Source organism: Lactuca saligna, chromosome 9 (genome assembly GCF_052625555.1).
Source record: "Lactuca saligna cultivar CGN05327 chromosome 9, ASM5262555v1, whole genome shotgun sequence".
NCBI lineage: Eukaryota > Viridiplantae > Streptophyta > Magnoliopsida > Asterales > Asteraceae > Lactuca > Lactuca saligna.
In genome coordinates this window covers 2,000,165-2,062,149 of record NC_136425.1, presented here as the reverse complement: position 1 = coordinate 2,062,149, position 61,985 = coordinate 2,000,165, and the positions used below count along the sequence as shown (strand labels likewise).

Sequence of the window (61,985 nt, the reverse complement as noted above, 5' to 3'; positions counted from 1 at the left end):
ACTATAATTTTGTTTATTTTGGTATCATATTCACTGAGTTACAATCCTTCAAAGTAGAGCTATCAAAGCTGAAAAAATTCAGCTTTTCAACAAGATTTTGTAATCTGTGACGTTTTTTAAACACCCATAACTCATTCGTTTTAAGTCGGATTGACCTACGGTTTTTTCCAACATTTAGTTTACAGTTTATAGATGAATTTACACTATAATTTTGTTTATTTTGGTATTTTATTCACCGAGTTACAATCCTTCGAAGTAGAGCTATCAAAGCTGAAATATTTCAGCTTTTTAGTATTATTTTATACTATAATTTCGAGTCCGCGTTTAGCACATGTGGTAGAGTTGTAAGTGGGTCTCAGACTAGTTTATCGACATTGATAGTTGAAGCTTTGTTATGCACCCAAGATTGGGTGATAAAGTGTACAAATCCGATAGTTGACAACGTTAATGACATCTTGAACGATGATGATATAGTTGTGGGTAAAAAAATTACAATCTTTATTATTGTTTTATACAATTATTACTTTTTATTAAATACTAACAATATTTTCATTTATGTTTATATAGAGAAAAAAATATGGATGATAATGATATGGGCAAGAGGCCAGTGGAAGATTAAATTATTAGTTTATGAAGTTTTTTAGTTTGATTGATTTAAAGTTTAAACTATGACTATTGTTGTTACGGTAATACTTTTATATGTTTGTTTTAAAATTGTTTAACTTTTGTTGGTGAACTTGATTTATATGTTAGTTGTTTTTATTTGGAAAATTAATTTTTGCAAATTGCAAGTTATAATATTATACATCAATGTAGATTAGTTAGGCATGAAACGGAAACATATTAATTTTGCAAGTTATAATATTATACATCAATTTCGATTACATATACTCTATGCAATTAAAGTTGTACCGGTCCAAACGGGTCCAAAAACCGGAAAACCCGGACCTGGACCCGGACACGGACACGACTCATCCGGTCCGGTCCATGGTCCACAAAATTCTCCATAACCGGTCCGGTCCAAGAGCCGGTCCGATCCTGTCCGGTCCGGGCCGGTCCAAATGCTCACCCCTATATAGTTGCATCATATATAGCTAGGTATTAATGTTGGTGTATATTTACAGTTACTTTGTTTGGAAAGTAAAATAGCAGCGAGCTGGTTGGACCAAAGGTGGTTTACGTAGCCATATATATGGGTAAAAATATATAAGTATTAATTATTAAAAGGACATGCGACAACACATGTTTGAGTGTAGTCATTTAATAGAGTAAAGCCGGAGGAAATGAGAGCCGCCGGGACCGCCTCTCATAAGTCATAACTTTCGTATTATTATTAGTTTATTACTAACTAATCTTATCATTTATATCTCAATAACACCCAGGCCATGGCCATTGGCCAGGCATTGCGTTTTATTTTATAAAAGGATAATCTGTGTATATATATTATGGTTTCATGTCACATCATAATTTTTTTTTTCACATAGCTAGCATAAGTGAAGTTATATAAATTTTACTTCATATGATAAAATATAATAATCAAGACAGTTTTGCTTTGATTATTTTTAATTTTCTATTGGGCCTGAAATACTTGTTTATAAATTGTAAACTGTCAAAACACTAAATTTAAATAGATTTTTGGTTGACAAAGTATATTTAAAATTAACTAAATTTGTTACAAAAATATTAAAATATGTTATACATTTGGTTAATAGAAATGGGAATTGAATGAACTTACATCCATTCACTTAGTTGGTTGATGTTAGTTCTCGAGAACCTGAGAACTAAATGCCCCATTTTCAGTTATCCTTTTTCTACATTCCACTTTTGAGAGCTAGATCAGACTTCCTTATCTGGCTTCCAGTCTACTAAGGACAGTTGGCTCAGATACTGATTTTGAGTTCAAACTTCCTTCTTTCTATGACTTGATCAGGACGCTTAACCAACATATTAACTAATCGATTATGATAAATTGGATCGGATTTTGCAGTTTTTTCTTCTGCAATACCTCAACGCATCTATCACTTTATTGTGAAAGACCTAAGTGGGCCATTCTGTCATCAGTACCTCCATATTGCGCTGAGTAGAATTTTACAATGGGTATACTACGGTGTGTGATTTAATCGAAATTCTGGAGCGTCAGGTCAAAGTTGACTCATTAAGGATATGATCGTAATCTTACCGATCTCATTAAATGTTAATTTTTTTTTTCAGAAAACATGAGTTTTAAAAAACAATTGAAAAAAAGTAATATTTTTTAAACAACTGCAATTTTAACAAAAAAAAAACTACCCTTTTTTCAACAACTACTTTAAAAAAAACCCTACATTTTTTTCAAAAAAAAAAACTACATTTTTTTTTTAAAAAGCTTCATTTTTTTTTTAAATTGCATTTTTTGAAATAGTAAAATTTTAAAAACCAGTAAATTAAAAAAACCCTAGAATATTAAAAAGAAACTTAATTTTTTTTAACAAAAAAAAATCAACGTTTTTGGTGCATAGATGCATATTTTTTTTAAATGCATATATGTATATTTCTTATACTATAATATTCGTAAGTAAATCATAAAAAAATTTATTTTTATTAATCAATCTATAAACATAATAGTACAAGTATTTTGATCGATACAAAATAAAATATAAAAAATAAAAAAACTACAAAGATTCACAATATTATCATTTCTTCATATCAAGATTTCCATATTTTTCTTCAATTTATCAATTTTTGAATCTTCAAATTTTTTCACAAATTCTTTCAAATCTACAAGAAAAAAATGATTAATGAGAGAACACTCACAAAAATGCATATGTATATATCATGTAAGATTCACATGCGATTATATAATGTGATATTCACATGTAATTGTATCTTTTAAAACTTAAATGTGAAATTCACAAAAAAATAAAAACGAATAACACTCACACAAAATACATGTGTGCATATCGACGTAATTCATATGTGATTCACTCGTGACTTACACAAAATTCATGTGTGCATATAGATGCATGTGACTTACATATGTGAATTACATGTGATTTGTCTCTGAATCACATGTGATTTATATGTGAATCACATGCGGTTTATATGTGAATCACATGTAATTCATATTTGAGGTGAATTATATGTCATTCACATGTATTTCATATGTGAATTACATGTGATTTATATATAAATCACATGTAATTCATATTTCATATGTGATTCACTACTGAATTAAATGTGATTTATATGTGAATTACATGTTATTTGTATGTGCATCACATGTTATTTGTATGTGAATCACATGTGATTTATAACTGAATCACATGTAATTCATATGTGATTCACTTGTGATTTATATGTGATTCACTTGTGATTTATATGTGAATCACATGTGATTTATATGTGAATCACATGTAATTCATATGTGATTCGCTTGTGAATTACATGTATTCATATGTTAATTACATGTGATTTATATGTGAATCACATGTGATTTATATGTGAATCACATATACTTCATATGTGATTCACTTGTGAATAAGCATACCAGACGACTACTCTAATAGCACCATTAAACTTAAATCCACAATAATATGTATATATAATAAGTTATAAGAAGAAAAAGAAATGAAACCTTATCTCTATAGCTTTTTCTTCAACCTCAAGTGCAATTTGCCAATCCTCAAACATATTCGGGTACTCTTGAGTATCCGCTAAAGACTCTGCAACTTTTTGGTTAACCTGTTATCATCATCATAAGTTTAAATTTTGATATATTCTAAACAGAGAAAATAAATATGGGAAGTTCTGATTTTTCCCTTATATATCAGGAGTTTTTTGGGTTTGACAGGGTACTATCGGAGATTCATTCAACATTTCTCCAAGATTGCGGTACCCCTCACGTCTGACGAGGAACGAGTGGATTTTCGATGGGGCCCTGAGTAGTTGTTGGCGTTTGAGACTTTTCGACAAGGTTATGTGAGTCCTCAGTATTGACCCTCTCGTAGGCCGTTGAGCATATTGTGGTATTCTATGATGCATCCATCACCAGTTTGGGGGCAGTCCTCATGCAGAGAGGATGGGTGATTGCTTATGCTTCGTAACATCTAAAATCGCATGAGACGCAATATCCCACTCACGACTTGGAGTTGGGTTCAGTGGTTTTTGCCCTTAAGATTTGGAGGTACTATCTATACGGGGTCCGTTATAGTATCAAAACGGATCACAAGAGTTTGAGGCATATTATGGATCAGCCAAACCTAAACATGAGGCAGCACAGGTGGCTGGACGTAGTCAAGGATTGTGATTGTGAGATCCTTTACCATCCGGGTAAAGCGAATGTGGTGGTGGATGCTTTCAGCCGCTAGTTGGTTGGATCTTCGAATAGGGAGATGTGTATGAGGATATCAGTTGATTCCCCGCTTTTGGGATTAATCAGGGAGGCTTAGGACGAGGGAGTTCGGAAGGAGAACTAGAAGCAAAAGAGGATCAGATGTGGGATTTACAGATTTTTCATGGATACTCGGGGTTATTGACCCGGTGTGGTCGGGTCTGGGTTCTAGTTTCTTATGGAATCAGGCAGACTGTGTTGGAGGAGGCTCATAAGTCTCGTTTTTCTATTCATACAAGGGCCAACAAGATGTATTGGTATTTGAGATTGAGCTATTGGTGGCTGTGTATGAAGAGGGACATAGCTTGGTATGTCGAGAGATGCTTCACTTACATGATGGTCAAGGATGAGCATCCAAAGCCGCATGGAAAGTTGCAGCTTCTGGAGGTTCCCATGTGGAAATAGGAGCAAATTTCTGTGGATTTTATCACCAAGTCCTCGAAGATGGCAAAGGGTTATGATGCTATATGGGCTATCTTGGATCGATTGACCAAAAGTACCCACTTTTTGGCAATTCAGGAGAGTTTTCGGCAGAGAAGTTGGCTCATGTGTATGCTCGTGGTATCGTTGCTCACCATGGGGTTCTGGTCTCCATTGTTATAGACCATGATATTCGGTTCACTTCTCGTTTATGGCAGAAGTTCCAGGAGGAACTAGGCATGAAGTTGCATTCCAGCATGACTTATCATCTGTAGACCGACGTCCATAGTGAGTGAACGATACATACCCTTGAGGATATGTTGCAGGCATGTGTTATCAATTTTGGTGGGATTTGGGATTCCTACTTACCTCTTACGGAGTTCTCCTACAACAACAATTATCACTCCATCATAAGTGATCCGCCTTTTGAGCTATTGTATAAGTAGAGATTTCGTACCCCAGTTTATAGGGGCGAGGTTGGTCACAAGGTTATGGGGAGGACTGAAGTGGTCCTTCAGAACATGGATATTATTCGGTAGATTAGGTAGAGACTGCATTCGAGTTGGAGTTTCAGGTCGATGATATGGTATTACTGAAGGTTTCACCTTGGAAAGGTGTGATATGCTTCTAGAAAAGGGGGAAGTTGGGTCCCCGGTATATTGGGCCTTTTTGGGTGGTTACCAGGATTGGAAATGTTGCATACAGGTTGGATCTACCTAAGGAGCTCATTCAGATTCACAACACTTTCCATGTTTCGCAGCTGCGAAAGTGCGTATTGGATGCAGATGGAGTGGTTTCCTTAGACGATATTCAGGTTGATGAGCACCTGAACTATGTGGAGTGGCCAGTGGCTATTTTGGAAAGAAAGATGAAGGTTTTATGCAATAAGGAAATACCTTTGGTAAAGGTGCGGTGGCAACATCGGAGGGGCTCCGAGTCCGGAGGCTGGGATGTAGGAGTTTTATCCTGAGTTATTTGTCTTAGCAGACTTCGAGGGCGAAGTCTAGTTCAAGTGGGGGAGAATTGTAACATTTCGAAGCTAAGTTACTTAATGTTTCAACCCTTTACTTTTATTATATTGTGTTTTGGTCCCTAAGTCCAATAAACTGTGCATTGGAGCTCAAGTGACATTTTCATAATTTTGGCAGGGAGGAATACACCATGCGTACTAGTATGTACGTTGAGTGTACTAGGACACGCTCTAGTACGTTGGGCGTACATCTATGTATGCGGGGTGTACTTGCTAAAAGAGGAAAACATAATTTTTAGGGTTTGACTGGTATTTAAGCATCTTTATGGCATCATTTCCCTTCACCTTAACAACCTCCACCCTCTCTTTCGTGATTAGAACCCCCGAACCACCTTGTGAAGCCATTTCAAGTATTAAAGTGTATGTTTATGTGCTTAGAGACTGAAGGAAGGAACCAAGCTCATCTTGGAGGGAAGAAGCATCATGGATCTGGAAGTTTTGCACCATTCTCCATAATTTCAAGGTTTAAAGTTTGTACCTTGATGGCTAGTTTACTTGATCTTCTTTATAGGTATTTTTGTGTCCCTTTTTGGTCCCAAAAGTCTCATCTTGAGCATGGCATGTTCTAGACGTTTTGAGTTATCCTTTCAGACCTTAGGATGGGTCCTTAGTCATAAAAATGAAGTCCCATTGGTTAGAATTGCTCATGCATCTTATAGAAGGTCATAATAGATTAAGACCTTGAGTTAAGATCTTTTTAGGTGTGTAAAGTCATAAAGTTGGAAACTTTATGACTCTAGAGTGTGTTTTGGTCATGAATCTGAAGTTGGGATGTAAGAGCTTAAGCCATTAAGCTCTTAATGAGGTTTTGGAGTTTGCAAGGGTACGCCCCGCGTACGAGGTTAACCACCCCAATGATGGTCAACTGCAAGGGTTGGAGTATGCCTAACGTACTCGCACTGGGTCAGCTTGGTTGGGTTGATTCGGCTGGGTTGACTCAATTGACTTAATGGATTTGACTGAGTTTGACCAAGTTTGACATTATGGGTATTTTGGGAATTCTAATTGAGTTTGGTCATTCGATTGGAATAAGAGGCAGTAAGAGCTGAGATTCGGAGTTGAGATTCCTTCAACGTTTGTCCAGTTTGCTAGGTGATTTTTCCTCACTGTACTTACGAGTCAAAGGCACCAAAGCCGGCCTATTGGATTGATAACCTGATATTCGTTGATATGTTAAGTATGGAATAAATATGCATGCTAGTTTTGATATGCTAGTTTGGTAGATCGGTATCACAATCTATGATACTGTCTGTATGATCATTTGTATATGTTAGTATCTGTTATATGTTGACGTATTGTATGGGTTGGGTTGAGGTTGTACTGCTCCGTACGGTAGCCGCTAAACCCCGGATCAATCTAATATAAGTTGAGGGTCGGGTAGGGTATGCCAAACTCATACTAAGGGCTCATGAGCATTCCAGATACGAGTTGAGGGCCGGGTAGGGCATGCCAGATTCTTACTGAGGGCCTGGTGGTGTTCTGTCTGAGGATTGATCTGGTCGGGGAGCAAGCCGGATGAAAGCTATGGGCCCCGAGGGTAAGCCAGACTTATACTGTAGACTTAGGGGTAATCTCGTCTTTTATCTTTGGATCCATTGCATGTTATTGTATATGTGTTATTTGGTTATATGGTGGTACTTTGGGGGATCTCACTAAGCTTTGGGCTTACAGTTTTGGGTTATGTTTCAGGTACTTCAAACGATCGCGGGAAGGCGAAGGCGTGACCGTACAGATCCTCGTGTTTGACTTATGATTTTGGGAAACTCTAATATTAAATATATTTTGAAAACTATGTTGCAAACAATTTATGATTTTGGGTTGGTTTTAACAGTTTAAAATTTTTCATTATTTTGGGTTGGTTGAAGACGTAGCTATCAGGTATTTTAATCACAAGCCAGCTACAGTTATCCATCGAAGCACATAAATTTTGCTGAAAGTAAATAGTTGAATGAGAAATGTTGATTCTCTTTTAAACATGATGTTATATGTGATTTGATTTAAATTGAATTGGATTGGATGATTGGACAAAGGAAGGTACAGGAAAGTGATAAAAATAATATACAATTTTAAATGCCATAATGTTCTTGACTCTGAAGGAGGTTTTGGCTCTTTGGAGACACAAGTTGTTACTTGTTTATCAAGTTCCTTAAAAAGTTACCAAATTTGTGTTTTAATGTGATAAAACTAACTTAAATTTTCAAATACCATCTTTTTTTCCAAAACATGCAACAATTTTGATGAACTTAATTGACATCCAAACATTCTATGCAAAATCCCCAAGGATATCTAGTATACATTTTCCAGGCTATGAAAGCTACACTGAAGATAATATTTCCATTAAAACGTAACATTCCTCAACATTAACTTGTTATATTTTTTATATGTTTAATAAAGTTTATCCTTTTTTTCAAACAAAATCAAATTATATTGCTCGGTATCCAATGAAGCCCATGAACTTCACAATTGTAAGTACCAACTGAACATCATTTACAACATGCACTTTCCACATTCCCACATCCCCAAACTATTATAAATAAGAAAAGTATTGCAATAATCTACAAAATTTAAAACTGTTGAAACATGAAAAGTGAACATGTAGCAAACACAAGTAATAAAGATCCGAAGTTAGTTGAGTCCGAGATTTGTGTAGTCTGAGATAGAGACAGAGATCATTCCGAGGTGAAAGGCAGTTCCGAGATTTACAGTCTGTTCAAGAATTTATTGTTTCTTGTCTTATTATTGATGTAATGTTTCATAGGACTTTCCTTTATGTGTCTTTTAGATAATCATTTTATCAGTGACTGACTATCCTAGGAATGTTTCCTAGTTTGTACAATGTTCCTCCTTAGCCTATTTAAGGAGTAATTTGAATTACAAGAAATACATGCGTTGCTACTCCGAAGATAGCAAAACTTATCTTTACTTCTCTTTCACTTTTCTCTCAAGTCAAGATCTTTCACCACATTCTTCTTGTTCATTAAGTGTCTTTACATTGATTATACTCCTAGTTTACTTCATTTAATATTTGAGTACTTTGTTGAATCTTTTCTTCAAGTCCTAGCTAGTATTACCATATTTGATTGGAACAACTAATTAAGAGTAGACATTAATCTTAAAGATTAACTCAATGTTCGAGTTTTCAAACATTGTCCTTGCGTATTGATTACTTGTTCTCACAAAAACTTGTTTATGATATTAGTTATAATTGTTTTACATAAATCAATAACTTCAATGAAAGGTTAGTTGACTTTTGGAAGTGGTGAATTTGCTTCTTTGGATATATTTAATACTGAATATGTATGAATACGAATAAATTCTCGGTTTTTGTTTAAATATTCATTAATATATGCAATAAAAAGGATCCAACTGACCTATAATCACAAGTGACATGAAAGTTATTGGGTTTCATTTAAAATTTTATTTATGAATATAGATAAATATAGACACGTTGTATATATTTGATATTCATGTATGATGGTTACATTCATATATTTTGTGTGGACAAATATGAATAATTTATGTGTTTCTAATTTCTATATAGATGTTCATTACTTAACCTACTTATATGTAACATTCATCTATGTATAACTATAAACATGAGCATTTTTTTGTTTTTATATTAAATGTTTATTTATAAACATAAACACACTGTATAAAAGTTATTCAACTAGCCAATGTTCACAAGTCAATATGAAATTATATATATATATATATATATATATATATATATATATATATATATATATATATATATATATATATATATATATATATATATATATATATATTTGATCGGCTAGGATTTTATAATTTTGGATAATATTTAATTGAATTTAATGAAGCCCAATTTTCAAGGGATTTAATAATTTTTTTAATTAATTAACATTTACATTTTACCACCATATCTTTATTCATCTTAATTGGATCTAATAGATAATAAGGCGGTTCTTTGAGTTTTGGTTTATTTTGATTCTACGATGAACTCATCCCTTTTATATATATATATATATATATATATATATATATATATATATATATATATATATATATATATATATATATATATATATATATATATAGATGGGTTTTAAGTAAAACAAATAAACTAGAAAACAATTCCTAAGTTTACATGCAACCTACTTTGGATCTATGTTTTAACTATTGAACATACAACTTTGAATTGCAAAACAAGAACCCTAGAGGAGAGAGGCTAATTTCGAAATTAACAAACTAGGGTTTAGGAGTTACATACCTTTCAATTGCTATAGCAAATAATTGATAATTCCCTTGATCTTGATCTTGATCTTCTTGGAAGCTTAGCACCACAAGTGTCATGCCTCTAATGGAATCACACCCAAAACCAGCAAGAAGAAAAGTAGAAGAAAGAGGGGAGGGAGTATGCAATTTTGGCCAGGGTTTCTTCCAAAGAATCAGTGACCTAAAATGTGAACCACGAGGCTTCTTAAATAGCTGAAGGTTCTAGGGTTTAGGGGAAACCCTAGTTATCCTTTGCTTAGGGCCTAAACAAAACCCAAGGGCCTTATCTTGGACCCTTTGGACGAATTCTCTAGGTTTTCCCCTAGGGTTCGTCCACCTCCTTCCAAGGGGGTTCTGGATCCTTCCATTCACCTATCAGTTAATTGCAAACTAGTCCCTGCACTTTATAATTAATTCTTTTAACTCCAAAATTAATTCTAATTAATTTTTGGCTAACAATTAATTAAACCTAATGATTTCTTATTAATATATTAATCTTTTAACATATTAAGAAATTCATTTATATTAATTTATTAATCTTATAATAAATTAATATCTCTTCTTTCATAATTTCCTTGTCCCGTTGCTAGGTTTGAGGGCAACCCAAAAGGATTGTGTGTTGCTATTAATTCAAGTACATACCAATTATAGTTATGGGCTTAGACACCTAATCCAACATATATATATATATATATATATATATATATATATATATTGAAGGTGTGTGTGTGTGTGAGAGAGAAAGAGAGAGAGAAAGGGATATATTAAATAGAAAACCATAATTAACTAATACACCAATAAACCAATCTAGATCCTTAGTTGCAAAACCAATCAAAATGCCAAAATTTGTGTTGTAAATTTATAGTTGGACGTGCATAAACACACTTTGTATTTTTTTTAATTTTTTTTTTATTATTTTTTTTAAATTGATCACGTTTAATCATCTTTCAATAGACGTTCTTATTAATTGATAAAATTGAATTTCTTTTCTTGTCTTTTGATTCTTTTGTACATAACATGTATGTTGAAATTTACATGTGAATGTGAACTATGTTACATCTACTTTAATAAATAAATATTTTTTTTTGCCACATGTCACACACTCATTTAATTTGTCAAATGTTATTTTGTGGTTATTTTGAATTAATTTTTTTTCCACATATCTTTTTATGGATTTTTCTATTTTAAAAAATTTCACATGATATTTTAATGTAATAATTACAATAAATATAGTAATAAATGAATATCAATTTCATTAATAGACTTACATTTTAATTTTAAAATTCTCAAATTAAAACTTTTTTTGTTTATTTATTTAAATTATTTGTTAAAATTTAAAAGATAAAAAATATTTCAATTATAATAATTTATTATTATGTTTTTTATTTTCTTATAAATTAAAAGATCTTAAACATTTTGACATTTATATATATATATATATATATATTCAAATTAACACATGTATTAAATGAGTCTCACACCTAGTATTTATTATATAGATAATTTATATTTAAGCAACTTTGTAAGTGTTTTTCAACACTTATCGAGAATTCACGAATTACTGGTTAATATATCATAAAATTTATCATTAATATTTAATGTTATTGGTTATCTTGTACGCAAATCCTTCAAATTTATCTACTTCTTAATTTACATTCGCATTTGGATAAAGAATATAAAGGATAAATATCTATGTGAATGATTGTTAATCTAAATATATAGAATTTACAAGTGAGCTTAACAAGATTTCACATTTACATTCCAATCTACGTACATTCACATAATTTTATTTTTTACGATTTCAACCTGCTGATTGTATATAAATAAATTTATTATTAACCATAGGTGAATTTAGTCAAATTCACATATAAATGATAAAAATAATATTTTAAAAATTAGGTATGATAAGCATTTACATGTGATTGTTTTTATGAAAAATCGAAACAATTAAGATTCACATAAGAAACTTAACACATGTTAAAAACGAAAACCAATCTTTATAAATCGATATGAATGTCTATTTTAGAAGCATTTAATCAAACAAGTCACGAAGGAAAATCATATAAAATGACTTTTTGCTCAGAGTTGCGGTTATGGTGGCTTTTGCTTCAAATCTAGAGACTTTTTGCTTCAAATGTAACAACGTAAATTTTCAAAAAAAAAAAAAATCATTTTAAAATCATATAATTCTCGTAACACATTTCACAAAAATCTTATCTATTTAATTTAGAAAACACAAATCCATAATTGTTTGATTCGTACTCCAGGATCCTCAAAACATAACTCTTGCTCTGGTGTGTACAATCAAGCCGATGCCTTCCCTCGATCCTGAGAAAACCTGAAACACATATCACATAACACGGTAAGCACGAAGCTTAGTAAGATCCCCAAAATACCACATACAACACATTAGCCACTCGAGGCTATAACTCTGTAAGACCCTCCGGTCTATGTGTCTCAGTGGGACCCTCCAGTCCCATGGCTCATTGGATCCTTCAGTCATGTCTCAATAACATATAATATAACACACACACACACACACATATATATATATATATATATATATATATATATATATATATCACACAGACAAATGCATAACTCAGGTAAGCACATAAGACCCTCTGGTCACACATAAATACCACTCTAGGTAAAGTATAGTGAGAAGACTCACCTCAGATGATGAACTACCCCTAAATATATTGCTCCTGCGCACCAACCTCTATCTTTGAGCCAAACCCACAATTCACCCATAGGAACTAAGTCCAAACTCTCACTCATTAGGTATAAAGGTAGCCCACTAATTAGTCCATCAATAATCTAAACCCATTGGGCCCACCAAGGCGCAATAATAAATGGACTCTCCCAATGCCCAAAGTCTCAAATCTAAATGGCAAGCCCACTCAAGGGCGCAAAGCGCGCGCGCACACACACACACACATATATATATATATATACATATATATATATATATACATACATACATATATATATATACATACATACATATATATATATATATATATGTATATATATATATATATATATATATATATATATATATATATATATATATATATACATTCCTCTGGTCCAAAACTCTATTGCAACCAGTCCAAACTCCAGGCTGAACACTCAAGGCCCAAAATGAGACTTAGCCCAAAAGTCCACAGTGAGGTTACGCGGAGCTTACCTCCCTTGGTACGCTCAGCATACTTACGGATTCAGATTGCCCATCAGGGACACTTGGTTAGTACGCGCGATGTACTGGAATTATGCTCAGCGTACGTCCAGGATTGTTATCTCCACTCCTTTGGTCTTAATCCGTTTAGACCATAGCTATACTCTTAGATCCGGTGTCCATAAAGGCTCATACACAATAAAGCTCGTGACTTTAAGCCTTTGCATGACAGATCATGTCCTCATTTTTATGAATCCTCTCCACTAGAAACACTTAAAGGGACATATATTAGGCTCTGGAGTTCAACAACTCATAAAGCTTCAAGCTTTGGGACCAAAAACCCTAAAATGGACCCAAAACAAAAACTAGCACAACAATAAGCAAGTTTCAAACTTAATACCTCTGGAAGTTGCACCAACAAGAGAAGAACATAGATCCAAAAGCAAGATGCTCAACCTATTCTCTTTCAAAGCTCATTCTTCTTCAAAAACCAAACATAACAAGTCACCACCCCACTAAATCCACATGAGAAAGCCATGAAGATTCAAACTTTATGCTTTTTGGAGCAAGATCAACCTGATTAGGGCTTGGATCTACAAGCTCCAAGCAAGCAATGCTTCGTCAAGGAACTCCTTCCACAATATGCACCAAAAACTCACTAAGTTACCAAAATGCTCAAGAATCACTCAAATGGAGGCTTAAGGTCGATTTCTAGGTTTTGAGGGATGGAGGATGAAGATATTAGGGTTAGGTTATGAGATAAGGAGCTTAAATAGGGTCCAAGACCCTAAAATAAGGTTCAGGTCTGATTAGCGTAAACCCAATGTATATATGGTACGCCCAGCGTACTCTGAAGAACATTCGCGACCACCCCTGTTCAGTATGCCCAACGTACTCCAAAGTACGCCCAACGTATGCTTTGTGTACGCCCATCGTACTCAGCTAAGCCTGAAACCACAAAACTTCTTAAGGCCATAACTTCTTCGTTATAAATCGGTTTCTGACGATCCTTATATCCACGAAAAGGTAACGAGAAGCCCTACACTTCTATCAACTTTAATCCTCCTGAAGCCCACTCGAAATCAGATCCAAAATTCATGAAAAGCCCGAACCAGCAGCTTTAACAATACATTTGGGCTCTAAAGCACAAACCAAACTCTTTTATCACACAACCTACCTTACCACATCCCAAAAGGGCCTAAACCTTTCTCTTTCAAAGCCTCAAAACCTTATCATACTCGGATTAAGGCCCACGGGCCTTAAATCACAAAATTATCCAGAACAGGATGTTACATCAAATTTGGCAGAAATAGGCAGGTTAGGAAGCAATGTGGCGGGGGAAATTCTTTTAGGAAGAGGAGAGGCGGAGGGATGTGGTTTCCGACGAGCAACACGTGGAGGTGAAGCTAGGAGGTGTAAGAAAATCTGTTGAAAATGGAGAGCAAGTGTTCAGATGGCGGTCTAATCGTTCTAGTGGTGGTTCAGTTGATCAGAAAATTCGACGGTCAACGGCTCTCCAGTGGTCTTGGAGGAGCAACGGATGAGAGAAGTGCTAGAAATAGCGAGAGAGAAAATAAAAGATATTTATAAAATAGGAGACCTTAGTAGTTGGTTTTTAATTTTTTTAAGCATCCGGAAAAAATCTATCTTTTTTTCCTAATGACTAGGTTTATTAAACAACATCTTAATGCATTAAGCCCTTCTTTAGGAAAGAAAATTCAAAAAAAAAGGTCTCGTGTTTTCATAATTTTGGAGTTTTGAACGGATCCTCTTTCTCTCTCTCTTTCTTTTCTCTCTCTCTCTCTCTCTCTTTATATATATATATATATATATATATATATATATATATATATATATATATATATATATATATTAGTTTAATTATTTTATATTAACCAATTCGAAAACTTATATCCACCGTTTCAATTTTAATTTATTATATATTCACTCAACATTATTACCTTAAACATTTTATTTTTTGTACCACTTAACCAGCTAAATCTCCATATTTTGTAAAACATTATTACATCAACATTTTATATTTAGTTATTAATTATATATGTTATATTGATGTCATTATATAAATATCAATACATAATGAAACATAATAAATCAAATTGAATAAGTTCATTTATTATTAAATTAACTGAAATATAATTTTGAAACAGTATTGATTTTTTCTTTTATTTATAGAAAAAAAAGGTAAATTAATTAGGTTTCTATTTATTTATTACAAAGATATAGAATCACATAGTGGAGAGTAATCCCCTATGAGGCAGTATCACTAATTTGTGGTTTCGTTGAGTAAGGGATTAATGATTATTTTACATGTGTCATCTGGTGATAAATATAAAAGTGATAACATAACAAACAAATGTGACAATGTGGGACAAGCGCACATGGTATAGGTTTGCCTCTTAGATTAGAGGTCTCGACTTCTTGACTATTTTATGATACTAATTTCTAACCATTAACACCGTCATTTAAAAAAACAAACAAACAATCAAACAAACAAAACATAATAGATGTGACGTGTGTAGATAGATGTGGGTAGGAAGGAGCCTCAGAAATGAGGAGTGTTTGTAGTCTCGTCTCGTTCAACCCATTATATGAAAATCAAAATGTCTAAAATAAAATGGAGTTAACGAAACAACATTTATATGTCGTTAGTCATTTGTGCCGCGTAAAATAGATATGTAATTGTTTTGTCCGTATTATTTATTTTACATGAGCATAAATTAAATAAAATCATACCTAGTTATATTTAAAATAGAAAAATTGTACATAAAACAATATGTCCATCTCTAAATATTATTAAAAGAGAACCCTTAATTCACCAATGAAACAATGAAAACCCTTAATTGGATTTTAATCTTATATTTTCCACCATTAGATTAAATTGCTGACATCATCTTTTTCAAATAAAATTCAAACACAATTACATTTAATTATAGAATCTTTAATAATTATAGAATTTTTAAATTCAATAATTAAATTATCAATTACAACATATCATTCTATTTATATACGAGATATTAGTTTCTCTAATTAATATTGTTCTTAATTTAACTTCCTTATTTATAGCTTGTGGCTTCAAAATTCAAACCCATTTAGTTTTTATTTAATTCTTTTTTAAAAAACTATTAAATATGCATATCAATAATTTGGTCATTAACCTATAAAAACTAATCTAATCCTATTAAATTTGCAAAATATTTAAGAGTAAAAAATAAAGTCAATATTATTTATAATTTATCTTCCAGTATATCACACATAAAATAAATCAATTTGAGATAATGGTTTTGAATTTAAAACTCATTAATTAAGCAAAACAATTAATTTGAAATTTTGATTCAATATAAATGATATCATTTTTTCCAGATGAATAACCTAAAATCTCCAAGATAATATTTTAGGATCCCATTTTTTTTGGAAGATAATGATTTCCTTATTGAAAAACAACCTATATATACACGCTTACATTGAAGTTGTTATTCTTACGATTTTGGATTGAGTCGTATGATTTACAATGTTATTCTTTAACAGTCTTATTCTATAATATTTTTTTCTAGGTTCTTTCTTTACCCTATTTTCCTTCTTCTACAATTTATTGTATTTACTTTGTTCTTATTACTTATTATTACTGTATTCCTCTTAAGAGGTCAAGAAAAAAAATTAATCAATCTACTTTAAGTATATTAGTTTCATTCATTTAGTTATAGAAACAAAATTATATCATTTATATTAATTTTTTTAATATGCTGACCTATGTTTGTCAAGAGAAAGTTATAAAAGTCGTTTTAATGTATGATGACAAAACTTGTGGAAGGGGCCAAAAGCAAGATGAAGAAGTTTTTTATTGTTACACTTCAACTTACATGAACAAATACATATATCTTGTTCTATGTTTTTCAAAAATTCTTTTATACATATTATTATACTCTTTAGTTAAATTTTCTAATTTTATATTACTGTATTTGTTTATATCAATGGCTTTAGTTTCAAAATCAACATTCAATTACAAGACTTTACCGGTGTGTTGTCACTTACGGTATTTGATCGTGACACGAAGAAACTTCTGGAAAAAACCGCACAAGAGTTGCTTCAAAAGTTTAATTAGGTTATCAATAATAACTTCATTTATATAAAACTAATTTTTTACCTTTTGTCTATCTATTTTATAACCATTTTTTTTTAATTTTTAGTAGGGTAATATGAAGATTTATCTATCTGCTTTGAATGTACTTTTCGATAATAAGTTGGTGTTCAAATTCAAATTTTACATTATAATTTGAAGAACAAAGTTGATGGTTATGCAATCTCAAACTTCACTGTTGATAATACAATCATTGTTGAATTGGAAAAAAAAAATTAACATCGAACAAAAAACATTTTTTTTACGAAGAATACTACAAATATCTTTAAAAATTATTAAAAGAAAACCCTTAATTCACCAATGAAGCAATCAAGATCTTTGATTGCATTTCAATCCTATGTTTTCCACCGTTAGATTAGATTGCTGATATCATCTTTTTCAAATAAAATTCAAATACAATTATATTTAATTATAGAATCTTTAAATTCAATAATTACATTATCAATTACAGCATATCATTCTATTTATATACGAGATATTAGTTTCTCTAATTAATATTTGTTTCTAATTTAACTCTCTTGTTTTAAAATTCAAACATATTTAGTTTTTATTTAATTCTTTTTTAAAAAAAAAACTCATTAAATAAGCATATCAACAATTTGATCATTAACCTATAAAATCTAATCTAATTCTATTAAATTAGCAAAATATTTAAGAGTCAAAAATAAAATCAATATTATTTATAATTTATCTCCTGATATATCTCACGTAAAATGAATCATTTTCAGATAATGGTTTTGAATTTAAAACTCATAAATTAAGCAAGTCAATTAATTTGAAATTTTAATTCAATATAAATGATATCATTTTTTTTCCAGATAAATAACTGAAAATCTCCAAGGTAATATTTTGGGATCCCATTTTTTTAGAAGATAATGATTTCCTTATTGAAAAACAACTTATATATACGATTACATTGAAGTTGTTCTTCTTGCGATTTTGAGTTGAGTCGTATGATTTACATTGTTCTTCTTCAACGATTTTATTCTATTATTCTTTTTTCTAGGTTTTTTCTTTACCATGTTCTCCTTCTTTTTCTACAATTTCTTGTATATTACTTTGTACTTATTCCTGTTCTTCTTCTTCCACCTTTTAATGTAATATGTATATACTTTATGTTCCGTCGTTAATCTAGTTATTATTATTATCAAATCCAAATAAAGAATACTGATTCATATCCATGTATATATACAGTATGAAAAGTGAAAAATATAATAAACATAATTAAGTTGGTGATATAATAATTAATACAGACTCATCCATCAATCATCTTTTCTTACTAGTGGAAACCAACCCTTCGTTACCGGCCAATGCAAGATATTTGTCCTTTCTCGTTAAGCTTGTGCATTCGAACTCCAATGTCTTCCCAATCTCGGTTTGAACATAATTTGCCACATCGAACCTTGTGGAGTTTGCATCACCACATCGCGAATTGGAAGACACGCCACGAACCTGCTCTAGGAACTGAACTCGATAAATAGGACTAGGGTTCATCATAAAATAGAAAGGATCCAAGCATTTTAATCCACCGGCAGTTGTCCCATAAAACATGCTAACATGAGTATCCAATGCCACTGGAACAATACGATCGCTAAGTTCGGCAAATAAAGGGCTGAACCGCAGCAAATAAGGCTCCCTACAAGTTGTCCCTTCGGGGCAAACCACGAGGTCTCCCTGCTTTAACATCTTGTCCATCATCTTCGCGTCCTGGTCCCTGTCCCTTGTTAGTCGGACAGTTTTGATTGGTGACAAGATTTCCGACATTCGACTGAGACTGTATGTGACAGCGGCGAATGGTTTCTTGAGTCCGAAAGAGAGGTATAGTGGGTCAAGTAAAGTTCTATGGTTACAAACATATAAAAGCCCTTTGTGTTGTTTATGATCATGATCAGAACCCGACTTTTGAACTGACTTGTGATTCGTGAGCCTGAGCTGCAAACCGGTGAACTCCAGGATCGGGATCAATGCACCATAAGGCAAGGACAGTGCGATAATGACTCGAGAAATGGCTAGAACCAGCGCGAAAGGGAACCACATGAACATGACTAGCATATGCAATGGCTCGGGTCGAAAGGCTAATCTGCCATCATGGAAGATTAGAGCTTTTGGATATTGTTCTCTTGGAAGACTTTGCCATGCTATCTTTTCTCCATTGGTAACCACATAAACCTCCTGTACATAAAATATATATATATATATATATATATATATATATATATATATATATATATATATATATATATATATATATATATATATATATAAAAGTCAATCATCTTGAAACTAATCTAGTACTAGGAAACTAAATAACTTAATTTTTGCACCCTCAGATTTATTTTTATTTTTAACTTTTGCCCCTTCAACAAATGTTACATATACATGCATGTATATATGTTTCTAAATGCAAAGTACGAATGTATATATAGAGTGAAGAAGTACCTTGCTACACATGATCCAATCGTGCTTAATCCACTTGTTTGAGAAGCAAACCGTGGCATCTTCATCTTTTTCTAATACATCGTTAATACGACGTTTTAGAATGTTCTTGTTTTCTTTCATGAGACCGACATAGTACCCTCCGCAAGCCACAAGGTCTCTTCCAAAGACATAATCGATCTCCAAATAGTCTTTCAAGAAACATTCGACCATGACCTGTGGCAACTTGCTGACGCCAACTTTCTTCCTTCCTCTCCTCAACATGTCCAACCCTTCCATACCAACGTCTTCCAAGAAAAATTTAGGCAAAACCGAGCTTCCAACTCGAAAATTTTCTTTCTTAATGCCAAAAAAACAAACCATCACCATAATCTTGACAGATACATCTTCCTTAACCAAGCAAAGAAGAGGATACAGAGAGAAAAGTACAAAAGCCCGAATCAAACTTCCGGCCTCGAACGCAACCAACATGAAGTACGGAAACACCGAAGGAGATCTTAGAAGTGTTCCTTCGACATCGAAGATCAAAGTCTTTAGCGAAAGATCGGAATCTTGAGCTAGAGAAACGGGGGTTTGTGATTTGAGTTTGGAGGCATGCGAGTTGCTTAGGGTTCTTTTAAGAGTTTTTGTATGGTTCTGGTGGAGTTTGAGTAGAAGGCGAGAGACGAAGAGAACAAGCCTGAGAGAGTAAGGTAAAGCCTTGAATACCATTTTCGAGTAATTGCTGGTTATGGAAGGTATGCCCAAATGGTGGTATTTATGGCGGTCGAGTTGCCAAAAGGCATTCGAATACTCTATTTTTAACGAGTTGACACTCTCTAACCTAATAAATGCAACCGTGAGGTGGAGACTGGAGACTGGAATGCCATGATTGACTTGAATTGGTATAAGATTATAGAGGTATAGCTAACAAAAAAGGTGAATATATATATATATATATATATATATATATATATATATATATATATATATATATATATATATATATATATTCTCTACTAATAAAACAGTACTGAAAACGCCACTTGGCAGTCCCTTAGCCTCTCCACCTTACGTTTTCCCGCTCATATATTATAAGTGAAGTTCCCACTTTGGCTTTCTGTTCGAAAACATTTTCTACATCAGCAAACATGAATTATGAATAAGTAAATAATAAGTAAATAAGTAAATATGTAAATCAGGAAATTTAAAATTGATTTCTGTCGAATATGCAATATCCATCCCAAAAAATCAGCTAATCAATTTAAATTCCATTATCAGCTAATCAATTTAAATTCCATATAGTGTCAATCCCTAAAAATCAGGCAATCAGTTTACGCATAGATGATATATTTCAATACAACTTGAGAAGTCAATACGATTCCTGTTAACGTGATTTATTCAATACGATTTCAGAGATCACATATTCATCGTTAGGTTACATTTCAGAGGTGACATATTCATCATCAGGTCAGCAAAACTACACTGTTCTTTACCTTTTCTGTTTCATCAGTTTTATATTTTGTTTTTTTCCCTGTTATGTATAAGAGAAAAGTTTTTGATACATATGTTTACAAGTAAAAAAACATCGATTCTTTAGTGTAAAAGATAAAAATCGCATAATCATGTTCACAAGTACAAAAAACATTGATTCTTTAGTGTAAAAAAAGGAAAACACGTGTTATATTTTATAAAAAAAATGATCTTAATGTTATGTTAACATCATGTGAAAAGTAGATGTCAGTAGTTTTCTATTCAAGTTTTAAAATCATCAGTTTTCTCACAAATACTTTAATAATAATCAAAATCAGTTTTCTCACAAATACTTTAAGAATACAAACAGGTAGGTAATTAGAACAAATATATGTTTTCTTTATACATTATTAGTAAAATGGCAATTTACTTTCTTTTTGGCGAATTTTTTTATAATCTAAACAATAAATTTTAGAGTTCAAATAACTGTTTCCCCTTACTTACCCTAATTAACTTAAACACATTATAAGAATGGATTTTTGTATCCATCAAAATCAAATAAATGGCAACGTACTACCTTTTTGGTTGATATATGTATTTTTACTGTTTCCACTTAATTGCTGTTTCTTTTTGACTGTTTGGTTTTTTAATATAACTTTTTTTTATTTTCATTGCATATTATAAGTGTCAATTAAATAGCAATGTACTTTCTTCTTGGCTGTTTGATTGTTTTTTCCCTGTTATGTATAAGAGAAAAGTTTTTGACACATATGTTAACAAGTAAAAAAAACATTAATTAGAACAAATATATGTTTTATTTTTGGGATATCAGTTAAATAGCAATGTGCTTTCTTTTTGGCTGTTTGATTTTTTTTATTTTTTTTAATTTTTTATTGGTTGATGATTATAAATTTCAAATTCAATGTAAACAATAAATTTAAAACGTCCATAGTATATGTTTTCTTTTTATATGCTAGAAATGCCTAAAATGTCCCTCCCACTCAGTTAAATGGCAATGTACTTTCTTTTTGGCTATTTGAATTTTTTTTAATCTAAACAATAAATTTTAAAGTTCAATTAAGTGTTTCCCCTTACTTACCCCTAATTAAGTTAAACACATGATAACAATGGATTTTTGTATCCATCAAAATCAAATAAAATGGCAATCTACTACCTTTTTGGTTGATGTATGTATTTTTACTTTTTCATTTTCAATGTTTGCTTTTTTTTTTTTATATAATTTTGTTTTTATTTTCATTACAGATTATAAGTGTCAATTAAATACCAATGTACTTTCTTCTTGACTGTTTGATTGTTTTTTTCTGTGTGCTGATTATAATTGTCTAATTTAATGTAAACTTTTTTTTTTTTTAACTTGCAAGGTACAATGGAACATATTACTCCTATAAAGGAAATTGACTCAATCAAGGACGATTTCACAATTAAAGTTCGGATTATACGTCTTTGGACTCAAAAGTCAAGATTTGATGCGAACGACACATACTCGATAGAAATGATTTTGATGGATGAGGAGGTATAAGATGGATGTATTCAATTATTATTTTTATAAAAAATTATTCATACTCATAAGCAATTATATTTAAATATTTATTAATTCATTTATTTTAGGGAAGGAAAATTCATGCATCATGTGTGAAGAAATGGTTTCCTAAATTCAAGCGCTATTTAAAAGAGGATAGTTCAATTTACGTCAAGAAACCTAACGTCGCACCAAATACTTCAAAATTTAAGTTTGCTCATCCGGAATCAAAACTAAATTTTTATCACGATACAATTGTAAAAGATTGGAAAAACTTTTCTGGATCTGCACATGGCTTTCATTTTGTTGACTTCAATACTATCGTTTCTAACAACATCCTGGAGTCAAACTCTTTTGGTTGGTTTATTTAATATTAACTTTTGCTATATAACATCCTAAATTCTTTCTTCGTATTACAATTTGATATTTTATATTAAATTATATTTCCTTGCTTTTGTAGATATTATTGGACACATTTTTGAGTATGGGCATATGGATACCTTAGAACAAGATAAATCAAAACACAAGATGCTCTTGCATCTTCAAGATATAGAGTATTCACCATTATTACAAACAAGTAATATAGCTTCATTTATATTATTTACAATATTTGTTTATTATTTCAGGGATACTAAGCTTAAGATAACTTTGTGGGGTCATAATGCATACTACATGCATGATTTTCTTGCTAACAATAACAACCTTGCTCCAGTTGTTGTTATTGTTCAATTTGCCAGGGTGAAGTTTATTAATGGTTTGTAACTATTTTTAACAAGCATAATCTAATATATATATATATATATATATATATATATATATATATATATATATATATATATATATTATTGAATAATCAAATTTATTTTGGCAGGTCGTCCTTTTTCATCCACCTACTTTGATGTTAGTAGGGTTTTCATAAACAATGATATCGATGAAATTACAATCTACAAAAACAAGTATTTTCATTTAGAATTTCCTATGTATTATCAGATTTATTTATTTCATACTATAATAAATTTAAATCATTTCTTTGTTGTAAATGAACAGATTGGTCTCTGAAAATGGACAACAACTGTCATCAAGTGGAATTAAAATGATTGCATCAAAACAAGACACAGAACATGATGACTTTCTGAAAAATCATTTGTTTTCTAACATTGAAGACTTGTTTGAACCTTTGGAGGTACTTTACATTATTTTTAAAATTGTTAGTTTAATGCACTTATGTTTTTAAATTTTAAATGTTTTTTCATATTTAGAGTATATTGTTATAACTAAACTAAAATACACTTTCGCAAAATAACATTTATTAACAAATGAGCATTATTTTAATATCCAGGAAAAGACAGTCATTATTGTTGGTACTGTTAAGGGAATACGTCAAAATATACGTTGGTATTACCTTGCTTGTAGCAACTGCAAAAAGTCAGCAAAAGAAAAAGAGTCTTCAACTGATAAGGTTGATGGTTCTCATGAAGTGGCCGAAATCGTTACTTATGAATGTGCTAATCTTAAATGCAAAAATATCAAAATTTCGGTTATTCCAAGGTATTAGATATTAATTTTATATAATAATAATATATGTTTATCATAATTGTCTAATATAATATAATTTTATACTTTATTTAGATTTAAAATCCCACTTCGGGTTCAAGACAACACAGGAACATTGACTTTAACTTTATTTGACCAAGAAGCAAAGAAGTTGTTCAAATACACAGCTAAAGAGTTGTATGATAAAAACAAGAAGGTATTATTTTATATTTTAACTTAGCATCAGTTTGGATTTTTTTCAAAAGGTGTTTACAATTGTGTTGGCCTAAAACTTGGCATTATATATTTTACATACAAATTTTCTAATGATATTTATTTACATTTTAGCTTGGCAACAATTTGGAATTGTATCCAATGGAGTTGAAAGTTGTGTTGGACAGAAAGTTGGCAATTAAGATTGATATCACACGTTACAATGTCGATAATAAAAGTAATCTTTATGGGATATCAAGATTAACCGAGAATGCAGACATAATTGATGAATTGGAAAAAAATAATCTTACTTCACAGGTTTTTTTCAACAATTATATTTTGTTTTTTAACACATTGGCCCAACAATATCTGACTCAATATCATTTGTTTTCATCTTGTGATACAGCCTGCTAATTCTGATTCATTCTTGATTGGTTCTTCAGATGTTGGTTCTCATGACACCAAAGTTCTCAAGGTTTTAGTTTTTAAAATATATTTCTCAAATATTTTGTTTTAATTTATAACAACTAACTAAATATTTTTTTAGGATTCTTTTTCACAGACCGGTGAAAATTTAACTCCATGTGCTAGGGACAAGTCAACTGCAACAAGTCCTATAAAATTCATTTCTACACCAATTGAGTTGAAAAGAAACCTTGCTACATGCATAGATATTGATGAAATGGAGAATTTGTCTACTTCTGAAAATCCTAGACTGTCACCACCAGATGAACAACCAACTCCTCTTTTGGTACCCAAGAAAGAAAAGTAAACGCATTTTACTTCGACAAACAATCTTACTTCGTGTTTAATTTTGATTTCGCATCATAGACACCTAAGCCGTTTACGTTTTTATCTTTCTTGGTTTTGAATGTTTTTTTTTGGGATTTCATGGTTGTCATTTTTGTTTCTTGAAAGTACATTCGGACCATTGGGTTTTTTTGTAGTCCTATAATTTGGTTTGCCATGTTATTTTGTTTTTCCTACAACTTATTTTAAACTACATTGCTTTATTCCCACAAAATCTTGAAGAATTACATTCATATGTGTAATTATGCAGTTACTTATATGTTTCATTTTACATATCAATTTATTTGACATACCACTTTATTTTACCTAAATGTACTTCTGTATTTACACTATCTCTGTAATTAACTAACTTATTTACCCCTAATCAACTTAAACACATAATAACACGTGAACTGCATTTGACTCCAATATTGAACAAATCACATTTCACAGTCCTTCTTGACTTCGCATTTTTCTTCACGAATCGTCCCTCAATCAATAACCCAATTAACCCAATTGCTAATCGAAAATCAAAACTTATCTGTTTTCATATGCGAACCCAACTGATTGGCTTTTCAAAATCAAATTCACAACTCCAAATCGTTCGATTATTCGCCCCAATTCCAAAATCAAATAACAGATCCTTCGTATGATTCATTTAATAACCAAGGCTTCTTTTACTTCAAAATGACCATATTGCCCCTAACTTGATAAGTATTTCATATATCGCAATTAACAATTAAGACAAATCAATCAATCAATCAATTTGTATAAGAAAAATGCGAAATTATTAGCTTTCTTCCCCAATTCGCATTCTACTGTAAAATTCACATTCTTCATTCACCCTCTTTCTTCGCATGTTCCAGTCATTTTTTTTTAGTTCATTCGCATTTGAGTTGTTTGTCTCACCAAATACGAAATGAATATTAACCATAATCACCTTCGTATCTTTAACCCCAATCCATACAACCTCATATGCGAAACCCAATTTTGATTTGTATTACCAAATGCGAACATTTTTGCTTTTACACGTGAACTGCATTTGACTCCAATATTGAACAAATCACATTTCACAGTCCTTCTTGACTTCGCATTTTTCTTCACGAATCGTCCCTCAATCAATAACCCAATTAACCCAATTGCTAATCGAAAATCAAAACTTATCTGTTTTCATATGCGAACCCAACTGATTGGCTTTTCAAAATCAAATTCGTAACTCCAAATCGTTCGATTATTCGCCCCAATTACAAAATCAAATAACAGATCCTTCGTATGATTCATTTAATAACCAAGGCTTCTTTTACTTCAAAATAACCATATTGCCCCTAACTTGATAAGTATTTCATATATCGCAATTAACAATTAAGACAAATCAATCAATCAATCAATTTGTATAAGAAAAATGCGAAATTCTTAGCTTTCTTCCCCAATTCGCATTCTACTGTAAAATTCACATTCTTCATTCACCCTCTTTCTTCGCATGTTCCAGTCATTTTTTTTTAGTTCATTCGCATTTGAGTTGTTTGTCTCACCAAATACGAAATGAATATTAACCATAATCACCTTCGTATCTTTAACCCCAATCCATACAACCTCATATGCGAAACCCAATTTTGATTTGTATTACCAAATGCGAACATTTTTGCTTTTCCACGTGAACTGCATTTGACTCCAATATTGAACAAATCACATTTCACAGTCCTTCTTGACTTCGCATTTTTCTTCAAGAATCGTCCCTCAATCAATAAACCAACCAATTAACCCAATTGCTAATCCAAAATCAAAACTTATCTGTTTTATATGCGAACCCAACTGATTGGCTTTTCAAAATCAAATTCGCAACTCCAAATGGTTCGATTATTCGCCCCAATTCCAAAATCAAATAACAGATCCTTCGTATGATTCATTTAATAACCAAGGCTTCTTTTACTTCAAAATGACCATATTGCCCCTAACTTGATAAGTATTTCATATATCGCAATTAACAATTAAGACAAATCAATCAATCAATCAATTTGTATAAGAAAAATGCGAAATTCTTAGCTTTCTTCCCCAATTCGCATTCTACTGTAAAATTCACATTCTTCATTCACCCTCTTTCTTCGCATGTTCCAGTCATTTTTTTTAGTTCATTCGCATTTGAGTTGTTTGTCTCACCAAATACGAAATGAATATTAACCATAATCACCTTCGTATCTTTAACCCCAATCCATACAACCTCATATGCGAAACCCAATTTTGATTTGTATTACCAAATGCGAACATTTTTGCTTTTACACGTGAACTGCATTTGACTCCAATATTGAACAAATCACATTTCACAGTCCTTCTTGACTTCGCATTTTTCTTCACGAATCGTCCCTCAATCAATAAACCAATTAACCCAATTGCTAATCCAAAATCAAAACTTATCTGTTTTATATGCGAACCCAACTGATTGGCTTTTCAAAATCAAATTCGCAACTCCAAATGGTTCGATTACAAATTAAAAACTATAATTATATTTCAATTTATCACCCGTGGATTTCCACGGGTTTAAACCTAGTATATATATATATATATATATATATATATATATATATATATATATATATATATATATATATATATATATATATATATATATATATATATATATATATATATATATGGACCGGGTTGATACGGTTACAACTCTATATTTTAAAGCGTTTTTATCCAGATAATTGTATTTTGAAAAATAACTACGAAAGTGGTGTAGTTTTTAGATTATTCACCAAAAGATGGTAAATATGTTGTTGGCTCATATTTATTTATATAAACGATTAAAAAAAAAAAATCAACCCATTTTCCTTACCACACTGTTTTGAAGGGCATGGGAGTTTCGTCGCCGACCTAGTTCTCCGCCTTCGAAATCTGAAGCGTCGTATGAACCTTGGTAGCGTAATCTTTGGCCTTCTCTAAAGCATAATAGGAATCTATGGTATCATGGACAATCAACGTCTTTCACTTTCTAACAACGTTAGGCTATCCGGAGCGGGGGTTAATTCACGCGTGAGATCCTATGTGGCAAGCCAACCCATGTGTGAACACCGTCCCTAACTCTGATAGGTTGGCTATGAAGTGGTTGCCAATACCATGAAGACAAGTAAGGCGATTGGGAAATGGTTATGACACTTTCCATTTTATCTCATTTCTCTCCAGTTAGTTAATATATTAGTATTTATAAGAGGACATGTGAAATTATTAATTGGACATGATAAATGTGGTTATGTTGAAATTTTGTTTGTTGTACTAATGGTCATGTACTAAATTGTCATGCGGTTTTTTCGCTAGATATACGGTGGCGGTGTTGTTAAGGGAGTTTTACAAACAACCATAGATTAGTTCTTATTATTTTGTTTTTGATAAGGATGCTCCTATGATTTATTTTTGTATGGTTGATCATTGACCCATGTAAAATGTTTATTCTATCATTTTTAATATATTTTCCTCATTTCTTGTATGTATTTATATTTATAAATATTTTATTTATAGTTTTCTAATGATTTTATAATTATTAATATCGTTAATGTTCAGGATCCCACCACCCCTTCTTACTTTATTCCGCCGACAACCATCACCACTTTCGTATTGTTGTGAGATTTAGACTTGATTTCAATTGTATCTCTCAATTTAAGACCATTTCCGACGATACATTAAGGCTATGTTTGATGCGCCACAACTAGTCGATAAATTAGCTTATTTTTAAAGTTTTTTTTTATGTTGTCGTGTTTGTTAAGTTTAAAAGTGGCTTATAAGCTAGCTTTTTGAAAATCTACTTAGACTCATTTTTTAGAAACTTTTTTAAAATTTTCCAAATATACCACTTGATTAATTATAGAAACACATATTGTTACATGTCCGTTTGTGTAATTTTATATATTTCAGCTAACTTTTTAGCTAGTTTTACCAAACGTTATTTTTTATCAGCTAGCTTTTTATTTAACAGCTAGCTTTTCAGCTATCAACCAGTTTTTCAGCTAGTATGCCAAACATAATCTAAGTAAAGACGACTGATCAAGACTAAAAGAGCTCTTATGATACTCTTATTGAGCTCTATAATATCAGTTAGTTTTTTAACTATCAACTAGCTTTTCAGCTAATCGGTTATCTCTTTTATATCTTTTCTAGGGGTGTTGTATTCATACTTACAAAATGAATAACATATACTTGTTATTTGTTTTTCAAATAAGATAATAACTTACTTGAAGTGTTTTAATATACATGTTTTATGGACGTGAAAATATATAATATAATTTTACATACATACAAATAAGAATGGTTCCATTATTAAGAAAACATAATTATGAATACAAATCGAAGTTATTATTGTTAGTATTCGTATGTTTATATGCATGTGTTTCTAGTATGAGGCATTGGTTGGTCCATTGTATTTGTATTTATTCTAGGCCTAGACATCTTTTGTGTATATTGTATTTATATAATTGATATGAATGGGATGAGGGTTTTCATGGGAAAAGATTCACGCTAACATGATATCAGAGTTGTAATACCATCGCCTCCCTCATCTCTTAAACCTAGTGTCACTGTTCTTTTCTTGATAAAAACTCTTATTCTCTTCTATCCCCGCTCTTTCATCTTTCTGTTCGGCCTCATTCTCTAATGTCTTTAATAGGACTGGAGATGCAATCAAAGGAAGCCCTCTTACTGAAACACCCTATGGAATCTCTAATACTCGGGCCTCAATCCCTATCCTTCTGGACTATAACCATATGAACTATGATGCGTGGAGATAACTTTTTGAGACTCATTGTTGTGGGTTCAGAGTTTTTGATCATCTTTAATCTTTGAAGGACCCTGACTCCTCTAACATGGAGGAGTGGGAACATATTGATTCTATTGTTAAAAGTTGGATGTACACCAGAATATCGCCTTCTCTACCTCAGATGTCTCTAAAAAAGAAGTCTAATGCCTATGACATGTAGACTTAACTCGCAACCTTGTTCCGTTCCAATGCCGGCTCACATGCCATACAATTAGACACTGAACTTCGAGCTATCACCATGGGAGATTCTTTTGTCGCAGCCTACTGCACTAATATAAAAACCATTGTAGATACTTTGGATAATCTCGATGCTACAGTCCTAGAGAAGAATTTGGTTATCTACACAGTCAACGGTTTTGCCCTAAAATTCGGATACATTGCTAGTCAGATCCGCCACTCAAAACCTTTACGCTCAGTTCTTGACACTCATTAAATGCTTGAGGTGGAGGAACAATGACTAGTTGAACACGATCTCTGAAATACTGGTTCATCTCTGTATCCGACTGCATCTTCTCCAACTGCTTAGTCACTAGAAACTCAGAAAATCAACCACCCATTCCCGAAGGTGGAGGTCGCGAAGGCCGTGGCAGCGGTCGTCACGGACGTGATGGTAGGTACGGTGGTCGATCTCACTTCAGCCACACAAGTCATAGTGGCGGAAATCATCAATTATCCTTCGGTTGGGGTTTTGGGATTTGTCCTCTTGTTGTTATGGGATCGTTTAAACAATGTTAGCAGGCTGGCCTGCTACTTACTCCTGTCCAGCATCAGATTCGACCCAATTGGCCCAACAATGCAAACCAACAGACTGCTTCTGCTATGCGACCCTCTTCACACAAATCTGAGCCAATGCACACTTACTAGGATTTTACCACAACCTAAATTCATCATCCCCCCCCCCCCCCCCCCCCCCCCTGGCTGTGGTTTAACCAACATGCCTCCTCTCAACTATCAGATCAGGTCACTACCCTTTCTGAATTTTTTTAATGCAATGTCTTTGAATGAACCAAATCACAATGGTTATTATATGGATATCGGGGCCACTACTCATCTACACTCTGAAGCAGGTATACTCAAAACCAAATCTAATAACACATTTTATCCTTTGGTATTTGTTAGGGACAGTTCTAAAATTGTTGTAAGTAACATGGGTGACACTGATCTCTCTTACTCAAATCCTTATCATACTCTCTCTTTAAAAACTTTTCTTATCACTCCCAATATCATTAAAAATCTTATTTATGTTCGTCATTTTACAACTGATAATCAATGTTGTATTGAATTTGATCATTTCGGTTTTTTGTGAAGGATCTTCAAACCAAACACACTCTTCTGCGATTTGATGACTCGGGAGATCTTTATATGATAACTACTCTTGCTCCTCATGATTTTGTTTCCACCAGTTTGGCTTTTGGCATTAACGTCTTGGTCACATCGGTCTTCATTTTTTTCAACATTTAGTTTCTCAAAATTTGATTATATGTAAATTCAATAAAAGTTTGAGTTTGTGTCATGCGTGTCAACTTGGCAAGCACACTAGGTTACCTTTTCGGTTTTCAGATTCTACTTCTACTTTTCCTTTTTAATTAATTCACTCTAATGTTTGGACATCTCCTATTAATAGTGTCTCTGGAATAAAACACTATGTCATTTTTTAGATAGTTCTTCGCAATTTATGTAGGTATACTTTGTGAAATATAAATCTGATGTATTCACTAAATTTCCCCAGTTTAAACTTTATGTCAAAAACCAATTTAATTCTAATATCACTTCTTTTGAATGAGATAATGGGGAGAATTCAATAATAGTCAATTTCATAATCTATGTAACTCTAATGGCATTCAAATGCATTTTTCTTGCCCATATACCTCTCAACAAAATGGAAAATCTGAGTGAATGCTTCAAACTATTAATAACATGATTCATACTCTTATATTTCATGCTCACCTTCCACCCACCTATTTGGTTGAATCCCTTAACATGGTTTTCCACCTCCTCAATATTCTTCCTTCAATCACCATTAATAATCAATCTCTATTTTAAAAATTATTTAATAAACCCCCCTCGTATAGACAATTACATGATTTTGGTTATCTCTGTTATCCTTACATACCCACACCTCATAAACTTTCTCTTAACTATACTCCTTGCATATTTCTTGGCTCCCTTCTCAACATCGTGGGTACCTATAACATCATGTTTTAGTTTGTAGCCATCATTGGGGTTAAATGGACTAGGTGTTTGTTCAAGCATTGGTTGTTTGTGTTTTTGAGTATGGAGCTGATTTTATTTTCGACTAGGATTTTTTGGTACTGGTAAGTGGTTAGTGCGTATATGTTTTAGGCATCCGTAAATTTGTTCAGGACGGATAGGTTTGTACGGTTAGGGAAATGAAGTTGAGTTATTGTAGAAATAGTTTGGAGTGGTCTTGTCTTACATGGAGTCAGACATCGAGCAGGGTTTTTAGTTTGAGGCGTAGTGGTTAGACACTCGTTGGCTTAGAGCAAATTTGTGGTTCATTCTTTATTAGGGCTTGTGATTTCCGCTATTTTGGGCTCGATAGTATTAAGGGAGGATGGTTATCAGAGTGATGTGACTTTCCCAGTCATCTTCATGATTCATGGAGTTCAGTCAGGATCGTTTGGCTCGGCATAAGAGGTAGTAAGTGAAGGTTCGTGATCCACCGAGATCTCTGCCTCCCGTGTTTGGCTTTCTATAATTTTTTTTCTTTTTTAAAATAATCTTATTTAAATAAAAATATAAAATAAAGTACAAAGAATATAAAAGATTCTTTATATGAATGGTGGATCAACCACGATAGAAATTTAAACCACAAATACCTTATATAAGATAGAAAAAAAAAAGACTAAATATAATTTTGCGATTAACGGAAAAGATCACTTATAAAGATTTATCTTAGTACTTTAATCTTATCCGATAATAATTAAACGAATGATTTAAAACCTTACTTTTAAGCTTTTTTATATAATATTAAATTTGTTGGTTTTTTTACTGGCACAAGTAGTTTCATACTCTAATTTGTTAATTTTCACAACTAGGATATCTTAGTCTAACTAGATTATAACCGGTGTTAAACGCGGAGGAATGCATAAAAACATACAAATGACTTTGAAATTTATTATTTAAATATTATTTGTTTTTTTTTTAATTTCGAAGTATACTTTGTTATTTTAAGGTTATGAACAAAGCCTATATAATTTCGATTGTTATTTTAGGGTTATGTCCCGAAATATATAATTTTATTGAGTTTTAAAATCTATAAAAAATATTATTAACAAAAAATAGTAACATGAACAATTTTTGTTATTTATAGCAACATACTTTTAAAATACATTGTTATTTTTGCTCATTTATGTTATCAACATGTGTATTATACAGATTTTAACCTATAAATGGATCTTAAATTTATATTATGTTCTATAGGGCATAATTATATTAAATGTCCTAACATACATAACATATATCAACTATTAAAATAAAAGTATATATTAATTTAAAATAATTAGTATAACAGTCTAAAAAAACTTATATCTTATTAATTTAATGAACACATCTGCAATTGTGAGGTTTATCTAATGTGATATGGTAATAAATCAAAAGTAAGCAATATCCATTTGATGAACATATGGAAATAACAGTTTTGCCAACACCTTTAACAAATAGAGTTGTTAAAGCATCTATAACAGTCCTCATGATTATAAAAAGAATGGAATTAAAGAATATTGGTGAAGATAATAACAAATTAAAGTTGGTTAACAAATATAAAGATATAATTGAAAAACACGTGTCATTATTTTATATTAAATAAATATATATATTAAAAATAGATGATTAAATCCTTTTTAATATGCGTAAATTAAATGATTGTTTCTAAATTGATAAGGGTACATGATTTTGAAAAGATTTAAAGATAATATTTACTTATTAAACGATTTAATCATAAATGTTTGCATTCTATATATTGTAACATGATAAATGTACATATAATTATTTTGGAAAGTGTTAATGATTGACGGTATAATTGGAATGATAATCTGTATATATAAAAATATAAGATTCATGAAAGAAATTAAAATTTGTAGAGTATGTGATCGTGTTGACAATCATACCATTAGTCATAATGAAATTACCTTTAAACTTAAAACAAATTGACAATAATAGACTTGGTAAATATAGTTTGTTATTTAAACTTAAAACAAATTGAAAATAATAGACTTGGTCAGTATAGTTTGTTAAACTTAAAACAAATTTACAATAATAGACTTGGTCAACATAGTTTGTTAAGAACAATAATAAAAAATTATTGTTATAAAATCTTGTTCATGTAATAACAAACTTAGTGGCTTAAGCCAAAGATTAAGGCATGAAGAACTAACTTTTAGGCCAAAGTCAAAGCGGTAAAGTAATATGTATTTACTTTTAAAAATAGCTTAAATATAATTGTTATTAATGATAATATGGGACAACATTGAAAGTGAAATTATATTATGATTCATGTGCCAAAATATATTGAATACATGTTCATTTATGAGATTGTAACATAAATGGTCCATATTATTTGTAAACATCATTGCTTAATACATCGATATATTCCAGCATGTTGGTTTTATGCACCTTGATAATGATTGTTGTTTTAATGAAGGAAAAAATGTAAACCGTACCTTCACCAAAAAAACAGTTTTCAATTCAATAAAGACGAAAATCAAATAGCATTCGGCAAAGGAAGTTCGATGACAAAATGTGAATTAAGAAGAGTTAGAATTATTAAATATTTTAACATGTAAGAAAGGAAAAAATAAAGTTGTTTGCATACATGATAAACATATTCAAAACACCATTCCATACATGATTCATAATATAACAACAAAAACAAACATTGCAAAGGATAATGAAACCTGTTATGGATGATGGATGATGGAAGTAAATAGCAGCGAGTGTAAAGAGAGGTTGAAGAAACAATTTTTTTTCCGTGATTGAATGGTTGAAGAAACAATTTTTTTTTTCGTGATTTGTATGATACATAATATTATATAGGGTTAATAAAGATATCTAGAATGGTAAACAATGATTTTATAAGATATCTATATCTATATATCATAACAAAATATGAAAAAGGGTATAATTGGAAAACATGAGTCCTGATATTATATTAAGATAAAATAGTTATAAAAATTATATGATTTACATCCATAATTAATGAGATATAATTAAATGACTGGATTTGAAATTGATAAGGGTACATGAATTTGAAAAGTTTTAAAGATAATATTTCCTTATTAAACGATTTAATCATAAATGTATGGATTCTATATATTGAAACATAATCAATATATATATATATATATATATATATATATATATATATATATATATATATATAATTATTTTGGAAAGTGTTTATGATTGACAGTATAATTGGAATGATAATATGCATAAATAAAAATATAAGATTTATTAAAGAAATTAAAATTTATAGAGTATGTGCTCGTGTTGACAATTATACCCTTGGTCATAAGGAAATTACATTTAAACTTAAAAAAATTGACAACAATAGACTTGGTCAACATGGTTTGTTATTTAAGCTTAAAACAAATTGACAATAATAGATTTGGTCAACATAGTTTGCTACGAACAATTTAGAAAATTATTGTTATAAAAGCTTGTTTGTGGAATAACAAACTCAGTGGCTTAAGCCAAAGATTAAGGAGATTACCTTTAAACTTAAAACAAATTGACAATAATAGACTTGGTCAACATAGTTTGTTATTTAAACTTAAAACAAATTGACAATAATAGATTTGGTCAACATAGTTTGTTACGTACAATTAAAAAAATAATTGTTATAAAATCTTGTTGTGAAATAACAAACTAAGTGGCTTAAGCCAAAGATTAAGGGATTAAGAAGTAACTTTTTGGCCAAAGTCTAACCGGTAAAGTCAAATATTGGGATCCTATTCTAGATTTGCAAAGTAGGATGATATAATGTGTATATACTTTTAAAAAATAGTTGAAATAAAATTGTATCATGCTGCAAAACAGAACTAATTAATATGATTCAAAAGAAAATTTTCTTTTAATTAGGGTAAAGATCCTCGATGTTGATGAATTATAAGAATGTTTGGTAGTAGAAATCAAAATTAGTACCTCCAAATCAGTAAGATTGCAATGATGGATGAATCCAGAAGTATAATCATAGTATGTGTAGGTGGTAACAATGCCATCGACTGTGTTCTAACTACTGCTATCTTCAAATTTGAAGAACACATTAGTGTTTTTTTTACTTAATACATAACGGACTTAATTAATTCAGAAAGAATGAGTACCAAATATGCAACCAACAAACCACATGTTAACAGCTGTTGAATAATGAGTAGCACCCAAAAGGACTTCTGGAGCTTTATACCAAAGGGTCAATATATGAAATGATACAAGTTATTTAGCAATCTTCAAATTAACATTTTTTTAATAATTTTGACTATTTTGTCAATCGAAATGGTACTTTTTTTAAGAATTTTTACTCAAGAGGATTGTCTTCCCATCTTTGTTTACACATTGCTTCACATCCAACAGCCTGTATAATTTCGTTAATCACAGTCAAATCTAGAACGAATCAATACCATTTCGATTTGTGTAATATCCCGAGATTTGGCAGGTAATCCGGAACCCTCTTCTATGTTTTCCTTGTCATTTATAGTCCCTAGGGTTGGAAGTGAAGAGCCAAAATAAGTCTAAGGGCCAAGTTTGCAAACTTGGGCCAATAGGGAGTACACTGTGTGTACATAAGAGTACGCTAAGCATATTAAGGTCAGCATTAGTACACTGGGCGTACACTTGTGTATGCTGGGCGTACTAATATCAGGGTGAAAACCCTAATATTTATGGTTTGGGGCCTATATAAGCAACATGATCAACATTACACCTCCCTTGCCTTAGCCTCCACATATTACATTTGTCCTCCCCAAAACCTAGCATTTCCTTTGTGTGTTTAAGCTTATTTGGTGTGTTCTTGAGTGCTTTAAGAGGAAGGTATTGCATCAAAGTGTTGGAGAAGAAGATCAGGCTTGTAGATCTGAAGTTAACTTGTGCTCAAGAAGCACCAAAAGGTATAAAGTTCAAAACTTTATGTATATATACATAGATCTCATCATTTCACTTTAATAGAAGTATTTCTTGTCCTAAAATCCATACGGTGGTCCATGTTTGTTTTGGACTAAAATGGTCATCCTTCTAGACACCTGAAGGGACCTTGAGTGATAAAAATGAAGTCCCACTAGCTGTATGTGTCCCATGCATGGAAAAATAAGCTCTTAATGGATTAAGACCAAGCATTAAGAGCTTTATGGATGTCCAAAGTGATAAAGTTCATGACTTTATGGATCCTAGGCATGTTAGGTCTCTGGATCTGAAGTTTGGGCTTAAGTGCTTAAGCCATTAAGCACTTAATAAGGTTTTGGCAAACTGTTGAGTACGCCCAACGTAAATCCAGTATGCCCAACGTACTGGGTCAACCAACCCGATGGTGGTCAACATCTGGTCGAGTACGCCCCGCGTACAAGAGGAGTATCCCCTGTGTACGTCCTCTGTTGGGCCTTTATTAAATGTGCTTCGTATTTTGGGTTGTTTATGGACTAAATGGAATTGGGCCTTTTTTGGACATTGTAAATAAAATGTTTTGGGCCCGATAGTGATAGTGGATCATGGGGTGAGGACCAATTAGGAAGTTGGGCCTAATATAGTAAATTGGGCTGATAATGGGCTTTTATGTGGACTTTCAAGTCAAGGACTGGGTATTTGGGCCTTGGCCCAATGAAGAGAATGGACTTAATGAATGGTGTGGAAATTTAGTCAAGAAGGTTATTTTGGGTATTAATTTGGTGTTTATTGGTAATAGTTTAGGATTCCCGACGAGACAACAGTAAGAGATTTACAGTATTTCAGCACTACTAGCGAAGTGAGTTATCCTCACTATATTAATAAGGTCTAAGGCACCAAGGCCGACCCTTTATGGATTGTATCCGGTTATGGCATGATATGTTTATTGGTTTGCATCCTGGTAGTTAGGATGAGGTTATGTCTATGCTTAGTGACCTGGTTAGGTCGGTGTCTTGGTTATATGTGATGGGTTTTGAGCATTCTAACACTTCCTAAGTGTACACGCAACCCTAATAACCTTGGATCTATGTTTGTCTAATTGTCATGCAAAGTTGAATTCCAAGGTTATATTCCTATCTAGCATACATGGGGAACAATTTTAACATAAAGTATAGATAGAATAACTTACCTTGTTGTTGTTTGTGTTCCTTGAAACCTTGTGAGCCTAGCACCCCAAGTGTGATGCCTCAAATGCTTCACACAACACCAAATGCTCTTGGAAGAACTTATGAGAGAATACTCACTTCTTCAAAAACGGCCAAGCCCTCTTATTTCTTAGTGTAGCCGATTTTTGGGTGGAGAATATGTTACTTATATAGTGTTGACACATCTAGGGTTAAACCCTAATGTGTCATGACCCTTCATTTCCATGACCCATGGGTTTGTAACTCCCATGGAGCATCCATGGAGCATCCTATGGGTGGAACCCAACTTGATAGTCCATGGAGCCTTTTAGCCCACTATACAAGATATGGATGATTTACATAATCAACCCATATATTTAATTAGTTATCTTTTGATCACTTAATTAATTCCAAATTAATTCTTGATCAAACTAATCAAATAATATTATTAATATATTAGAAATTATAATATATTAATAATCTCCAAGTGTTATTTCTCTCATTTAGTCTATCCAATTGCATGGTGCCATGCAACCCAAATGGACCATGCCAGGTCGGGTCAAGTACATACCAGAAATAGTTATGGACTTAGACACCTTATCCAACAGTCTCCCACTTGGATAAGTCTAATAACTATTACTGCAAGTATGACTTCAGGAACCGATCGGCAATCGTAGCTCTTTTCAAGGTTTCTCGAAACTGAGAAGATGATGGCACGCCATTTAAGATAAGTGATCATATAATCCTCTGTTCTAGATATCAGTCGGACAAATACATGGAACAATGTCTTACTTATTGTCCAACAATTTGTTTCCCGATTTTCGATTTGTTTGACAAAGAACTTCATTGAACACATCAATTTAGTTCTGCCCGGGCCCGGTACATAGGTCAAACAAAATCATCGAGGGGCCCAGATATCAGCTTCTAATCCAAGAAGGAACAGATAAACTTCGACTCATATGTTTGTTCTACTACTCATTGAATTACACATAAGAGCACGATTTTATAACATCGAGTTACCAATGCGTTTTTCGTACAATCAATGCATAACCAACTTGTAAGTAACAAATCATATCTCTAGGTTTAAAGACTTATATGATATTACCGTCTCACGATCACTCGAGATAGAATTCCATGAAGTGATTCCAATGAGTGTGGGTTGAGTCCAATGCTCAGAACTTATGAGCACTCATGATTGTTGTAGCCTTGTCCCAGACCTCTACAACCAAACATGACAATCTTGATTCATACCTACTTCCGACATATGACCGACTGTGGAGGTTTGAATAATATGTTATACCAAACAAAATTATTCTGGAAGTCAAAACATGCAAAAGAAATATAGTAAACGATCGACAAGAGATAGCAACACTTTACTCATAAATAAAACACTTTTATTCATCATCAAATGTCAATTACACTTTACAAATTTCGAGGTTATCTAACTACTAAATCTAATATCATCCTTCAGCCCTATGCTCCGAGCATGCTGGAGATGCTTAACCCGAGTCAGTCCCTTCGTGAGGGGATCTGCTAGGTTCTCATCCGATGATACCCTCTTTGCCACGAGGAGTCCTTCTTCGATCCGATGTCTGATGAAATGGTATTTTCTGTCGATGTGTCTGGATCTCCCGTGATCCCTTGGTTCCTTGGCTAAGGCAACAGCACTTTCACTATCACCGAAAATTTCCATCGGCTCTTTAATAGCTGGTACAACTCCAAGGTCTCCAATGAAGTTTCTCAGCCATAAAGCCTCCTTTGCCGCTTCGCTAGCTGCAATATACTCTGATTCACAAGTAGAATCTGCCACTGTCTCTTGCTTGGAACTCTTCCAAGAAATTGCTCCTCCATTTAGGGTAAAGACCCAGCCCGACTGAGAGCGAAAGTTATCCCTATCAGTCTGGAAGCTAGCATCACTATACCCTACAACTCTCAAGTCATCACTCCCACCGAGGGTAAGGACCCAGTCCTTAGTCCTTCGTAGGTACTTGAGAATATTCTTTACCGCAGTCCAGTGTGCCTTGCCAGGGTTCCCCTGAAACCTGCTGACCATGCTCAAGGCAAAGGCTACATCAGGTCGAGTACACGTCATAGCATACATGATCGAACCTACAGCCGAAGCATAAGGTACTCGACTCATTTCTGCTATCTCAGCCTCAGTGCTAGGGCTTTGTGTCTTACTCAGCTTGGCGCTACTCTGGATGGGAAACTCTCCTTTCTTGGAGTCTTGCATTCTGAATCTCTTCAGAACCTTCTCCAAGTAGGTATTTTGACTAAGTCCAATTAGTCTTTTACTCCGATCTCTCAAGATCCTTATCCCCAAAATATAGGCAGCTTCACCAAGGTCCTTCATAGCGAAACACTTTCCAAGCCAGGACTTTACTTCCTGCAGGGTTGGAATGTCGTTTCCTATGAGTAGTATGTCATCCACATACAATACCAAAAAGCTAACTATACTCCCACTAGCCTTGACATATACACAAGATTCATCTTCACTCCTAGAAAAGCCAAATTCCTTGACCTTTTTCATCAAAGCAAAGATTCCATCTGCGAGGTGCTTGCTTTAATCCATAAATGGATTTCTCATGCTTACACACTCTATTAGGGTACTCGTTGCTGACAAAACCCTCTGGCTGACTCATGTAAACATCTTCAGCCAACTTCCCATTAAGGAAAGCGGTTTTGACATCCATTTGCCAAATTTCATAGTCATGAAATGCGGCTATGGCTAACAGAACCCGAATAGACTTAATCTTGGCTACCGGAGAAAAGGTCTCATCATAATCCACTCCAGGAATTTGAGAGAAGCCCTTTGCAACCAGTCTAGCCTTATAAGTGTGTACTTTACCATCCATGTCGGTCTTCTTCTTTAAGACCCATTTGCACCCTACAGTCTTTCGACCTGGTACATTCTCAACCAAGTTCCAAACTTGATTGTCATACATGGATTGTATCTCGCTATCCATAGCCTCTTTCCATTTAGCAGACTCGGGGCCTGCCATGTCTTCCTCGTAGCTGTTAGGGTCATCTTGACTTACTAGTGTCTCATCACTAATAAGTGTCTCACCTTCTGCAGTAATATGGAATCCATAGTAATGCTCAGGTGCACTCCTAACTCTCGTGGAACGCCTCAGAGGTACAGATTCGTCAATTGGCTCAACAGGAGTTTCCTCCTCAAGTTGAGGGCTAGAGTTTGAAGTTCCTTCATCACTTGACTCTTGAATTTCTTCAAGATCAATTTGCCTCCCACTGTCTCCTTGGCTTATAAACTCTCTTTCTTGAAAGACTCCTCTTCTTGCTACAAAGACCACATTGTCACTAGGTCTGTAGAAGAGGTAACCAAAGGATTGCTGTGGGTAGCCGATGAAAATACACCTCTCGCTTCGGGGTTCGAGCTTATCATGAGTCTCGCGTCTCACGAAAGCCTCGCAACCCCAAATCTTGATGTGGTCTAGTTTAGGTACTTTACCAGTCCACATCTCGTGAGGAGTTTTGGCAACTTTCTTTGTAGGGACTAGATTAAGGATATGGGCGGCAGTCTCTAAGGCATACCCCCAGAATGAGATTGGTAGCGAAGCTCGACTCATCATGGAACGAACCATGTCCAACAAGGTTCGATTACGCCTCTCAGCCACACCATTCAACTGCGGTGTCCTGGGAGGTGTCAATTGTGAGACAATCCCACATTCCTTTAGATAGTCGAGGAACTCTGAACTAAGATACTCACCACCTCGATCGGATCGAAGCATCTTAATGTTCCTGCCCAATTGATTCTCGACTTCCTGTTTAAATTCCTTAAACTTCTCGAAAGTCTCTGACTTATGCTTGATTAAGTAGACATATCCATATCTACTGTAATCATCGGTAAAAGTCAAATAATAACGATTAGCATCCCTTGTGGCATGTTTGAATGGTCCACAAACATCCGTGTGTATAAGGTCCAACAAACCTTCACCCTTTCACACGAGCCTGTGAAGGGTGACTTTGTCATTTTTCCAAGTAAGCATGATTCGCAACTATCATTTGACTTTAGGTCAAACGACTCCAAGACTCCATCCTTTTGGAGTTGGCCTATGCGTTTCTTGCTTATATGTCCAAGATGACAATGCCATAATGATGCTTTATCCAAGTTATTATTATTAGTAGAATCAATACACAAAACATTATTTCCTAAGTTATCTACAATAGATACAGCTTCATACACACCATCACAAGGTAATGCTTTAAAATAAAGTACATTATTAAAGAAAGCATTAATCGAACCAACTTCATTATCAAACGAAAAGGTGAAACCTTGTTTGTACAATGCATGAAAGGAAATAATATTTCTTGCCATTTCTGGCGAATAACAACATTTATTCAAATCTAAATTTAACCCACTACTTAGCGATAAAGTATAAACTCCAATCTTGGTGACAGGTGTAACTTTCCTATTCCCCATGATTAAGTTTATTCTTCCTTGCTCCACATTCTCACTTCTTCCTAGTCCCTGCAAGTCACAACAAATATGAATACCGCAACCGGTATCAAGGACCCAAGATTTCGAATGGGGTGAGTTATTAGAAATGATAGTGTAAATACCTGCATGGTTGGGTTTGACTTTCCCATCCTTTACATCCTGCTGGTACTTTGGGCAGTTTCGCTTCCAATGAGCTTTTTCATGGCAATAGAAGCATTCAGCCTCTTTTGGGTCAGAAGAAGGAGTAATGAAACCTTTCTTGGTTCCACTTGAAGAAGATCCATCAAGGGTCCGAACCTTGGTACCCTTCGAAGATCTCTTTCTCTTCCTCCCTCGACTTTGCCCGATTGCCAAGACCGGAGTTGAGTCTGGAGTAGGAGTGATAGCAACCGACTTCCCCTTAAGACCTGTTTCTGCGGTCTTGAGAAGTCCCTGAAGTTTGCTGAGGGTGACCTCTTCCTTGTTCATGTGATATGTCATGCGGAATTGATCATAGCACGATGGTAAGGAGTGCAAAATGATATCTATTGCAAGCTCCTCAGGGAAGTTCACATTGAGTTTCAGCAAACGATCCACATACCTTTGCATTTTCTGCATGTGGCTCGTGACGGACTCTCCGTCCTTCATCATGGTTGTTATCATGGAGCAGATGACTTCGTACCTCTCTTGTCGTGCACTTTGATGGTATCTTTCCATCAAATCTTGGTGCATTTCATAAGGGTAGAAATCTTCATAAGACTTTTGGAGTTCAGCTGTCATGGTGGCCAACATGATGCAAGCCACCTTGGTTGCATCTCTTTCATGAGTATGAAAGTCAGCGATCTCCTGTGGAGTTGCAGTGGACTCGTCAATTTCCTTAAGCTCCTTGTCAAGGACATATTCTTTGTCCTCGTAGCGGGTAATCATCCTGATGTTTCTGATCCATTTATTGAAGTTGGATCCATCAAAGGTGACTTTCCCACACAGACTCATAAGAGTAAAGGAGCCATTAGGATTCGAGCCAGAAGCATTATTTGAAGACATCTGAAAAGGAAGGACAAGTTTAGTATAGATTTAAGAGAGTCCTTAATAAAACACCCAAATTTAATATTAAGGCTAGGATCCAATCACAATATAATATAACTTAGAAGAGGTATGCCGTAATCTAAGCTATACCATATTTGAAAGGTAGGTGAATGACGATTCACCAATTTCCACCACGAAAACCGAAATATTAAATATTTAGTTTTTATTGGTTTTAGAAATTCCTAGATTCTTTGAGATCCAATGAACTTTTCAAAGGCATGTTTCAATCTCGAGAGTGCCCTCCAGGTTTTGTGACTGGGATGCCGAGGATCACAAAACGAGGTGTGAAGTAACCATGCAAATCACTTGGTACCCTTAAGGTTTATCACTCAATCGATGTGCCGGTAAACCACACACGCTCCACCGATACTATAATAAACCTTAAGTCACCCTTTACCTACCTTGTTAAGTCCAAGTTAGTGTGCCGGTTAACCACACACGCTCCACCAACGACTTAGACAAAGTGTAAAGTGTAATTTCATGGATTAGCACCTTATTCACATTTTCCTAAAGTAACTAAGATTGAGAATTTAATAAACATTTAGTTACTTTATTATATTCATCATACTTTGAATGAGAATTTATAAGTCCTTGTCTTACCCGTTCGGCTAACGACCCTCCACCAGTCAAGCAAGCGGTGGGTGAGAATATTCACCCATTAAGTCACCATTTTATAGGCAACAACCTTATACCCACCTTATAGACCGGCTTCGTGAATGAGGCGTACTAGCGGTAAGACGACTTTATTCTTATACATATATATATAATTATTAAATCATCATAATATAAGTATAAGGGTTGAATTTTAACTTTTAAAATTCTAGGGGTTGGAACTTAAAGTTTTAACTTAACTTTACTTGTTCCAAAACTTGAGGGCAAGTTTTGTAACTTTCAAAACTTTTCATTTCTTGTAACTTATGAGTTTAATAGAGTAATAAAATGAAGACTCTTCATTTTTATAACTCTTGTGTTTTCTTAATGGTTTTTAACTCAAGTGTGACTCTTGGTTTTCCATAACTTAAGGATAAGTTATGGACTCCATTAAAACACATTATGATCAAGAATTAAACTACCAAATAGGTTACAAATAATTCCTATGATCATCTAAAACATCATAAGAACAAGAACATGAATATGAACACAATCAAAAATTACATAAAACTTTGTAATTTTGATAACTAGTTGTTGTAAATGAATTAGCAAAGACATTACACCACCAAAAAACAAGTTTTCAATTACCAAAACAGTTTAGGGTAATGTTTCTAATTCATTTCCAGCAACTGAATCGAAAATCTGCACTCAGTCGACCCTACTCGCCGAGTGCATAAACTGACTCGCCGAGTTGGTTGAAGATACTCATGGACTCGACGAGTCCCCCCTATAGACTCGACGAGTCCATTCGCAGACAGCAAGATTTCCGATTCTGTTTTCAACTTTTAAGCACAAATAAGAACAAACAAGCATAGGCTCTGATACCACTGATGGGTTTTGAGCATTCTAACACTTCCTAAGTGTACATGCAACCCTAATAACCTTGGATCTATGTTTGTCTAATTGTCATGCAAAGTTGAATTCCAAGGTTATATTCCTATCTAGCATACATGGGGAACAATTTTAACATAAAGTATAGATAGAATAACTTACCTTGTTGTTGTTTGTGTTCCTTGAAACCTTGTGAGCCTAGCACCCCAAGTGTGATGCCTCAAATGCTTCACACAACACCAAATGCTCTTGGAAGAACTTATGAGAGAATACTCACTTCTTCAAAAACGGCCAAGCCCTCTTATTTCTTAGTGTAGCCGATTTTTGGGTGGAGAATATGTTACTTATATAGTGTTGACACATCTAGGGTTAAACCCTAATGTGTCATGACCCTTCATTTCCATGACCCATGGGTTTGTAACTCCCATGGAGCATCCATGGAGCATCCTATGGGTGGAACCCAACTTGATAGTCCATGGAGCCTTTTAGCCCACTATACAAGATATGGATGATTTACATAATCAACCCATATATTTAATTAGTTATCTTTTGATCACTTAATTAATTCCAAATTAATTCTTGATCAAACTAATCAAATAATATTATTAATATATTAGAACTTATAATATATTAATAATCTCCAAGTGTTATTTCTCTCATTTAGTCTATCCAATTGCATGGTGCCATGCAACCCAAATGGACCATGCCAGGTCGGGTCAAGTACATACCAGAAATAGTTATGGACTTAGACACCTTATCCAACAATATGATGTTGCTATGCTATATGATCCGTTAGATCGGTTTTATTGTTATATATGTATGCCAGCGTATGATAGTTTTGTGCACATGTTTGTTTTGATTTGGGATGGGTTGAGGCGGTCCTGCTTTGTGCTGAAGGCCAACATAAACGGGGCAGATCGGATAGACTACAAACCCAAAAGGGTCTGGTAGTCAGACCGAAGGCCCGATGAGCGGTCCGGATAGCCTGTAGGCCCTGCAAGGCGGTCAAGTCATGCCGAAGGCTCGAAGATCAGTCCAGATAGATTGAAGGCCTGTGAGGCGGTCCAGTCAGACTAAAGGCTCATTATGCATACTGTTCTGTATTTGTTGATATGATATGATTATGGTTATGTGAGGATGGTATTTTGGGGTAGCTCACCAAGCTTTCAGGCTTATAGTTTTAGTTTGTTGTTTCAGGTACTTCTGGTGATCACAGGAAGGCGAAGGCATGATCGTACCGCTCCTCCTGCTGTTATGATTATATGAATTGATACTGGGACACTCTGATATTTATTATTTTGAAAACAAACTATGTAACATTAAATGGTTTTAAGTGTTTTGAAAAAGTTTAAATTTAACATGATTTTATGGGTGTTACAAGTTGGTATCAGAGCCTTGGTTTGAGTGAATTGGAGGAACATTCGTGTGAATCTAGTCTCAAATCGAGGAAAGATTTTCAAAATGATTTTTAAATGGTTTTCAAAATAAGTAAAGGAGGATGCAGGGTGCACGATTAATCGGAGCTAGTAAGTAGACCCTAATATACCATACAATTATTTTATTATGTGATATGTTAGAACAACATGCTAGAACTAGGCTAGGGATCTTCAGGAAATTGCATGATAGAATTGCCTGATTACATGATACCTGTTAGCCTAGGGTTTTTCTTATATTAGATTGGCATCATTACTGTAGTTGCTTGTGTATGTAACACGGTTGTACATAATTAAGATCTTATAGTCTGAGAATGTTTGAGTTGGCCTTATGTTCTGTTCTTATTTATTAGGGCTTAGGGTAGGATCCAATATTCAAAAGTCTATAGGGTCTAGCGTTAAAGTTTTACAGGGGGGGGGGGGGGATACAAGTTAAAACACCAAAAAAATTAACTAAATTCAAACATCAGCTTTCAACAGGAATGTTAAGGTTCATTCACGAACTGTTTTGACCAACTTAAACTTAAAGTGTTTCAAAACTGTTTAATATGCAAATACTTCAGGTTTATACCTTTAAAATGACTACTTGCACATGTTCATATGATTTTTCTACAATTTATGGTGATTTTTATAAAATAGTCTATCACTGTAGCTACAACTTCGGACCGATCTGTGAAGTTAAACATTTTCTCACAAGTTAGAGATCACTAAAAGTCATAATAAAAATTATGAACAAACTAGACACAATTTCTAAACTCTCAGAGTAGTTTACGGATTCAGTTTTCGACTTCGTATGATTTTTATAAAACAGTGCAGAAAAGTTAAAAACTAGTTAAACAGCTTACAACTTTTATAACATTTTGTAACATGTTGTGCAAAGTGTTTATCTTTGATGACTTCATATTTTACATGTGTTTTTGGTTAAATTACATTTATATACAGAAATTACTCACTGAAATGTAAGAGTAATACAAGATGAAACATAATAAGTATACTTATGTTTTGCTAAACTACTACTTACATAGAAAAGGTTTTACACTCATTACAAACAGGTTTCATTTACTACACGATAAATTATACTAAGTATAGTTTGTGAATTTCACATTACAAATATACTACATGAAAAGGGGGTTCAATTCCACCACATAAAAGGTTTTACACTTACACTACACGTAAAGTCGTTATCGTAATTTGTGAGACTAGTCTTCATTGTACTCTTAGAGTACGGGTTAAAATGTCTGTTAGTTATAACCAGAGTCTCTTGGAGGGAGAGCGTGATAATTGTGTATAGATCTATATTGGGATTGACAACCCACACCCATTGCTGCTAGCAACAGCCCGACCGGCCAATCGGGGGTGACAAATGTCATATCTATTTCGACGCCTGAAGAACGTCGCGTGCAAGTCATCTTTGTCGTAGTATGGTTATAGCGACTCACACAGGGAGATAACGATACATATAGTTTATGAGAATTTCTACTTTAAAAATGAGTTTTATCTATTTAAAACTGCATACATCGTTGCAAGTACGAAACATACATACACTTGGTCTTGGGATTTAAGACTACATAACATTTTATAAGGAAAATTGGATTTCTTTTGATTATACATATCATTTGCAAACAAATGTTTTCAAACTCTACATACAAAAGCTTATTAACTCACCAACTTAATTATTGACAATTTTTCAAAACTACTTGTATTCTCAGGAAATCAGTAAAACACGTAACTACCAGCTTTTGAAATGGGACGCTATGGCGCTAGGGAAAATATTTTTGTCATTATATTGTAATCGATTTTGAAGCATGTAAACTTGTGAAATCATGTAACTTTTTCGATTATATTTATAATGGTTGTATTTAGTTTGAACGCTATTATAATCGTTGTTGTGATATTATATAAAGTCCTCCACCCCAAACGTTTCCGCCATCCTTGGTTCGGAAGTGTGATAGGTTCCATAAAAAAGTGTGACAGGTTCCATAAAAAAGTAGTTTATAAATACGTAACTTATAATTCTTATAAGTTAGTGGATTAGTTAAAATAAACAATTTTCATGATTTTACCAAATAATCAATTACAATATAAATTAGCATAATTTCCCAAAATAATGCCTTTAGTTTCCAAAAGCATCATCTACCAAAACTTTTTCGAAAAACTTTATTAAAAGTTCAAATATTAATAATCAACAATAAAATGTACTTTTTTATGTATATGATTTTTCCGTGGTTAATCATAACACCCACTTTTATTTTATTAATCTTATTAAAAACATTCATGTTTTGTAGCATGTAATCTGGTTGTATCTGTATAGTTTGGTTCGCATACAAGTTTAGTAACTAAAACCAATTTAGTTCACATTTGCACCCTCGATGGTGGTCCGATCATTTTTACTATAAGACTTAAAGGTCTAGAAAATATTTATAGTTATAAACTCATTTAATTTTCATACATCCACCTATGTGTGATGAAAATAAAACAATTAATCATTTTTTTAAGCTACATCACATCTACATGCAATTTATCATTCATCATTAATCCGTTAATGACAAATGGTATATCGAAACAAAGATATTACATAGTAAAATACAAGCATATAATAATTTTTCCATTTTGATAACGTTTAGGTTCGAAATTAATGATAGAAAAAACCTCATAATTAGAATTTGGTTAAATCAAAAGTTCATCGGTATGCACTTTATATTTAGTAATATTTCTTATAGTGCAGGTGTATTATTTTTAAATGTTATTATTAAATATTTTAGATCTAATATATATATATATATATATATATATATATATATATATATATATATATATATATATATATATATATATATATATATATATAGGCTAGGTTATTTTGTTTTTTTTTTACATTTATTGTGTGCTAGAATGCACCAATACAAATTAGTAAATTAAATAATTATTTAATTAATTAATTATAGATAATAAATGATTTCCATAATTATATGTATATTAAATGATATTCATAATTATAATTTTCTTTTTATGGAAACTAATTAAATCCGTCGTTAATGCCAGCAATAACATTTTTTCAGAATGAATTTGCATCTAGGTTTTATATATGAGTTCGTACTTTGTTTCAAGACTCAACGAGTTAAAATACAATAAGTTGTATGGAATACGAAGAACGAGAATGTATTCTACTAGAATACACTCTCATTCTGCTGCAATACACTCTCATTCTTTTAGATATGAATTTTTTCTGAAAGAATATTATTGTTGACATTAATGTCAAATTTAATTAGTTTCCATAAAAATGAGTTATAAGTATGGATAACATTTAATATACATATAATTAATACTAAATTTTTATTGGTGCATTTTATCACACAATAGATGTGAAAAACATTTGAACCTACCATGATATATATATATATATATATATATATATATATATATATATATATATATATATATATATATATATATATAGGGGAGGGTTCATGCGAAAATGCAAATAATTTGCGAAAACGCGAAAACAAGAAAACCATATGATATTATGTCACCTCAACATTATATTTTGGAAAATAATTCATCCAAACTTTGAAATACATGATGATAATCGATGATAGATGATAGACTATTTCATATTAGCAAAGTATGATTTTTAACATTTTTATTATGAAAACATGAATTTAAAAATGATTAAGGACGTGAAAAAAATATAATTATAACAACCGTCTTTAAATCTATATTATCATAACACCATCTAATGTAAACTTACTATCTTTAATTTATTGCTAATAAAATTATTTTTTTATAGTACATGTATCTAATTTTCATAAGATAAAAGCTGTTTTCGCAGGATATTTATATTTTCGCATGAACTTACTTCTATATATATATATATATATATATTCATTTGAGACAATGCTAATTTGGTAAGACATTGGGACACGATCCTAACTACTCATCTTGAAGATAAAAAAAATAAAAAAATTCTATAAATTGCAAAATAAAAAGGAAATACCCTAAAAAAAATCTAATATTATTTTTGTTATTTAATTTAACCAAAAATAAAAAAAAAAATCATTGTTTTTTTGGGAAAAATGAGTGAAATATTATAATAAAATATTACACTGTAAATAATCAAATTGAATTTTTAGAATGTTAGAATATTCTAATATTCTACTAAAATTGATAGATATATTAAAATATTCTAATATTCTATTTGAATTGTTATATTTATTGAAATATTCCAATAGTCTTTTAGAATTTTTTGAATATATATAGTTTAATATTTTAGTAGAATATTCTAATATTCTAAAAATTCGATTTGAATATTTATAATATAATATTCTATTTGAATATTTCACGTATATTAAAAATGGTAATTACTTATTTATATTTTATAGTTTATATTTTTTTATATTTCTTTTGGTTAAAATAAATGACGAAAATAACATTAATTTTTTTTTTTCAATTTTTTATTTAATTTGCATTTTAAATTTTTTTTTTATCTACAAAATAAATGGTTAGGATTACGTTCCCATGTCTCAGAGCATATGGTATAGGCAGCTTGAAATGATGTTAAAACAAGAAGCAACAAGAACAGGGGGTGATGTTCATGGTGTTATAACACCCGTTAAGAGGAGAACGATAGAAAGAGAGAATTTGTGCAAGCAATAGAAGATCATGTTTCATCTAATCATGGCCACACAAGAACCAACACAATTAGATACAACAAGAAGGGGGCTGTGTTAAGGCATCTTAACGATGTTGAGGATGCTCCACCATAGCAACAACGAGATGCAATATACCCCATACCTTCTACTCTCATAAAACATATATATATATATATATATATATATATATATATATATATATATATATATATATATATATATATATATATATATATATATATATATATATATAAACTAGAACTTTATAAAATGTTTTATGAGGTTAATTTATTTCATTTTAAATTATATCTCCTTGGAGTCCGGAGATGCTCTTGTAAGCTTTTGGTGTCATATTATGATTCTTTTTCAAACAGATTTATACACAGAAGTCAAAAGAAGTAGGAAATGGCCCCAGCCCTCTTCAATCCCATCTGTATCAAACTCTTACGTATTCTAAATATTGACAGGTATGTTGTTTAATAACCAACTACATTTATTTGTTCCCAAAGAAAAATCATTTTCCTTTTATGGAAAAAAAAACATAGACGGAAAATTCTTATTTGTTTTGTTTTTCTTAGACGATTATATATATATATATATATATATATATATATATATATATATATATATATATATATATATATATATATATATATATATAAGTAGGCTCATGCGAAAACATAAATATCTTGCGAAAACGCGAAAACAGATTTATCTTATAAAAATCAAACACATGTACTATAAAAAAATAAATTTATAAGCAATAAATTAAAGATAATACTTTACATTGGATCGTGTTATGATAATATAAATTTAAAAACGTTTTTAACAATTACTTTTTTTTCACGTCTTTAACCATTTTTAAATTCACGTTTTCATAATAAAAATGTCAAAAATCATACTTTGCTAATATGAAATAATTTCTCATCTATTAACGGTTATCATAATGTATTTCAAAGTTTGGATGAATTATTGTCCAAAATATAATGTTGAGGTAGCCCAATCTCATATGTTTTTCTTGTTTTCTTGTTTTCACAGATTATTTGCATTTTCGCATGAACCCTCCCCTATATATATAATCCTTAATCCTCATGGTATACAAAAATTTACCAGTTCAATAACTTTTTTTTAACTAATATGTATTTTAAGTTTCAAACTTATACAACTATAAAAAAAATTATATAATTTCATTGAACTTTAAAAAAAAAAAAAAAGTTAAAAAAAAATTAAAAAAGATTTCGCTGAATTCTTTTTTTTGAAAAAAATAAAAAAAATAAGAAATCGATTTTTTAATTTTTTTTTCAACGAATTTTTAAAAAATTTGCAATTTTTAAAAATATAAAGTAAAAGAAAAAAGATTTGTGATCTCAAAATATTTTTTTATGTATTTTATTATTTTAGGGTTTTTTGTTTTTCATATAACTATTCTCTCTCTCTCTCTCTCTCTCTCTATATATATATATATATATATATATATATATATATATATATATATATATATATATATATATATATATATATATATATATATATATATATATATATATATATTGTGACATCTCCAAAATCTCGGTCAGAGAAGACTTGTTTCATTTATGCTTTTTAAATATTTTCAGAATAAATCCTTTTGATTTTAAAAAAAGATGCAGAATTTGTTCCCAAAAACAATAAATGATAAAATAGATTTTTATCAAAACATTTCATGAAGAAATATAATTTCATTTCATAATCAAAGACCGAGATGTCATGTTCCTATACAGACCATAAAGCATAAACGATAACATTACAAGTCATTCAACAAATATATACATATACAGACTTGTAAACAAAACAACTTGATGATTCATCCATCTTATGCCTTTGCATCACTTCCTATAATACAAAGAAACTGAGTGGGTCAGGCTTAGGAGCCTAGTGAGCATATAGGGTTTTCAACCCACAAAAAATAATTATATTAATTTCATCAATCAATAAAAACCCAATTACTCATTCCAGTTATCCACACTTTGCGTCCCTAAACATTTTTCTCAAGGGACCTAATCTAAGAATATTTCATCGGGCGACAACACATGCTTCGGGGGGTTTCCCGGCACTATATCTCAAATAAGGGAACCATGGGGGGATGGAGTACAACGAATGAACACCCAAGTTCATTAACACCTACAGGTGGCGAGCCTGCTAGTGTTCCACAGGACTGTCTATAAAAGTATGTGGTCGTCATCTAAACTCCGCTAGATGACTGAATCAAAACCAACGACATCGAGGCCTCTCTTAATTTTAACACACATCAACTATCTACCCATGCTTTACCCAAAACCTTTGTAGATAAAATACATATACAGTTTAAAATTTGTATAAAACATTTATTCAACACTTATTTCAAATAAATAAATAATGTAGAAACACATAACACGTATTTCAAAGCAAATACTTCATGTTTATGTTTTAAAAGAAAGTGACCACACAATCACACGTATAAACAACATATATATATATATATATAGACACACACACACACACATAGCACGTATTTTATAAAATACTTTATATCTGTGTGTAAGATGAAAGTGACTATACATTCACATGATCAGAAGATGATCGGACAAAACTACAACTTGTAAAAGTAGTATTCTTCGCTAGATCTGGAAGATCTTCACAAAAACCGGGCTTCTCGCGGACAGGGCTTCTGCTCGGGAATAACGCTCCTCGGGATCATCGGGACTTCGGAACTTACTTCGGGGCTCGGGATCAATACTGGGGCTTCGGGATATAATTGGCACGCAAAACGATGCAAAACTTAGAGAGAAAGGAAGAAAATGAACAAAGGAAATGGCTGATCTCGGTTTCTATTTATAGGCTGCTGGGTCTGGGATTACGCTGGGCGTAATTTCCAAGTACGTTGGGCGTAATTTTGGTTACGTTGGGCGTACGCTTCAAATAAGCTTTGGTATGCGTGCCACGATCTTCAAAAATTCATAACTTTCGCATACGAGCTCTATTTTCGACGTTCTTTATATACACACGTAGGTGAGATTATGATCTACAACTTTCATTTAGACTCCGTTCGCTAATTTTGACTTTATTTTTAGAGTCCGGGACAGCAAAACTCCGTTATAAATTCATAACTTCTTCATCCGACGTCCGTTTTCGTCCCTTTTTCTGTCTTTGCACTACTATCGACAAGATCTGTGAGAGAGAGAGACAGAGAGAGAGAGAGAGAGGTAAGTTCAAATATGGATGTATAACTATTATGTGGTTGTAGGAACCAATCAAATTTTAGAAAAAATTAAATTATTAAACAATCAATAAATGATAGAAAAGTAATATTACATATAATTGAATAACAACCAAAATTAAATCCGGTAAATCATGGATGAATAATCCTTATATCACATTTGCCATCCATAACCCTATGTCACCCTTTAATTCATCAAAAACACGCTACCATCACCGAATATGACTCCATGAAGACGTCGACCTCAATGTAAGCCATTGTTTATCTGAAATCGCCTCCTTTTCTCGTGTATCCCTTGATATCGATGTATCTTAACAACCAGTCGATGTCTTCTCACCACCGTTACCCCACTATTCTTCTCCACTGCAACCTTTGTTTTTAAGAATCTACTTAAATGGTCGTCAGATGTTCTTCCACCAACTGCTGCAACATTGCCTCTAATTGGTCGTAGCGGTTGTTCTTGTCATTCTCCCTTAATAATCGCTTAATTCCACTCAAACCCAGACCCGTCTCACTACTATAGGTATGTGTTACTTATAAGTTAGATAATGTTTTTATATGTTTCATTATGTGGTTGGACTTTTTTTTCTAATGAACTTTGAGATACTTGATGGTAAATATTTTCTTCATATTTTTTTTTTTTAAAATTTGGGATGAATGGATAGTTTTTGTACTTGTTTTTTCTGATTGGTAAAACTGTTGTATTTTTGTTTATATATACTTTACATGCTTTTTCTGATTTAACAATGATTATACATTCACTCCCATCTCTTTTGTATAAAGCACTTTTTTTTTGTAAGTTTGGAATTTATTGAAAAAGATAATGATATTGATAGATGCAAATAGTACTTCCAGGTAGGTTTTTTTGTTCTATTTGATTGATTTTATATATGTTTATATGTAATTATACTGATAAAATGCATTTGAGGTATCTCTTTCTTTGATGCACTGATCGTTTTTTTTAATATTTATCATCTATATTGAATTGTATATTAATCCTGATTGTTGGAATTAATGAAGCATGTGTTTACATTTGATCTTCAAATGTGTTCACATTCTCCATCAATTGTTTCTTTTGCTTGTGGTTAGCTTATTAGACTAATTATGGTGGCAAAGGAGACATATCACAATACATATGATGCTTAATTCTATAGTGATAGGACTTTATCTAGTGGCCTGAACGAATATAACAATTCATTATAATATGGAAGTCAATCTTATAGAATTCTTTTTATTCTTTTGCAGGTCACGAACAGGGGATAGAAGTTTGTAATATTTTTTATATTTTTCAGAATTTTAGGGTTCACCTTATAAAAGCAACAACATTCTTTAAGAATATCAACATTCACCTTACAAAAGCAGCAACATTCTTTTAAAATATCAAGGTTCATCTTACAAAACTAACAGTCTTTCAGAATAGAAGGATCCATCCTACAAAAATAAGAACATTCTTTATTTAAGGAGAAATTTGGTCGAATGTATTCTTAAATCTTATGAGTTTTGTACTATCAAGATTTGCATATGTATCATGTTCTTTAAAATGGTTGACACTTATTAAAGAATGAGAGAACTTTAGTTTTATTCTTTAGGAATGTATTCATATTTTTCGTGTTTGTTGTAATTCATTTAAAAAAAAGTATTGTTGTTTGTGATAATGCATATTTGTTTGCCTTTTTTTTTTTTTTTTTTTTTATCAATTTCCTACCATTCTTGCTCCTGCTTAAAAAATGAGACAAATCCTTAATGAATAGATAAAGGTATCATTCTTGAAGAATAAATGAATAAAATCAAATTTTGATAAAAGTTAAAGTTGCAGTTGAATTAATGTGTGCAAAAATTAGACATAATGGAATCAGTTAACAAATTAAATCATCATTTCCTACTTTGAAGGCAATCAAATGTACCATAATACCCTTTCATGCTCATTTCATTCAATTACAAAGCGTTTTTCCATTTTGATTAATGTAATAATATAACTAAGTTACTTTCTTTATATAACTAAAACCATTGGTCCATATTCATCCTTACATCCATACAATCCACATATAACCTAGCCATATATATATATATATATATATATATATATATATATATATATATATATATAAGATTTAGAAAGTAAACGACTTCCGCATCCCAAAAATATGAATTTCGTAGAAATCTGACATCGTATGAATTATATATGATTTTTATTAGATATAAAACTCAGTTGTGCACAGTGAATATATGTGTAACACCCAGTTCTGAAAATACCCGGTTGTGGTCTCGGAGGCCAAGGGTATAGGCGATTCGGTCTTTTATGGGTCTCGGGTTTTATTTGGAAAGTTTTAGTCATGGGGGTGTGGCTAGGAGTGTAGGGTTTCCCGCCACCTTTTCATGGATATAAAGTTCGTCAAAATCGGACTAAGAATGAAGAAGTTATAACACTTTGAAGTTATGGGCATTATTGGTCCTTAATGGAGAAAGATGGAAAGAAAGTAACATGCATGCAAGGCAGTGGGCGCGAAAGTACGTCGAGCGTAAGCTGGGGGTACGCCCATCCTAGAAAATTAATTGGACGTTGGTGTGGGAAGAGTACGCCTAGCGTATGAGAAGTACGCCCAACGTACGCTCAGAGTTCCTAAACCCTAATTTTGGGGATAAGCACTATATAAAGAACATAATGCCCTAGATATCAGCCTCCCTATCATCCTTAGATAGCCACCACGAAACCCTAATCCTTCTGTGAGTGTTCTTGGAGCTTAGGAGGCCATTAGACAGCATCTTTGTGTTGTGAAGCCATTTTCCAAGCAAGTCAAGAGCATAGCAAGGAGGTGGGTCAAAGGAGAAGCAGTAGATCCGAGGTCGTGGTTCCATTTTAGATCACCTTGAGGTATAAAGCCTTGAACTTTCCTCAAGTATGTTTAGAACTAATGTAGTATGGTTTTGGAGTCTTATTGGTCCCAAGAATAGAGCCTTATGGTTCAAATCCGATTCCTAGGCTTAGAGTTGCCCCTCTCAGTTCTAAATAGGCCACTAAGGCAGAAAGTTGCCATATTGGATATCTTATTAGGTTCATGCATGAGTTAAGATCATTTTTATGAGAATAGAATGCCATTTTGGAGTTTGGGCTTATTAAGGTCATGTAAAATCACAAAGTCGGTGACCTTATTGATTAAGACGTTGGATAGGACTAGGATCTGTGTTTATAGCCGTTGGAATTGAGTATGAAGTGCTTAATGGAAAAGAGACTTAACATAGAAGTACATTAGGCGTACATGTAGGTACGTATAACGTACACACCATGCATCTTGTACGCTTAGCATACAGAGGAGTACGCCCCGCATACTCATCAGATATGGGTTTGGTGTGTTTTGGGGCTCCGATTGGGCAATGTATTGGATTTTGGTTCTTTGGGCCTTAGTGGGCCATCAGAAGTCATATAATTCGGCCCAAGAATATGCTTGGTCTTAGGGTAACGCCCTACCTAGTGTTAGACCTTTTTATATCATGGTTTTGGGCCTTAGATATGGACCAAGTTGGACTAGGGGTAAAATGGTCATTTTACCCTAAGGGAAATTATTGGTTTGGACTAATTGTTATTTTGGGTAATGGTAGCTCAGGGAGTCGAGAGATCAGCTGTTCGGGGATCTGCTAGCTAGCAGTAAGGGGTTATTTGCAGGATTCTACAGTCAGCTTGTGAGGTGAGTTTTCTCCAGTATGAACTGGTCGAATGCACCAATGTCGGCCTGTTTATGTATGTTAGTGTATACCAGATTACGATCTGATGCTGGGGTTAACCCGATGTAGTTTGTATGCTTCCAGATTACGATCTGATGTTGGGGTTAACCCGATGTAGTATGTATGCTTCCGGATTACACTACCATGTGGGGAGAGGCCCAAGGAAGGTTTATATGTATGTTTCCAAACTACGGTTCGATGTCGGGTGGTACCCAAGGAAGGAATGCTTGGTTATTTATACTTGTTGTCTTTGTGATACTTGTATGTGCATGGTAGGGAGATGAGTATTGGTGGGGGCCCATATCTCATCGCTAGTTGAGTGTGGATGGGGTTCCATATCTTATTAGTAGCAAAGTAGGGACAGGGCCCAAGATAGGTGGGGCCTTGAGACTAGCAATTATGGTGTTGTGTTTTCCTGTTATGTACTAGCTTGATTATGATCATATGTTTGTATGTGTATAGCGAGCGGGGCCCAGAGACAGACGGGGCCTAGTAGAAACAGATATGTATGGTATGTGGTAGTTTGGGGAGACTCACTAAGCTTCGTGGTTATGATTTTTAGTTTTAGTTTCAGGTACTTGCAGTTGCAAAGAGAAAAGCTCTGGATGACTGCATTACACACACCAAGATGTTTTAGCATGGGATGTTTACTCTGATGTTTTGAAACTCTGATAAAAATGTTTGAGATATTATAATTTATGTTTTGATGAAATGGGTTAATAAATTTGGTTTTATTATTAAATTAAAACGATATTTTGGACCGCTTTTTAGGGATGTTTCAAGTTGGTATTAGAGCCTTGGTTTGAGGGATTCGGGTACATTCTCGGGTGTATCTGAACTCAAACTGAGGACTTGGTATGAAAATTTTTCAAAAGAAAATTATTTTTATAAAAGGGATTTTGATAAGAGAAAAGAACTTTGAAAAACAGAAAAGGGTGTGGTGCATGCAATCAGCTAAGCTCAAGTAAGTGCTCCCAAATTACCCATACAAGTTTATGTTATGATAAGTTCTGAGAACTACATGTTAGATTAGGGCTAAGGAACTAGGAAGGATGCCTTATGTGCATGTTATGTGTGTATCAGCTTTATGAGAACTGCATGCTAGTACATATTAGTCATTAATATGTTGGCTTGTTTAGGATATGCTTGATTACGTGTGCTCAATGTTCGAATGCTGCCTGCTTTGTGCTTTTAGGAGTTCTAGTTATCTTTTACTAACTAAAAAATTTCATAAGGTTAGGTTTATCCTTATTATGCAGCTCTCGTTTGAGTCTAACCGTTGTAGGGTAAAACCTCTAATTTGAAGAATTATCTAGTCTTAGTGATATGTAATAGTATTCGTGAGCTAGTTAGGGGAGATAGTAGGGATTCCTTATGCAGCTGATGGAGGATAGTAGGATGGTGATTACCCTAGGGCAAGCCTAGGATGAGAGTAGTGTTGGGAGTAGTAGTAGCAGTAAGGGACTTGGTAGAGTCGATGAAATCCTTGAGGAAAGTACGGATATATGTGGAAAGTAGTATGGGCCTGTGCTACTAAAAGCAGAGGATTCGTACTCGAGTCAAGGAGGGTTAAGATAAAACCGAGGAACTTGTAGTGCGTGTGTGATTCCTCAATAGTGATGAGTGTTTTGATGGTTGTTATGTTATTATGCAGTATAGTGATGCTACAGGGTAGACAAGTGGGCAGTTCAGGTGTCGGTGAAGGATCAGGCTCGGGCTCTGGAGCCAGGCAACTCGATGAGAAAATGACAGAGTTTATTTCAGCTGAGATTATGCATTGCATTTTGGACTAGACTCCTATGATCTTTGGTACAGTCAAGGAGGGAATTCTTGAGATTTTAGACGAGAGGTTAGCTGCATTCCGAACCAAGATGGCGGCCATGACTCGGGAGTGCAGTTTGACATTTAGGGAGTTCAGAGTTTGTGTAGCTCCAAACTATTATGGGGTTAAGGACCCCATTGCTATTAGCCGGTGGTTGGCAGATGTCGCCAATGCCTTCCGTTCTAGTCGGTGTCCCGAGGGGGAAAAGGTCCGACTCGCCTACTGTCTTCTGAAGGACAGAGTGCGTGAGTGGTGGGAGGAGGTTGGACATGCTATAGGAGATGATGACGTGTTGGACGCGATGAAATGGGTTGAATTTTCGATCAGGTTCAAGGCCGAGTTTGCACCAGTTATTGAGGTGCAACAGTTAGCGCGGGAGTTCCAGGACCTCCAGCAGACTACTGAGACACTGGCGGAGATCACCGCCAAGATGGCTCGGTACCACGAGATGTTGAAAAGCGATATTAGATAGTTCGTGATTCGGTCCAACTGCATGATGCTGGAGGATATGATCGCTCGAACCAGGGAGAAGGAGATTGACCTAGAAACACATAGGAAGAGGAAACCAGTCGAGAGGTCATCATGACTGTAGCTGCTATGGGAAGTGTGGCAGAACACACGAGGGTGCATGTAAGAGTGATAGTGGTGGAGATTATGTCTATTTCAGGTATGGCCAAATCGGTCATTATAGCAGGGATTGTACTGCTACCACCAGCCAGGGATCAGACATGATCTACTTCCATTGCAGTCAGAGGGGCCACAAGAAGGCCCAATGTCCGAGTTTGGCGGCAGCGAGTTAGGTGATAGCACCTGCCTCTATGACATTGAGGATCACCGATGGCCATCAGGGTCAGGCAGAGGCGCTTGCGGCGAGGAGTAGGGCATTCCAGTTGGTTACAGAGGAGACATGGGCAGCTTACGATGTTGTAGGTGCATCTCTTTGCTTTCCTATCAATTTTTATTTATGATTAATTATTATTTTCTCACATCCATATGAGTAGTTGTATATTGGGATTATACTTCCTGCTTATGTTCGGATTATATGCCATCTACATACCATGGGTCTTAGGGTAGTAGTGTGGGGACGTCTCCGTATAAAGTGAATTCTCAGGATGCGGTAGCTATAGCAAGTGTGATTAGAACACGGGAAGTGTTCCAACAGTCTTCAAGGGTCTTACTACTTTAGTGACGATTGGTTTTGGGAACACTAACATTGATAAGCGTTGGTTACCAGCAAGATTGATCGATGGATGGTACGAAGGATTTAGGATCTTTCCAGGCAGATGAGTTGTAATGTGTTAGTGGAACCAAAGTGGGGGAGAGTTCTCCAAGGGTTTAGGAACAGAAGGAAGTGTGGAGTTAGGTTGAGTTCACATTCTCGTCAGGAAGGAAGGTAGCCCAAGTGGCTGATTAGACTTAGGAGTATTAGAGTTGGGAGTTTGGGAAACTTCTCAACGGGTTTCGCGTCTTTGTTTGATAGCTAGCTTAGGAATTAGGATGGGGATTCCAGTCAGCCAGGAAGTTAGGATTGCATGATTGAAGTGAGAAGTGTTGTAAGACTATGGGATAGTCGTAGCATTCACGAGTAACCAAACAGCAGGGGGAAATGTTGTAAGCCTGTGGGTTAGCCACAACATCCA

At 33.1% G+C, this 61,985-nt stretch overlaps 2 protein-coding genes across 2 annotated transcripts; one reads left to right on the top strand and one right to left on the bottom strand.

Annotated features, from left to right (window-relative positions):
• Positions 1 to 18,609: 18,609 nt before the first annotated feature.
• Positions 18,610 to 20,607, bottom strand: GPAT3 (glycerol-3-phosphate acyltransferase 3). The gene is made up of 2 exons (XM_078976505.1): positions 19,853 to 20,607; positions 18,610 to 19,585 (listed from the first exon to the last, which is right to left on the bottom strand). Exons 1-2 carry the CDS (start codon positions 20,558 to 20,560, stop codon positions 18,680 to 18,682), a joined length of 1,614 nt encoding a protein of 537 aa, XP_078832631.1. The 5' UTR covers positions 20,561 to 20,607; the 3' UTR covers positions 18,610 to 18,679.
• A 2,207-nt stretch (positions 20,608 to 22,814) lies between these two features.
• LOC145014786 (uncharacterized) lies at positions 22,815 to 24,937 on the top strand. The gene is made up of 10 exons (XM_078973228.1): positions 22,815 to 22,835; positions 22,931 to 23,198; positions 23,302 to 23,395; positions 23,468 to 23,595; positions 23,713 to 23,797; positions 23,889 to 24,024; positions 24,181 to 24,266; positions 24,471 to 24,591; positions 24,723 to 24,825; positions 24,906 to 24,937. Exons 1-10 carry the CDS (start codon positions 22,815 to 22,817, stop codon positions 24,935 to 24,937), a joined length of 1,074 nt encoding a protein of 357 aa, XP_078829354.1.
• The last annotated feature ends 37,048 nt before the right edge of the window (positions 24,938 to 61,985 follow it).

What these genes read in the sequence shown, in the direction of transcription:
- LOC145014786 (XM_078973228.1), top strand. Translation starts at nt 22,815, where the DNA reads ATGATTTTGATGGATGAGGAG. An exon ending in ATTACAATCTACAAAAACAA is followed by an intron (nt 23,798 to 23,888) that starts GTATTTTCATTT and finishes GTAAATGAACAG; the next exon opens with ATTGGTCTCTGAAAATGGAC. An exon ending in ACTTGTTTGAACCTTTGGAG is followed by an intron (nt 24,025 to 24,180) that starts GTACTTTACATT and finishes TTTAATATCCAG; the next exon opens with GAAAAGACAGTCATTATTGT.
- GPAT3 (XM_078976505.1), bottom strand. Translation starts at nt 20,560, where the DNA reads ATGGTATTCAAGGCTTTACCTTACTCTCTCAGGCTTGTTCTCTTCGTC. An exon ending in ATTGGATCATGTGTAGCAAG is followed by an intron (nt 19,586 to 19,852) that starts GTACTTCTTCAC and finishes TTTTATGTACAG; the next exon opens with GAGGTTTATGTGGTTACCAA.